The 71446-nt window shown below is 40.7% G+C and overlaps 2 protein-coding genes across 4 annotated transcripts in view; one reads left to right on the top strand and one right to left on the bottom strand.

Moving 5' to 3' along the window:
- Positions 1-5723, bottom strand: part of DLL1 (delta like canonical Notch ligand 1) — a 9111-nt gene extending 3388 nt beyond the window's left edge. The window contains exons 1-6 of the mRNA XM_075043332.1: positions 4667-5723; positions 4075-4386; positions 3761-3821; positions 3224-3481; positions 712-772; positions 107-237 (exon numbers count right to left, since the gene is read on the bottom strand). Of these exons, the coding sequence (XP_074899433.1) occupies positions 107-237; positions 712-772; positions 3224-3481; positions 3761-3821; positions 4075-4386; positions 4667-4726 (883 nt within the window). The 5' untranslated portion in view covers positions 4727-5723. The remainder of the gene's footprint in view (positions 1-106; positions 238-711; positions 773-3223; positions 3482-3760; positions 3822-4074; positions 4387-4666) is intronic.
- A 6591-nt stretch (positions 5724-12314) lies between these two features.
- On the top strand, positions 12315-68015 carry FAM120B (family with sequence similarity 120 member B). Of its 3 annotated transcripts, none has more exons than XM_075043331.1 (11): positions 12315-12355; positions 15726-16771; positions 20033-20213; positions 26375-26470; positions 32621-32793; positions 36201-36293; positions 54055-54261; positions 58186-58294; positions 59564-59677; positions 63808-63865; positions 66081-68015. In XM_075043331.1, the coding sequence occupies exons 2-11, from the start codon at positions 15752-15754 to the stop codon at positions 66082-66084; spliced, it is 2055 nt and encodes a 684-aa protein (XP_074899432.1). In that variant the 5' UTR covers positions 12315-12355; positions 15726-15751; the 3' UTR covers positions 66085-68015. The 3 variants fall into 3 exon arrangements, with proteins under 3 accessions (XP_074899432.1, XP_074899431.1, XP_074899430.1); XM_075043330.1 differs by lacking the exon at positions 12315-12355 and adding an exon at positions 12448-13213; XM_075043329.1 differs by lacking the exon at positions 12315-12355 and adding an exon at positions 12448-13893.
- The last annotated feature ends 3431 nt before the right edge of the window (positions 68016-71446 follow it).

Genomic DNA, 71446 nt, shown 5'->3' with positions numbered 1-71446 from the left:
AGTCAAGACGCTACTTTGCAAGGCTTGCATGGGGTGGGTGAGCTGAATATAGCTGCTTGCTTTCTGCATTTTAAAACAGACACTCAGGCAAGGGCTGAGAACTCACCCTGGTTGCAGAAAAGGCCACCCCAGCCTTCCTGACAGTTGCACTGCCACGGCTGCTGACAGGTACCATGAAGGCAGCCTGGGTATCGGATGCACTCATCACAATATCGCCCCTGCCAACCCACTCTGCATCTGAAAAAAAAAAAAAAAAAAAAAATTCTCATCAGATTTAGACTTCTCACAGTTGGAAGCCCTATCACAAACTCTGCAAACACACTGATGCCAGGGATCAAGTTTCCTAAAAGCCCTCAGTGATCCTTCATGTGAGAAAGTCGCCAAGTCCAACCACAGCATCAGCTTTCATGGGTCCCAGCTATTTCTTCCACTTCCTTAGAGTGAGCCATGGTTCCAGGTAGTTAATTTGTTTACTGTAATAACAAACAGCCTTACACACAGCACTGTAAACTCATTAGGTTAATATTAATGGCACTGATGTTTGACTTGTAGATTAATACTTTGATCTGGCATCACCTGGATTTCTCAAATTACCATCTAATATGGAGAAAGTTATTTAAAGCGACCCTTCAAATGACCAATGGCTTACTTAACACCAAAGCATCAACGTTAAACACAAAGAAGGCAGCAGGAGGGGAGTGGAAAACTTACTTGCATTCCCCAGGTTTGTCGCAAAAGCCATGTTGCTCATCGCATCCAGGCAAACAAATCGCTGTAAACAAACCAAGCAGGGAGAGACATCAGCACCAGGGTGGAACGCCTCCCTTTTACAAGTCCAGTCCCGAGAGCACCTTGCGGGTGGGGAGTGAGCCCCTTTTACTAGGTCAAGGCAGTTAAGCGCAGCTGAGTTAATCTCTGGAGTCTGCAGGAGTATTGATCTCGCCCCGTAACTGGGCACTTTACTTATCGCCGGGGATGAGCATTCTTCTTAATACAGTTGCACACAGACAAAAGAGGACTCACAATTGCTCCCTTCCCCACAGCCCCTCACCCCCCTTCCCTTCCCAGTGAGGGTCAGAAGTCCTTTTTTCCAATTCTATGCACACAGCTCCACCTCTTAATATCCCCCGAAAGTGTGTGTGCAGATAAGAGTGGACAGCTGGTGTGCAGGGTGCCAGTGCAAGACAGCTGCTCTATTGTCTATTCTCTCCCAGCAGCTGCCCCACTGCAACAATACCCCGGCCCCGGAGCCAATGGGGCCGGCGGCCGGCGGCCGGGCAGCCTATCCCTGCCCACAGCTAATCTATGGCACGCGCGTGATTTCGCTGCAAAAAAACTTTTTTTTTTTTCTTATTCAAATAAATAAGTCTAAAGTTCTTCCTCCCTCCTTCTCCCCCCCTCCGCCCCGCTCCGAAAAGGGGCAGGCGGGTGGGTGCAGCCCTGGTAAAAGAGGTAAGCGGGCCAGCGGGAGGGAGGATGAGGGAAGGGAAAAAAGGGACTTCTGCTCATTACTTTGCCTGGTTATGGAACTCATTAAGCAGGCACTGCAAAGTTTTAATTCAACAAAGCCAGCCAGAGACAATGGCATGCGAGGGGAAGGGGGGGAAGAAAAAGAAAGAAAGAATCGGCGCTGATAATCAGATCGCCTCCAAGTTGGAAAGAATGGAGCTGGGGGCAAGGCGACGGGAAGCAATCTGCGACTGGCAGCTCCGCTCGCTAACGGCAAAACATTCTTTTTGCATGCACACATAAACACATCTCCCCTGCCTAGTAGGTTTGCGTTGCTGTTATAAGCTGGGTTTTTTCGAGAGGGAAAGCAGAGGGAAAAGCATATGTAACGAGTCAAGACAGACGGACAGCCTTCTACTTTGCTATGGGAAGAGAAGCGATGTACAGGCATCCAAAAGTGCTGACAGCCCTGAAAGAGCTCATTATCAAAATGCTTCCTTTTTCCCCACCCCTTCACACAACTGGGCTAGGCACTTTTGATCATGGGAAAGGTTGTAGTTCCTGTTTAAAACACTATCAAAGGAAATGCGAGCCCCTCTGCCTGCTGTTTATTGTGCAACGTTGTGCCATGAGCTGCTAAAAGCATCCTAGCAGTCACTAACAGTGTGAGTAATCAATCTGGGCTTGTTTGATAGCAGCTCAGCTGAGACCACAGTGCAGGTGGGCTTTAAGAAAAACAAAAACACAGCTAGAAGAAAACCGAGAGGCTGCTTTACAGCCTGTAACTGTTTTCTCCCTGCCTGCCTGGCCCTTTGATGACTGGAGAGGAGCACTCACTCAGTACGTCATCTGCCAGTGTACTTCAGAGCCGTGTATACACACAAACAGAGAATGCCATCACATGCTGCAGCAGGAGCTCTGTGTGCATGTTTGGGTGTACACCGCTGCGTCTCTACAAAGGGCGGCGATCCTGTACAAAGCTGCAGGTATCTGACATCCCTGGCTATCCTCTTTGTGATCTGCTTACTGCCCCAGCTTTTCCTGCTGTATCAACACCCCGCATTCCTCAACAACTTCAAGCTCAGGCATACTTTAAAAGTCACGTCCCTCGCTACTTTACTAGTAGTAACAACCATGGCAATGGCACAGAAAAGAGATGCGGAAGAAGCTGAATGCGGCTTCAGGTGCAACAGTCTCTGTTAGTGGCAGTTTGTGAGTGCCTCAAATGAGAAATGTATGGTCTAGAGGCCACAGAAAGCATCTTGGACCTCCCAACACTTTTCTCAACACAAAGCATCAGACATCAGACCATGACAAGCCTGCCAACAGGCCGGCTGTGTGGATGTTGCCACAGCCTAGCTGCCTCTCCTGAAGCCATGTACCCTGCAAGATGATGATACCGATGTACCATGGTTGAAGCGGTGGCTAGGTATACAAAGTAGTCCTGACATATTTTAATAAATCCTCAAGCAACTGCTGAACATTTTGCTATCAGATTTGATGCCTACAGCAAATGAGGAAGAGTGTAATGTTGGCACTGACATTTTTATTAGCTTGAGAAGGGGCTGTCTGCATTAACATTCTGTGGCAATGCTGAGGACCTCCCGTCCCTCGCACCAGTAAAGCCCATACACAGCACCAGACCTCCACCCACCATTGCTTGGTTTCCCCTCTCCCGTGGGGCCTGATGTCAAAGAAACCACCCCCACCCCACAAGAGCTCAGGGGACACAGCTGCAACCAGCACCCAGGGAGACAAGAAGGTGGACACTCACGCTCAGTGCAGTACTGGCCTTTCCAGCCCGGGTTGCAGACTTTCTCGCCACGCTCTCCGCAAGTGAAGTGACCAAAGGCATCGTCCCGGGGGCGGCAGAAGACAGAGCAGCCTTCTCCGTAGTAGTGCTCATCGCACACAAAGCGATAGGAGTACTTGAGGTCGGTGCGGCCGCTGCTGTGCAGGTCCTGGGACCACTCTTCACCCACCGCCAAGTGCCTCTGGGTGGCCAGGCGGCTGATGAGGCGCTCAGGGTTTTCTGTGTGAAAGCGGAGAGGAGAGGCGTGATTAGGGAGCCCGAAGTGGGCAGGGGTGTAGGAAGATGCTCAGCTGGGGGCTGGGGGGGGCAGAGCTGGTCTCAGCAGAGGCAGGAAGGATAGCGCCGTGAGCCAACAGGTTGGCCTTTCTACCCGTGGTCTCCCGAAGAAGAGCAGGGATGGGACGGGGGGGGAATGTGCTGCACACTGCAGAGAGAGGGGCTGAGTGGGGCTGCCAGGCTGGGATTATTCTGGGGAAGAGTCTGTTTTGGGACAGTTACCTGTGGTGAGGTCGTCAGGAGAGTCCGTATGCAGAGCCTCAATGATGAGCGAGAAGGTGCCCTGGGGAAAGAAGAAGCAGAGACAACCCACCGGGAGAGCGTGAGAGCCGGCAGGACCAGGGGAGCAGCTCGTGGAGTTATCGCTCCCAGACAACCCCTGGGGGGGGGATCGGTGGCCCCTTGGAAAGGCGTTCACCCAGCTGGGGTGGCCGGGGTGGGTGGGATGGGATGGGATGGGATGGGATAGGGTGGGATGGGGTGGGATGGGGTAGGATGGGGTGGGATGGGGTGGGGGCCGCTCCCCCCTCACTTACGGGCCAGGTGAAGCCGAAGGGGAAGCGGATGGGGTTGCTGAAGGCGGGGTCGGCGCCGCCCGCCCCGTCGGGGACGCTGAAGGAGTTGGCACCGAGGACGGGGGTGATGGCGCTGCCGTAGGTGCAGGGGGGCTCGGGGGAGACGCTGGCCTGGTAGTGCTTGAGGCAGACGCGGAAGAAGGTCTTGCAGTCGCACTGCTGCAGCCCGCCGCCGCCGGGGCCCCCCCCGCGGCAGCAGTTGCGGTTGCTGAGCAGCCCCTTCTTATTGACAAACTCCTGCAGCTTCAGCTCGAAGACCCCGGAGCAGCCGACCTGCGAGGCGGGGACAGCGGCCGTCAGCCCGCCGAGCGGCCCCCCCACCACCGCTCCAAACCCCCCCCGCCCCCGGCCCGACCCCAGCCCCGCCGGCCATCCGCGGGGCTGACACCCCCCCAGCCTCCCTCCCCGCTTCTCCCGGGGCTGACACCCCCTCCCCGCTTCTCCCGGGGCTGACACCCCCTCCCCGGCACCCTCCCACACACCCCCCGGTGCAGGGACCGCCGCAGATATTTCTGCCCACCGTGTGTGGCCCCCCCCCCCCCCCAGCACTTACCTGGCAGCGGCTCAGCAGCACCGAGAGGAGGGCGAGCGTCAGCACGAACCGACCTCCCATTTTGGAGGGGCAGCTCTGGTGCCCTCGCTTTCCTCCCCCTTGTCTTCTCGTCGGAGGGGAAAGGGGAAAGTCTCTCGGGGGAAGGGAAAAACGCAGCGGCCAAAGCCGCTCGGCCCGGCAGAGCTGGAAGGGTTAGTGTCACGGTCTCCTTCTTTCAGGAGTGTCTCTGACTTTTTTTTTTTTTTGCCCCTCTGTCGATACCTCTAGGTGTAGCCTGTCGGCGACTGACAGCTCTTTCGGATGGCAAAAGAAAAAGAAAGGGAAAAAAAATTTAAAAAAAAAAAAAAAAGGTTAAGATTAATCTGCTAAACTCTTTTTCTTTCCCAATCCACGGTGCTCCTCCTTTCCTCCAGGAAGAAAAAAATAAAAAAATAAAAATAAAAAAAATAAAGGCAACTTAATTCCCAACAGAGGCAGAGAAAAGGCTTCCCAAGGAAGATTAAAAATCGGCGATCTGGAAATCCCTGCAGAGGCAGCGGCGGACGCGGCGATAATTCCCGGTGCGGTGAGATGCGGGAGCGGCTCTGCGCGGCTCTGCGCGGCTGCGCTCGCCCTGCGCACGTCGGGGCCGGTGGGTGTCAGACGGCAGCGGCGGCGGGCAGGTCACGTCGGAGCCTTGATCCCCTTTTTTTCCTTTTTTTTTTTTTTTTTTTTTTTTTTTTTGCAAAAGAAGCGAAGCTCTCTTTCCTTGTCGTGGGCTTACTTTTGTTTTGAGAGGAATCCCAGCCAAGAAAAATAAGCTCGTGTCCCAATAGCGGCGCACTGAGCGTGTCCGGGTGTGCTCCTACGGGGGAGGGAAGGGGGGGGGTGCCTGCTCTGCTCTGCTCTGCTCTGCTCTGCCCTGCTCTGCTCTGTGCCGCGGCTCGGCGGCTCTCTCCGAGGGTGAAGCGCTAAGGATCTGCCTCTCCTTGGGCGCCTGCCTCCCTTATATCCCGCCGGCCGCCTGCATGCCTAATGAGATGCAAATGAGCAGCCCCCCAATCTGGCTAGAGCTGTCACAAAGGAGCCACTTTTCCAAACCCTCCTCTCAATGGATCGCCAAATGGTCAGTGAGCTGTAAAATGTGCAACCCTCCTCCCCCTCCCCTCCGCGCTCACAAAAACGTGCTCATTTACATTCCTGCAAATTTGGTAACCGCAAGAATCCCCCCTTCTGCTCCGGGGAGAGGGTAACACCCCCGCTGCACCGGCGAGAGCCAGCGCAACACGCTCCGGCGAGAAACCAACCCCGGGGCCGGCGGGTTGTAATTACCTCTTGAAATTGCAAAGCAACCGCCGTGCCCCCCAAAAAGTCACTCGGTGCTCCCGACCGCTTCCAAAGGGGCATCCTCGGCTTTAAAGGGACGAGGGAGGTGGGAGCCAGCGAGCCGCAACAAGGGGAATCTGATCCCTTGACGTTCACACCGCATTTCCCCTGGCATAACCGGGGTAATTTGGGGGGGGGGAATGATGATGAATTTGCGCGAACCGAGGCGGGGTTCGCCCGTCCCTCGGCTCCGCTCATAACGCCGGCGGAGGGAAAGGTGGGGAGGTCCCCGGGGGGTCCCGGCGGCGGAGGGGACCCACGGGAGGGACCCACGGAAGGGACCCGTCTGCGGGGCTCCGCGGGTCCCGTCCCCGCCACCACCGCTGCCGGAGAGAGCCACCCGCTCCGCCCGGGTCCCGCACCCCTCTATGATTATTATCATCATCCCCAGCAACCTCTCCCTCTCTCCCTCGCTTTTTTTTTCCTCCTTCAGCTTAGTAAAAAGTGAGTTTGGTGTGTGTCGTTCGCGTGGCTGTCATTAAGGCCGTTTGTTATTGTGTGAGGGCTGAATCAGTTAGCTCTTTGTGCTCTCAGCTGTATGGTAATGTAGACAGCACCTGCTCCCTGCACAATGCGAGGGAGAGAAAGAGCTCCCCTCGGCGCACGCTACTGCCTCTACAACAATGTCCGCACATTTTTTAAAGAAATCCCTTCCAGCACTTCCCCCCATCCGTAAAAAAAAAAAAAAAAAAAAAAAAAAAAAAAAAAAAACCCACACCACCACAACCCAACTTTACACCGACCGTCACCTTATTATTTTTGTACATATCCATTAGTCACTGGAACTTTTGTTTTGATCTTAAAAACATGGGAAGGAGTTTACTGGTGCGGTGAAAGAGGGGATAGAGATGATTACCGTTTGAGCAGTTTCTTAATGATGGATGGAAGCGGGGGATAAAAGTTGGAGGGCGACGCTGGCATGTCACTCGAAGCAGGGTTTTCCACTTTGTTCGGGCCCTCCGTTTAAACACCTTCGGTAGGCGCAGGCGGATTCATTAGGATGCAAGGTGTAACTGTCTCTGTAAATGTCATTTTAATTGTAACAGATCATTTCAGCACAGATTAAGCTTGTGTGCGAAAGGAGAGGATTTGGCTACAATAACCTCACTGTAGGTATGCCGTGCTAAAAGCCTTATTATGGCGACTTTATTGGGTTGAAACGTGCATTTGCATGGCAAAATGTGACTTTCATTGAAGCAGATGTCTTGATCACAAATTATCTTACAATGCGCTAGAAAAAAAAATCTTAAAGACTTCTTAAAGTAAAAGCATTGGGTAGTACCAATTAAAAGAAAATCACTAATGAGTTCATTCAGCCCAGCTCTTCTTGACTATTCGAGGACTGTAGCTGCCCACGTTCATTTACTGGGGGTTTGCGGCACCTGCCCCAAACGCCGGCAGGTACCCTCGGGACTTAAACACCCATCCAGACTTTTGCAACGTTTCGCCTCTCAACGCGTCTGTCCTTTACATCTAATTTTGCTCGAACGAGCCACCAACATCCAGGTACTCTTCTTCCCCCCTCTGCCCGCCCCTCGACGCTTAAGCGAAAGCTTAAATGTACAGGAATGTTTGGTGTTTGGGGTTGGGTGGGGGTTTTTTTTGATTCTTTGGTTGGGGTTTTTTTTTTCCCACCGCGGGGTTATATCTAGGCAGAGATCCCGAAGGCACCGTGCGAGGGTGCAGGGAACGCGGCCCGGGGGGGAGCGGAATGGGCCGCCCGCCCCCGCCGTGCCCAGCTTCTGCGGCGGGGAGCGGGGCGGGGGGGGGGGACGAGCCCCGCAGCAACGCCGGCTTTAACTGTACATTACTTTTGCCACCTAGCGTCAACATCTTTTCAAGTGGCTTGCCGCTGCTTCGTAAACTTTGCTGTGGCGTTATCCCCGGGGAAAGGCGGGGGGGGGGGAATATCACTTCGTATCGGGTTTACTAAGCGAGTGGGGCGGAGAGGGGGCGGGGGGGGAATATCTGTCTTGAAATTTGGGGGGGGAGCTCGTTCGGTGGAGGCGAGAAGTGATATATCAGCGCGGATCTTTTAATCCGCGAGAGATAGAAAGTTGGTCCATTAGCATCCCCTTGCTTAAAATACTGGAAATAAAAAGTTACACGCGCGAGGGCTTTAACCTAGCGATAGGGGAAAAAAAAAAAAAGACCCGAAAAAACTTGCCCCCAAATCCTTAACAACCCCCCTTCGGTACCGGGTATTTGTTAAATTGACGTGGCACAGATTTCTCGATTACCGCTGCTGAGCGTGACTGAAAGGCGCCGTGAGAGCCGGCAGGATCCTGCCCACGGCGCTCATTCTTCTCCGGCTTAATTTATGCCACGCGATTCTGTATTGGGGAAATCAAGCAGAAAGCTCCTTTTTCTGCTTTTTTCCCCCCTCTCCCTCTCTCTTTCAGATGCTGGGCTAACGGGGAGACTGTTTAACTTAAGTGTTTCTATAGGAGGCTGTTGTAGTTTAACTCCTGCCCACCAGTAGCTGAGGCGAACAAAGGAGGGACTCGAGGTCTAACTATTCATCCATTCTCTGCACTTTAATTTTCATTGATTTCGAAGACAAGGGGAGCCCTTAGGGATTCTCGCTGAAGGGGGATGACACGCCTTTAGACGCGATCAGCCCCCCAGCCAGCCATCTGCTCCCAACCAAATGGCGCTTTTTCGCTCCCAACCGCGTGTCTCCGCACCGCGCTCGCCCGCCGCCCCCCTCACCGCGCACCGCCACCGACCCCCGCCGCCGGGCACGGACGGACGGACGGACAGACGGACGGACGGACGGGACGGTCCCACCCGACGCTCTGCCCGGCCGTGCCCGGGACCACCCCCCCGCCCCCCGGGGCACGGTGACCCCGCACGGCCGGGACGCGGCCGGCGCGGCCCCGCTTGCCAGCGGCTTGCTGGTGTCGGGGGGGGGGATATCGTACTCTCCCTCCCTGCCCCTAATCAATCCCCATCCCGCAATGTCGTCCCCCCCCGCCCCGCTCCTGCCCCGGTGGGGATTTACGGTCCCACCGCGCAGCAGCGCGGCTGAGAGCTCCCCAGCAGCCGCGGCTTTTATTTCTAGACGAGCCAGATTATGGGAAAAAATGACTTAAAAAAAAGGGGGGGGGGGTCGTGGGGGCTCTGTTAATTAGGGCGACGCGTTGCCATCGCTGGCGCGCAACCCTGATTTTTCCCGGGACGGCGGGCTCCGGGCATATGGCGAACGGTGCGTCGGCGGAGGGCCGCGTACGTGTGGAGCTATGTGTAGCCGAGTGTGCATAATATTTTAATTAGGTCTATAGTCCCTACGGAGGTATGTGTGCGCGGCTGCCCCTCCGCCGCAGCCCTCCCCGCACGCCCCCTTCACCTGTCCCGTGTCCCCGCGTGTCCCCGTAGCCCCCCATCCCCGGGAGGGGAGGGCAAGCGGGACACGGCCGGCCCGGAGCTCCGGCTCCCCTGCCGTCCCCGGGCTCGGCGGTGTGAGCGGGGGTGCTGGCCATGCCCGGGACCCCGCCGCCGCCACCGCAGGGTGTCGTCCCCCCCGCGAGCCGAGGAGGGTGGGCGGTGGGGGGGGGGGGGCGCGGAGGTGCCGCCGGTGCCGGAGAGGGGCTCCGCCGCCCTTTGCCGTGTGCGGGGAGGGGGATTAAGAAGTTTAGCGTGTAGGTTAGCCCAAAGTTGCAAAGGCATGTGCTGATTAGAATAAGAAAGGGCAGTCGCGTGGCTCAGCTGGCACACAGCGAGGCCAGATGATAGATAAGCAGCTCTGGGCCTTCCCCCCCCCCCCCCCCCCAGCCCCCTTTTTCAAATCGCAAATCATCTGCTCCGGCCCTATCCTAGCCCCTCATTTTCATGACAATGGTTGTGTGTTTACCTGTGATCCTGGGACGGGGCATTCCTTTGTCTCCCGAGGAGATTACCGCAGCCAGCTGCTCTCCAACCCTTCCCTGGGCAAATCCCGAAGTGCCCCTATATGTGTTTTACTGATTGCACACGAGCAGAAAGCGAGCACCCCCCCCACACACACACACCCCCGTCCCGCTCCCCTGCCCTACTTGTTTGTTTGGGTTTGCTCCCTGGCTTGCTTCCGACGGGATTTTGCTTGTGGGAAACTACGAGGGATAAAATTGGTCACTCGTGTGCGTGAGCTGTCCCCGAAGTGGGAAAGGTGAAGGGCTGCGTACCCCTGCGAGGGCGACAACCGCCCCGGGGGGAGGAGGGGGGGGCAGAGCCGTGGGGAGCAGGCTGCCCTCGGGGCTCTCGGGGACGAGAGGACATCAGGGGCCCCGGGGGAAGGAGGCTTCCCCCCCCACCTTGCTCTCCCCCAGGCCCTTGGGCTCCCCACTGGTCCGAGACAGCACCTATCCCCCGAAACTTCCCGTGGGTGCTGCCTCCCCCACCCTACCAGTCTCTGCTCTGGGACACTGAGGTTCAAATGCTCTCACCACCCGTGTCCCTCTGGGGAGCAGCTCTGCCTCACTTTTGGGGAACTGGTGTCTTTGCCGCTCTTTAACTCCCAGGACACTCGGGACCTTCGCCACGCTAGAAACCATGGATTGTGTTTGTGCTAGCTGACCTTCTGAGGACCCTTCCAATCTGAAATATCCCGCAATCCTGAGATTTACCGCGCCCCAGCACCCCATCTGTCCCAACAGGCAAGCCCAGCGTAACCCCATGCAACGCTGAGGCCTGGCTTGTCTCCTGGCTTGTCTCGGCGGGGTGTCACAGAGCAATTGGGCTCAGATCAAGTACGTGGAGTAAAAAAAACGCATCGGCACTTCTCAGAAAAATGTTTGGCATTCCTGCTGCGAGATTTCGCTGGATGGCTGGAAAAATTCCCTTCTGCTACCAGCTTCAGTAGCAATATCCTCTGTGTTCACCAGTTTTCATAGGGAAAACCCTCTTCTCTTTTCCCCGGTTTTATTAATCATCACCTTAAGCCAAAACTCTAAATAGTAGCTGCAAACTACCACTCCGGACAGTAGCAGCATAGACCACTCTCCCCCCAGCATGGCGTGCTGCTGTACTGTACCGCGTTTCATGCCTGAAGGGTTTTTCTGTTCCCCCCCACAGCCTGCAGTCCCCTTTGCTCGGTGTGCACATCTTGTGCGCTGGCTGCAGCGCAAAACCTGCTGCTAATAAACTTGGCGGGGGGGGAGCAGTTTGATTGTACGTTTCCAGGGCTTTCCGAGCCACTTCCAATTTGCGTTGTTTTTCTTTCTTGCCACATCTACGTGCAGGGAAGGTGGGGAGGAGGAGGGAAGAAGAAGGGGGCAGAAACTCCTCTGCAGAAGGTGATTATGAGAAAGAGGATGAGTATGGACGGGGCGGGCCCGAGCTTTTGGAAACGCTCTCCCCTTTTCTGAGAGCATCTGCCCGGAGACGAACAGATGTGGGCACCTGCGGTGACAGGCCACATATGCTCCATCCTATTCACAGGCATTCAGACACGGCTACAATGGTGAGGCTTTGTGCACGCGGAGTCACCAAATATATTAATCTGTGCTCCCCAGAGCACCGCTCTGTTTAATTTTTCACCAGCGATAACATCTGATCTAATCCTCCCATCGGCTCCCCTGTGTCCCTCTCCCCCCCCCCAAAAAAAAAGATGTGAAGTTATTCAGGTCCCCACCTGTTGCCGGTGGAGCGGCAGCCAGGCTGTTAGCCCTACAGGCTGCCTGGCGGTGGGGTGCGCTCCAGGGAAACAGGGGTTCCCCCCTACCAAGGAAAGCAAAGCAAACTCGTTGTCGTCCCCCCCACTCCCCAAGCGGGCCATGTCCCGCCAGAGCCGCCCGCCAGCCTGCCGTGGGCCGCTTTGTTTCCCCAAGGCCATCGCCGCTCAGCAGGCCCCGCAGCCACAGGGCGACATAAATCTCCCACGTACGCCTGGGCTGGAGGGGGTGTGGGGGGGTGTTGAAGCAATTTCGGTGTGCGACGCTTTCATCTCCCCACGTCCCGTGTGTGTGTGTCGTCCCCCCCCGCCCCGCCTCGGCCCGGCTGGGTTTGTTCGGGGGCACAATGGCCCCTCCGGCCCCATTGTGGCCGTACAAAGCCGAGGGACACCAGGCCGCGGGAGGGGACAGCCGCGGCTCAAACCAGCCCGGCCCCCCCGCCGCCGCCGCTGATGCTGTCATGCGAAGGGGCCCGCTGCGGCCGGCTGGCTGTCCCCGGCAGGGACGGCGCTACCAGCGCCGGGGGAGAGGGAGAAGGGACGGCGACGGGCCTGAGGGGACGGCGACGGCCCCGGCCCCTCAGCTCCGACACCGGCCCCTCAGGCCCGGCCCCGCCCTGCCGCCCGGCGCATGCGCGGCCCCGCCCCGGCGGGAAGCGGAAGCGCAGGCTCGGGTCAGTGGCGGGGTGCCGTTAGGAGGGGGCGGGCGGCCGTTTAACGGCCTCGGAGGGGGGGGTAGGGGGGGTTCGTCGGCGGTGAGGGCGACTGGAGCCCCGGTTTTCGCTCGCAGCATGGGCCGGGTGCCTCACGGCCTCCCGAGGGAGGGTCTCGGTAGGACGCGGCGGCCCTCGGAGCTCGCCCGGTGCAGGCCTCGGCCCTCGCCTCAGCGGCGGGCAGGTACCGCCGGCCCTTCGGCTGCCCGCCCGCCGCTTCCCGCTCTGGGACGGGCTCCGGCCCTTCAAGGCAGCGGGGGGCTGCGGGCCTGTCTGTGCGCTGCTGCGTGGCAGAGGCGGAGGACTTTGCTCCCGGTCCGTTGTGCTGCGGGCCTCGGCTGGAGGGCTCGTGTGAGGGCTGGAGCCGTGGTTGTGAACGTTTCTGCTAGCAACTCTCTGCAATGCTGCGCGTTACTATGGGCATAATAAAATTTGCATCGTGGTAGTTGCTCGCTGACAGGAGGAAGTTTAGTGGGATCGTCGGCTATTGTAGGGGTCATCTGAGTTTCTGTGTAAAACTGAGGGGGAAGGGGAATGTTTTTTATTATTTCAGTTTGTGGAGAAAACTCCTCCCCCCCCCCCCCCCCCCCCCAGCAGATTCATGCACTTGATAGTAGTGCGGTTGAGATCCTCTGGTAACCTGAGATCTCTGTTTTGCACAAGTAACATCAGAAATAAGCGTCCAGCCTTAAACTGTTAATCTGTTGCACAGAATGTGCATGTTTTGCGGTCTTGGGAAGCTTAGTGTTACAACATAAAACATTTTAGTCCTGATTCCGCCAACTTTACTGAGGTGCCTCTGATGAAAGTACTTCACAAGTCAGTAGATTTTACTTGTTCTCTTTTCTGCTACTGTGGTGGCTTAGAGAGTGATTTCCTTAACACAATCGTTCCTGTTTAGTAGTGAAACAGGATGGTTGGCAGCGTATAAACTCTCTATGCTTTCAGTGAATGTGTTTGATAGTAATACTAAAATGCTGGTAGGGGCTAAGGTGCTCACGTGTTTGAGTGAGAACTTGCTATTGATTAAGCTAAACTAGTACTGGTAATGGAAATTTTTCTGATAATCTCTGTATCATAGACTTGCTTAAATTGTTAGGCAAGAGGACTGCTTCAAATACAGGTGTGAGGAGATGGGAGAATGTTTCTTTCCATTTATTACAGTACAGTATAGCTAGTAAGTTGTTTACCACACTTCTTGCTCTAGGATTGTAGACACTATGGACAGAATCTGTACTGAATCATAACTAAAACTTGCTTGGATGCAATGGATTTTTGCAGAAGTAAGACTTGCCACGACATACTGCATCTGTGTAATCATCTCAGATCATTTAGTCTGACCGCGTGTGTTAGTGATTGAAAGATGAAGACCTTCACACCCATTGCTAGGTCTCCATGGAAAGTAATAAAAACCATAACCTACCAGTGCTCAAACCGTTTGGAATTGGAGGTGCAGTTTTCCTGGAAAAGTAAATGACTGGAATCTTAAGGGTACCCAGGTAATGCTGGAAGTAGCATCGTAGAGAGAGCAGTGCCCTACCTTGTATCCACGTGCAGCAATGAAGCAGATTCATACACATTTATTTCTGATTTTATAACAGTGAGGTCTACTGTATGCTCTCAGCTTTATTTCTTGTGTATTTCATATTGCATTATATAAGGAAGTAATTGTTTATGATGAGGGTGGTGAAACTCTGGCACAGGTTGTGCAGAGAGGTGGTCGATGCCCCATCCCTGGAAACATTCAGGGTCAGGCTGGATGGGGCTTTAAGCAACCTGATCTAGTTGAAGATGTCCCTGCTTATGCCAGGGGGGGTTGGACTAGATGACCTTCAAAGGTCCCTTCCAACCCAAACTATTCTACGATTAATGAGGATGCTATTCAAAAAGTGTGCCTGGAGGGTATTAGATATTTAAACTCCAAGGACTCAGGAATACCTTTAAAAGCTGTCAATTCACAATACTTTTGTGAATTCAACTTCCTTTCTTTCTTTTTATATACTGTAAGCATGTATATGGTAATGTAACACTCCAGAGACAGTCTAATTGAAATGTCAGAAATGAGCAGTGTGAAAAACAGGAAAAATTGTACCTGTTTAATTAAAACATAGTGAACTTATTCACTGTTTAACTGGGAAGGGATTTGACTTTCAGGTAAAATCAAACTGAAAATAAAACAGGTTTTCTGAGAATAAAGAAGAAAACAAAGCTTGATGGAGCTTGTTACCTCCATTTTTCATTGCAAGGTCCTTTAAAATGGTGCTGTGGTAGAGGAAATTGATGCTGTAGTAGAGGAAAGAGCACATCTATCGTAGACACTGTGCCAAACTTCTTTGCACTGAGACTTCTAGAGATAAAAACAGAGGTCATCAATGGCTTTAATTTTATCCCACAACTCTCTCAGAACGTGTAAATTTGTTCATTTGGCATGCTGTTAAGTTCTGCCACAGAATTTGGAGACTCTCTTCTTCAATCTTTTGGTATTTCCTAAACTGAAAATAGGCTTATTCAATTTTTAATTATTTAATTTCTAGCTAATGTTTGCATGTGTGTCTTTTAAAATAGATTGGTTCAAAATTGCTGTGCATGTTAGAAATCCCATTTAATATAATAACTGTCAAGGATAGTCAGAAATGTAGTTTCACAAAATATAGGGAAAACTAATTCTTTAAACATGTCTTGAAAATTATGTCTTCAAATGACACAGTGGTAAAATGGGTTGAATTTCTGATTCAAAGCAGAACTGATACTATCAAAACTTGCAGAAGTAGAGATATTGCAACTGGTGCCGTATCAATGGACTGCTGTCTGTAAACTCAGATGGTAACTGAGCTATTTGCATAATCAAGGTACAAGACTGATTTCCAAAGTTACTCAGTACTTTTTCCGCTGACTTCAATTAAAGATGTTCATACACTTTTAGTGTGAAAATCAAGCCATTAATTCCAGTGTTGTACGCAGTCAGCTAAGATGTTACAAAGCTTTTAATTGCGTCTATACTTGTTTCTCTAGCAATGCATGCTTTTCTGTATTTGATGCTATTAATCTGAATTTTTTAAAGTCTTATTTATGAAAACCTTTTGATATTTATGGTTTTCACTGATATGAAAAAGCAGAAGTGGAAGGCAAAGTGAATGGGCGCTTATGTCCAGTTTGTTGATGGGAAGAAAACTGGTTCAAACTGTTTAAAGGCCAGGTTGGCACAACAAGCTGTCGGCAAAAGCAGAAAACTGACTCTTTGGTTTCCAAGCTGCTTTTCTTTGATCATAGAATTTCATTACGTTTCTCAATATTGCACTTTAGAATGTTGTTTTTATTTTTCTTCTTTCAGACTGCTGTGAGTTTCAGAGATCAGCCATGGGCATTAAAGGTTTGCAGGGGTTTGTGGCAAGAGTTTGCCCTGATGCATGCAGAACAGTAGATCTGAGAGAGATGGCAGAAAAACATCGCATCGATCATCCTGATTTCCCGCCTGTTGTCGTAGTAGATGCCATGAGTTGTGTTAGATACTGGTACACACCAGAATCCTGGGTATGCGGTGGCCAGTGGCGGGAATACCTTGCCAGTTTAGAGAATTTTATTAAAGCTTTTATGGCAGCTGGTATCGAGTTGGTGTTTTACTTTGATGGAGTGGTAGAAGAGAAAAAGAGAGACGAGTGGATCAAGCGGAGGCTGCAGAATAACAAGGAAATAGCCAGAATATTTCAGTTTATCAAGACTCACAGGAAACAACCAGGGAGAGAAATGTTTGTTGTTCCTTCAGCTTTGCCTACTTTTACGCGTTTTGCCCTGAAGTCGCTTGGTCAAAAAACAGTATGCACATTGCAAGAGGCAGACTTTGAGGTGGCTGCATATGGTTTGCAACATAACTGCATAGGAATTCTCGGGCAAGATAGTGACTACCTCATCTATAATACATGCCCCTACTTTTCCATTGAGAAGCTCCGTCTGGACAGACTGGTCACTGTTATGTACTCTCGAGAAGATCTTTGCCGTGTGTTGGGTCTTAGTTTGACACACCTCCCTCTCTTTGCTTGCTTGCTTGGCAATGATGTTGTTCCAGAAAGCTTGTTGGGAGGCTTTTGGCAGAAATGTTTAGTCACCAGTCCCCACAAGAATAACAGCTACAACAGAAGAACAAACGTACTTCTAGCTGTAGCAAATTACATCTCAAAAGTTCCATGCTCATACAGCAGCCTGAAACACTTGGAAGAGATGCTACCTTTGGGATCAGACAAGACATTACTTTGCAGAGGAGTGGAGTCCTATCTTTTGCCCGGGCAGCAGTCTCCATGGATTCCTCCCAATGCAAGAAATTGCCAAATGTTCTCCCTTCAACTACAAACAGCCATGTGTCAGGATAAAGAAATCTTTCAGGTACCTTGTTTTTTAAAGCTTAATGGTCACTTTATTGCCATGACTACTTAGTGGAAGTTGGTAATGAGTACACCGAACCTATTGATTTAAATTTGCTTGAGCAAAATCTTTTGTCTGTTAAGTACAGCCATGGTTAGGACTATTACATGCATCACAATGAGGGCAGATGCAGCACATTTAATTAAAAGTGGTTCCTCTCTTTGAAGCATCAAGCAGGTCAAATAATGGGGAGCAGCTCCTGTATAGGCCAGTCACTGGGCATAGAGATATACTTCCCATGTATTGCACGATGTAGGGACTTGCTTTTTGCTTTGAGAACCCACAGGTCAGCTACAGCTGGTTAGTGCTCTGCTTGGCTGTGCCTGGCACGTGCAGTCAACGTACCAAAGGGAGCTGTGCTAAGAATGCAGAAGTTGAAATTGCTCTTGTGGAGGAGATGAGGAAACTTCCTATAAATCTGTATTTTTTGATTTTTGGATCACGTTAATTATCTTTCAGAATCATTGTCCCTGAATGAACCAAAAGCACTTCGAGTGGCTTGTTAAAAGGCAGGGCTGCACTAGCAAGTTTCACTTACGGCTTCCCACATGGGCAGAGATGTGCTGGCATTGGGGTGAGAAGTGGTACGTCAGATTGGGTCGCTCTGAGAGATTGAATATATTAGCTAGGGTAGCCTACCTGGCTAATAGAAACTGAGCTACCTTGCATCAGAGTTTATGCAATAGTAGTAAGTCTAGAGTACAATTCTGTAAATTCATGGCAATTAAGGTAACATATTGAGATTTAATAAAAAGAAAAACCTATACAAGGTAGTGTATTTTAGACCCTATATTAGCCATCTGTTACTCCCTATTTTGCTAGGTTCCTATAGACTTCAAATAGAGTGCCATTTTTTTCTCTCTTACTTGTCTTGAGCATTTTCTTGAAAACTATTTTTTTCTGTTTCCTCATATTACTCTAAAGTAATTGTGTAATTTACATTTTCCTTTTCTAAAAAGACTAAAACATTTTAAAACTATGTTGTAACCTATGCAATGTTCATTTCAACTAAACAGGAGATATATTTGGGGTTTTTTATTAACCATACATAGAATATGTTTTACTTTTGACTGTAGTAGTTAAACAGAAGACATTATTTAAAAAAAAACAACAACCCTTCATCCTAATAAAGTGTTGAAAAATACTGTTTATGCTTGAAGTGCAAGGAAAAATTAGCCAGAATGTAATTATCTAGGTTGGATTATGGCCAGGACAATAGTGGTAATATCCTTACTCCTTAAGAGAATGTATCATGCGGTCTTTATGACAAGTGGTCATTATTTCTTGGCTTGATCTTTCATTTGAAGGGTTGCAGTTCTCTAGCGTCATGCTGAGCTACTGCTGTAATAAAATAATAATGTTTAGAAACTCCATTGAAGAGTGCCTCACTGTTTGTTGCTGCATAAATCCTATGTTAAGCCAGTCCCTGGGCCAAGGACGTTACAGTCAAAGTTGTAGACATGTTAACTTGTCTTTTGATTTTGTTACAGGTATTTAAATATTTGTATATGTAATATGTGTGCTTTGCTTCGTATTTTGAAACCCATATGTAGTTCTGCTTACCTTGCACATAATCTGAACTGCATGTAAATGACATGCACAGTTCAGTTCCAGCCTTGAGGACATAGCCTCATGTTACTGCTTCTCTCAGAAAAGCAAAGCATAACTTTCTAGCTGACTGTAGGTGTAAATCAGAAATATTTTTTGAGATACAGCATTCAATACAGCAATACTTTTGAAATCAGCTTCTATTTTTTTCGGTTCATAAGTATGTGTAGATTATTGGCAAATTGCAAGAAACTAGTATTTTCAAATGATCTTGTATCTGTGACAGTGGTTTGTATGAAATAGTTCAATGCTTCATTCAAATCATGCTTAGAAATACTTAACTCTGTTTTTATTTTATACAAAAGTAGATTTGGGGGGGATAATATTTCCATATATTAGGAATACTAAAGTATTTCTTTCAGGGCAACCATTAATTTATTGCTATAAGAAAATGCTCTGTTGTTTGGCGTTGTATACAGAAGCCTACCATTAATTTTATGCTCAGGTGAGAATTTCTTCTGAAAGTATGACATTTCAGTAGAATTAGTTTTGATCAGTAATGACCCAGTGATTGACTGCAGCTTTGACCTGCTGAGTTCCCAGGTTTGCAAATACTGGAATTCTGCAGAAATGGTGAATTTGGCTCTGGCCAGTGGTCTGGTAATTCCCAGTGAAAGACGCTGAGATAGCTGCGTGGATGTCACAACCCAAATAATACAGATAGTGTGACACATGCAGGGAGTGCAGAGCAGGGAAACTTAAGTGCCTGCTCACCATACGGCATGGGTCCAGGAGGGTTTATTAGTGGCACCCCGTGGAAATGGCTTGACTCAGCTGTTTGAATGCCTCCATAGTTTTGGTCTGAGGTTGTGAGGCAGAAAGTCTGGCTCTGCACTTGGCCAGTCTGGGTTACAAGTGTTACTGGTTGAAATTCTGCGCTGCCCGAGAGCAGCTTCATTGCTTCTGCATCTAAGCTGCTCCAGACCAGCGGTCCCTGTTGGAACTAAGGCTGCTTGTAGCCAGCTGCATCTGCACCCTGTGTATGGTTAATGTGCAGCCTGGGTGATGCTGTGATTCTGCCTTTCAGCAACAGCCTGCAGACCTGGTTTTCCTCACTAGAGTAGATTGTATTTCTTTTCTTGGGGAAGAGTTATTGCAAAGTGAAAGTGTGGTGAAGTTCAGTATTCTAATTTCACCACAATGTAAACTATGCAGAATCAGCTCAGGAAAGAAATGGAGCTGTCTTATGTAGTTCATCTTGAAATAAAATTAAAAGTTTGGGTTTTGTCATGCCTTCACTCACTATTTAAAGAGGATAGGTTTTTAGGTGACTAAAGGAGGGCAGCTCATTTTTCTATATCTGAATTCAGAATTCAGTTTAAGAATAATTACTCTCTTAAAAGCTGTCATTAAAAACCCCAAGGTTTAAGAATTCAAGGAGAGGCTAAGAAAGGCAATGATGGGTTTCCTGGGGATTCCTGTCCACAAAAAGTTAGACATCTGAAAATATACTGTACTGGTGTTATTTGAAAAAGCACTCGTTCCTTCCCTGGCCATTCCCTCCATTTCCACTAGTAGAGGAAGTACTATTTCCTCAACAGTGAATACATTTTGTTATTTTTTGATCCTTCTTAATTTTGGAGATAATGCCTTCTTCCTTCTTTGAACAAACAGTTAGCTAAAGAACAGCATATCCAATCTGAAAATTATACAATCTTCAATATCCTGAGTAATGGAGAGATTGAGTGCAGCAACTCTTTGGAAGATGAATGTGATACAGAGATTCCTGGACAGGCACTTATTTACCGCCCTGCTCGTCAGCATATTTATTCTGTCTTGTTGGAATCTGAAAAAGGTAAGGATTAAACTACTTACACCATTATTCAAGTATACTTTCAATTTTGAAATATGAAACCTTGAATTCATTGTTTCAGTGGCTACATCAGCATGGCATTTAGGGTAAAAACTGTGGGCAGCTGAAGTGTACTTCTTAAGGAATCGAGAAAATGTGACAGTGAAATTGCAGTTTTTCTACATGCTGTTCAATATCAGTGCTTTTAAAGAGATTTTTAAAAATTGAGGTTTTTTCCTTGTTAAATGGTAAGTTGTGAAAGTTCTTAATGATCAAAAAGATTGAGCAAAACAATGACATTTAGAAGATTTTAATAGTTTGAGAGGATATGAAACCTCATCTTGCTTTGGTAAGTGTAGCTCCTGATGAATTAGTTGTAATATACTTTTGCAAAACAGTAATGTACTGTTAGAGTTTTACCTTCTGTTCTTTTTAAGTCTGCAATTTTAAGAACAGTGGATAGTCAAATATAGTTACTGTAGTAATACAAATGCAAGTAGTCATGCCAGTGATTATTAGTACTTTCATCAAAGTGCAAGAAAATACCATTTCTTTATCCAGTGGTATAAACAGATTGTGTACCAGGTGTGTGTGTGTGTATATATATATCTGTGCTTCCATTCTTCTGCTTTAGCACAGAGGATTCTGTATTCACATCCTTGGACAAATTTTATGTTCTTAAGACTTCCATTAGTTAAATGTTACCTTTACAGTGTCTTTTAGGCAGTGAGTTGAAAATTAAAAATGTACTGAACTTTTATTCTTTTTAATATGTTCATTTCTCCTTGGTAATCACTTTACATTTTATTGATGAAAGTGCACCGCCATCAAACCTATTATACAGACTATGTGCTTAGAAAGGCACAGAAAGGTAATTAAGTACCTGACTTCCTTCAACAACTAGAGGTTGAAGTTGTACCATAATAGGGGAAAAAAAAAATAGGAAAAACTGAATCAGAGTTTACATAGTCATTTGGAGAGAGTAACAAAAATCTCAGCAGTAATCATGCACATCTGTCATTTTTCATTTTTCGGCCTGCTGCCTCTAAATTTTGTAGACAATTATAACTTGGTTGGGTTTTGTTTATTCCTCTAGCAGCAGGATATTCACTGATGTTTTCAGAAACACCCAGACCAAAACTTCTAATTAACAATTGTCGCTGTGAGATGGCAGGGTAGTAGGCAGATTTGCATTTGTGTTACAGTGTTTGTAGTACTCAGATGAAGAAGATTAGAATTGAAACACAGAAACATTAATTTAGAATCTTACTGAAAATGAAATTTGAATGTGAATGAGGTCTTTTAAGAAAGTGATTTTTAGAATAAAACCACAGATAACATGTATTATTTGTTCTCAGTTCATGCTTCAAATTCCAGAGAAAATTTTCTAAAGTAAACCATAGTGCACTCTCAATCCTTAACCCTTCTAGAAAGGTAGGTAGAGGGTGTCTGCATGGGCACCCCTATTAAATCTGCATTTTTAGTGCATGTATCTACCTCTAACTGCTTTAACCATGCCACTTCCTAGTAGTTCATGGGTTGTTTTTTTTTTATTCCAGTGTATAGTTGCTTCTAAGTCAACAGTGTAGATCATTAATCAGAGCCTGTATGGGAATTCATAAGTAAATGTAAGCATTATTTATTATGAATTTGCTGCTAGACCTACAAGGAAGTTTTGTGCTTTACAAAGTAAGTAGAATCCTTTGCCAGTTTCCCTCCGATGAGGTCAAATTGTCTGGTTTTTGTAATTTGATGAGGGGTAGGATGGGAAGAAGTAACCTACACTGTATGTGGGTTGTATTATAAAGTAGAATTACTTTGGATAGGTATTAAAAAGGAGCTTATTGTAAGGAGTCAACTAACTAAATTAGTCCATGTGGAGTCTGCTGCCATTGGGATACAGTTGCTGATGTAGCTCATTGGAAGCTAACTTGGCTAACTCTACACCATGTTCCAGTTTGCAGTGGAGATGTATGTGTTAGTGATCCTCTTTTTTGTTCTGTAAGAGCCCTCAATTAAAAGATTCCTATGTTGGAAACTGACCTCTTTGCAGTTTGCAAATCTGCTTATTTACTGTTAAATAGGGATAGCAAAGCAGCCAACATTTAGTAAAAGCAGCGGTTACAGTTTTAGTAAGAACAGGTTAAAAATAATGTAAACTGTTTCCTCTACCCTGAAACAAGAAACTGTTAGTTTTGAATGTCTGGGCTGAGATTTCCAAGGGTGCCTGAGAGACCCAAGAATCCATAGGAGCTGGATGTTGTCTTATACTTTGAAATCACATGCCTAGACCATGTCACTTTGCCTGAAGCCGTAGTGTGATAAGCATTTCTTTTGCTGTCAGTGCCAGTTTAAGTAATTCTCTTGCACAGCCACTCATTTCAGTCCCTGTGCAACCTTTCAGTTGTGCTGGTGCAGCTGTTTGTGCAGCTGCATGGTGGCCTAGTTTGAGAAACTGAAAATGGCCCCTCTCTCTCTTCCCTCCCTTTCTTGCAGTCAGGTCACTAACCTGGTTCTGTTTCCCCATCTGACTCTTTGTGTAGCCACAAACAACTGTGGTGAAACAGCCTGAGGGAGTGGCAGGGAGTGGGAATGAGCAAATCAGTGGTCCCCTGTAAAAGTTAGCAGTGCTGTTGAAAGAATTGCTCATGAAGCTATGCCTTTGGTACAGTTTGGTATATGGTAAGCATGTGTGTACCTTTACTCCTGGAAATGTTGCTAGAATCACAGCCTTGTTTTTGACCCTACAAAAATAAACAGGGGGTTGATGGTGATCCTGATGACATGGCATTTGTTGCCTGTGTATTTTAAAAGTATCTTTATAATTAATAGAGCTATTTCTGATCATTACGTGGAATATTGCATATAGTGATATATAAATTGTCAACTTTTAGCATCTTTCCTAGGAAAACAGTGCTATTGGGAAAATTCAAGAAGGAGGGGAAAATAACAGTAAATAATGCACCTTGATAGGCCAGCCAAGCTCTTTCTTCTGTGCACAAAGAGTTCAGAACAAAGCTGGCAGGTTTTGGCACTAGCGCAGTCCATGGAAGTACCTGCACCTGCATGACTGTTGCCAATTAGGAGGTTATGTAATGTAGCCTAAGCCCGTGGCCAGCTCCTGGAAGTCCTGGCATCACTCCCAGTTCTAACATTAGCAGGCCAGACTGACCCTCGCTTTGGCACTGTCAGAAACAGTCCGTTAGCAGGATTCTTGCCAGTTATCACCAGTGACCACTCAGGAGGGCTGGCACTGTTGCAGGTGTAGAGGAGCACACATAACAGTGTTTTGCACATAGTTGAAATTTTCCTTAGGCTGCCTAAGCAGTGCTTCCACAGGTCATTCAGAATCTATTTAAACAAAGGAACTGCTATTTTTTGAATTTCACTGGTGGTGTTCTGTATGTGCATTGAGAAGAAAAAAGTTTGAAAAATTGTTGGTTTTTTCCAAAGATATTTCCATGCAGGGAGGGTTGGCATTTAGTAATCATGTCTCCATTTTGTTCTTGGTATGTTAATGTGCTGTCAGTTTGCCGGACCTTGCTTTCAGCTGTATTTATTTGGCTACTTATGTGAACAGTAATACACTGTTGTTAGTAATGGGCTATAATAGTGAAAAGCATGCAGCTGATGTGGTGCTATGCCCTGTACCAACATTAACATACATTAAAAGAACAAAACTGGAGGTTTCCTACTGACTTCTCTTTTTACTGTGCTTGAGCTCGGTGGGTGATGTAAAAATAGTATTTCTCTGGCATTTGGAATCGAGAGACATTTTGATAAGTTTTTCTGCAAGTTGTGGAACTCATAAAGAGTGACTGTCCCCACCAGCTTCCCCTCAGCAAAGCTTTTATATTTCCATGCTTCTTCCTAGCGTGCTCTTAGCTTCTTCCCGTGACCTTGACAACTCCCTCCTGCAATATATGGTGTTCTCGACTATGTTCCGTATTGCCTCCTGCTCTCTCCAAATGCCATCTAGCTTTTTATTCAGCTGTAGCTTTTCCATAGCTACTTGTGTATTGATTTGCTGTCCAGATTTGCCATTTCAGATACAACAGGTAACTTGACTTTCCTGCCTTTCTTTCAGTTGATCCCTCTGTCAGCTGAGTCACCAGCTGCACAAAATGTTTAGGAATTTAATGTGTTTGAAATCTCTCCTCCTCTGTCAGATTTAGTTGAAACAGAGCAGTGCATCCATGAATTAATTATAAGACAGATGTCATAATTGTACTAGGCTTGCTTCCTTAAGAAGCCAGGCTAAAATTTGGGAGGCTGAATGAGCTGAATAGATTGAATAAAGCAGAGTAATTTACATAATAAATCTCAAAACAGAATGCTAAAACATCAGAATGTTTCTGAAAGTGACTTTGGGATATTAAATTGGAGGGCTTTGTTCCTGAAATAGCGTTATCATAGGCAATTATTTATAATCAAGATGTGAGACTGTTCAGCTACTGGAATGTGCAGTTTAAGGCTTTCCCCCCACCTGCAGTGTAGGCATTTTTCATTTTATTCTTAATGTCATCAGTTTTTGAACAGTGAAGCATAGCAAGCCAGGTGTAATGCTGTCCCTCAAAGTCCAGCTGCTGGTCCTTCAGTCCGTCACCTTTATTGGGAGTTTGTGCTGCAGGCCCATGGGTAAGGAAGGAAGGAAGAACCAGGGCTGTAAAAGAGGTTTTGTCGTGTTCTTTTCCCCCCTCCCTTATCCCTGACACTAGAACTCCATCTGAGGAATTTCTGTCCTTGCACCATAGCACACTACTCATTCGTTAATGCCAACAGTTCATTTGCAGCATTGAGCTACAAATGAGATCAGGAAATTAATGTGACCAAACTTTTTGGGGTGGTGGAGGGAAGGAAAGGAAAGTGTTGGAGAGATTGGTTTGGTTTGTTTTAAGCTAGGTGAAGTTTTTGATTAGGGTTCATAATGTGGCAGCAGAAATCTTGTGCACTAAAGCACAGGGTGATTGGAATTTATGATAAAAGGCAGGAATTTTTAAGAACCGTGGCTTCAGCACTGGGTAAGACCTGGAAGGAGTTAGAGATGCAATTCTGTGAATCTGGAAAGGGACAAGGGAAGGAAAAAAAAAAGCTTTGAGATTTGACTGGGAAAGATTTGAAAACGCTATTCCAAGTGCCCACGACTAGCTAAATCTGTTTACTTCATACTGTTTATTAGACTACAGAGGGTGGAAATTTAGGGCACTATGACATAGTTACCATAAGCAAAATCTGGACAGAATGCAGAAGCACCATTTATAACAACAATAATGATTCTAGGTTTTTTTTATGAAGACTTGCATTGGAATGATTATGAGCTAACTTTTGGAAATTGGAAAATTGGATAGACTGCATTTCAAAAATTCCTAAATGCTTGAGTCTTTTCTGAGGGTATTTTCTTTTTTTTTTGATTCTTTTTTTTTTTGTTTAAAGCATCAAGTAGTTAGATGCACAACTCAAGTAGTGGAATTTTTAATTTAAGAGGCACCCTACTCTTTACTGGGGGGCGGGGCAGAGTTGGGGTTAGGGGGTAGGAAGCCACTTGAGCTATTATGCATAAACAATCCCTTTATACTAGATAAAAGGTCTGGAACAATGGGCTGTAAAAGCTCTGCATCTGATGGTGGGATGACTCCATTGCTGTCAGCTTTCAAATAGCCATCAAGGCCTCCTTATAAAGATTTTGTCTCAAATCCTGACACAGGAAATGTCAGGGCAAGTTGGGAGGACAATCATATTAAGGATTGCCTGCATATGTGGCAGTGTGACAGCCCTGAGAGACTGAGATAGCTCACGTAGGTCCCTAAGCTCTGCCGTATGCCTCCACAGCTTCCTGAACTGCCTTGGAATGGGAAGGCCTAAAATTGGCTGAAAGCCGTTTTAGAATGCTTTCCACAGACTCTTATACTTACATTTTTGGCTGCAGTTCCCAACTCCAAATTCATGTTTATAGTACATAATTCAAACTCTCTTCGTTTGTTCTGATGAACTGTCATAAAGATACTAAAACTAATTTTTCTTGGGTTGTTTCTGGAGAAGCTGAGCAAACAAGTCATTATGAAGTACCTTCTATTACTTTAGAATCCTGATCACCACTGCTTCCAACTTCTGCACTAGTGGCAATACTTGCATTTGACTTACTGATCCAATTCTGTCTTTTTTAGGCGGAGCCTGTCCTGTGGTAAAAGAGTGGTTTGTCTATTTTGGAAATCCTCTCCAGCAGCCGGAGCTGATACAACCTGTACAACCTTCTATTCCAGGTAGAATAAAAATGTGTTTGAAATAATGACATCACTAAAATCAGGTTAGACAATCCATCATCACATGTTTGATATGGAATCCAAAATGACTGTGGAGAACAAGGAGCTAAAGCAGAAATGCTGCATGCCTGTAATTGCTTTTAAATCACCCTCTCTAATTATAATAGGATTCAGCTTTGAGCTACATATTATTACTATGTCTTGTTAAACCCAGTGCTAATTCAAACATCAGTTCTAAAAGGCAAACAATTTCTTAGAGGTTCTAAATACTGCTCTGAGGCCAGGATAAGTGGTGTGTAGGGCCATATCAAAATTCTTCTGTTAAGCTGTTTGAGAGAATGTGTTAATGAGACTGGTGGAGAATATAAAAAAGGGTCATTTTTAGATCACCTGTGTGACAACCCCAAAAGAGAATCCAGCTTTCAATAAAAAGAATAATTAGGCTCTCTGTTTCTCTGAAGCTGTTTCTGCTGTCTTAAGGATCAAGTGTTTTGTGTGGTTTTACCTTCTATCCTTTGGTAAAAGACACATTCGTGAATGCTTTTAGTGAAATTAGTGTTATGAGGAATGTGTTACATTTACGAGGAAGTATCATACACTTTAGTGAAAAGATTGGGCACTGTATATGTCACTCATCTCTTTATCACTAAATTGTATGATGCAATACAAGTTTAGGATAGGAAGTAAACAGTATTGTATCAGTTTTGTAATTCCAGAGGGAAAATTGTTCTAATTGTTCATTTGTCCATACTATTGTAGTCATAAACACTCTATCTTTACTCACTCACTCTCTGTCTCTCTCTCTCTCTCTCTCGTCTTCTGCTGTCATGTGGATCAGGAGCTCAGAGGTTTTTTTAGTCTTTCATATGAAATGAAATAGTTCCATTGATATACAATACTATTGATATCTTGTTAAGAAAAATTATCTATTCAACTTTTTGAGAGTAATTACCAGCGCTTCTTCCCTCAGTACCCAGAGCTTTCTGTAGCAGTCCTTGTTCGGATATGGTCTAAATCCAAATTCAGAAGAAGATGAAATGCATGCACTTTTTTTTTTTTTTTTTTTGGTTAGGGGTTGCTTTAGAACCTACTTGGTTTTAATTTTCTAGGGTTATAGTAAATTTTATTTTAAGGTATCCTAAGATTGTACGTTTATCTTCATATTTGCAACTCGTATATTTAATGAGTCTTCAAATTCAAGGACAAAGGAAAAACAGTTGCTCTTTAGATACTAGCCTTTTCAAAATCCTTTTGAAAGGAACTGTTTGGAAAGAAATTAGTTATATAGACAAAGTACAAACAAGGTTTCATTTGATACATGGTTATTTTGCTGTCCAGTACCCCTGATATGATATTAGGAGGGTAATTATCTCATTGACTTGATGATAGCATGCAATTGCTGTGAAATTTTCCAAATGGATATGAATATGCAGGGTAAAAATTGATGGGTCTGTCCTGTACAACTCTTATTTCAGCATACAATGGGCTGGGAACATGCATTCCTAAAACAAGCAAACAAAACTCAATGAAACCATACCTATGTAGTTACATGTTAGTTTGCATGGCAAATATACTGTATTTATTGTTGTGAAATTTACCTTCCCAGATAGTGTAGTACCTTCCTCCCTTCCTGGAGAGGAATTCACTTAGTGTCATGTACTCTGGTGCTACTGCTCTGCAAACATGCTACACATAGAACCCACCTTCATGTTGACAATAAATAGGATTTAAAATCACTGTGTGTGTTTGTTTATAGCAACCACATAACAGGAGTTTATAAAACCAGCATCTTCTCAGCCATAATCTTTACTAACTCAGTAATGAAAGGCTGTTCAAGCAGACTATTAAAAAAGGGGAGGAGGACTTCTAGTGTTTATTTTTAGTGCTCTGTTGTCATTCCTTCAGCGAACAAATATTTTTCTAAAATTTTTGCAGTCCATATTTGTATGCCTTACATTCACTCATGCCTCTTTTATTTTCCACAGCATGACTTTCTAATTCACCAAATAAGGTTCTCAACAGCGCATCACGTTTTCCAGACAGGGATCATATTTAGAGCTAAATTTAAAGAAGTTGTTATAGGAAGTTAGAGTTCAAAGCTGTCAATCAAGATAAGGTTACTCAAAAAGAGAAGAAAACTAACCAGAAACTATTTCAAAAATCACAGGTGCAATTAATCTGGGAAGGTTCTTTGTTTTATCTTTTGGGGAAAAAAATTATAACCTCATTATCACAACTACTTTAGAAGTGTACTAAGAATATATGGGAAATCCTGACACTGTTGAATATGATCTAGATTTTAAAAAGTCTGAAGAAAGTCTTTTTGATATGAACTTTGAACTGTAATGTGCATAACCATAAACATTTTGAACTTCACATTGATCTTAAAAAAAAAAAAATTCCCACTGGTTTTTTTTTTTTGTGTATATAAAACAGCAGAACTGTCTTGTATCTGAAAAGCTTGCAGGTGATTGATTGAATGTTAGCTTTTTTAAAAAAAATGAAATATTGAATCCTAAAGGCTGTAAGATGATAGCTTAAAATATATTTAAAATACAGTGTGTATTATGTATATATATTTTTCTTGAGAGACAGTCTTCTGAATTAGCATCTGCGCTTGCTCTCATTCTCTGTCTCTCTTTCTCCCTTCTGGAATGTTTCCTTTCAGTTGAATGAATGTGATCATGATGTTTCCCACACATTGGCAGAGCAGCACTTAAATTGATAAAAATCGTCTCTGAGAAATTAATTTTGTTAGAAGATCTGTGACCCAAGGAAATACTGTTTAACGTCCATGTCTTGTGAACATAGCTGATGTACTTGATATGTGTGCAGTTTACATGGAAGAGAGGAAGTTTTGTCTTTACTAGAAATGTATGGATTCTGCTTTCCATTTTATTTCTGAAGATGTGTAGGATATTGTAGCTTCATACCACAGGACTTTGGATGTACTTTCAGTACGCTAATGATTACATCTTACAGGAATATGTCATAAATACGCTTATGTTCAAAATGCTGTCTCTGGAATGCTTCTTTAATGGTCAAATTTAATTGGCATTTGGGTTTATGGCATCTTTAAAATTGGCCATGGTTGTTGACAAGTTAATATTGAGTGTTTCTAGCAAGTACGTTTTTACAAACTGATTTTTATTGCTCTGTGTTTACATGAGCATGTAAAACGATGAAGTGTTAAAGTTCTATTATTGGTGTTATAAAATAAAATTTCAATAGTTGTTACTTCAAATATACATGAGCAGTTAACATTATACATTTATATCTATATACATAATGATGACATGTTTTAAGTTGATATGAATGTGAGGATCACCTTTCTGTAAGCCTTGAGTTCAACAATACCATAGTATTAATGCATTCCACAACTTCTGCATGCATTGCATATTCATAAACCAGCTATTAAAGTTCAAACAAATGAAATATTTATGTATTCCCTTGAAGTGCTCTTGTTTATTGTGATGCTTTCTATATGACAATGTCTTTAAATGTGTGAGTGAAAAGGAAAAAGGAAAAAAAAAATTAATCAATGCTTTTTCTCATAATTTGTTGGTTGTCCATTTTTGTGTTTAGGCAAGTAGTATCTCTTGACCTCCATGGAGGTCTTTGCGATGCTCTTCTTGGAGTTCCAAGTCCCAAGGACTACAGTTTACATAGTACTGAATATGATTTTCACAGTTTTGTGCATGTTGAGAATAACCATAAGCATATGCACTGTTTGAGTATCTCTCTATGAGTATTCATAGGAACTTGTGGTTCCTGCGACCCCAGTAAGACAGACAATTTTCTCATGACTAATCTTTGCAGTAAAGATGTATCAATTACATATATCTAAGTATATTTTGTTCTGTTTCACTTTTGTTACTCAGTTTTGGGGGTTTTTAAGGTTAATTTAGTAAATATTTATATGTGTTTAGAAATTAAAACATTTCTCCTCCCTATCCAAGTAAATTTCTCTTGCTGTAAAGTATGTAGTGAGGAAGTAACTAGAGCAGAGAACAGTTTTGCGGGTCTACTGTATATGAATCTTAGGTCTGTTGCTGACTGTATGCATGATAGGAGAGTCAATAAACTTCAGTGTGTTTGTTTTACTTATCTTTCATTTAAGGGTTAATATAATGGGTATTACATGGAATTTAATTACTTGTAGAAGAGATCCTTTCAGAAAAATAAGGCTTTTGGTTGGTATGTTCCAAAAGGAGATAGCGTCAATTTTTCTTTCCCAGAGTAAATAACTCATAATTCATGAGTACCTCTTTTTCCCAGGCGCAAGTAGATGTTGTTTCTGAAAGTGTAAGAAACTGTTTATGGAAAAGATGTCTTGAATTTTTTGTTGAGCACTCTCAATATAGATATGTAATCTTGATTATTGATGTAGTTCATGGGTTTACTCTGAAGAAAGAAAAATTTCTATTATTAGGTATACCCCTGGATGCAATTCATTTAAAAAAATAACTGTAGAGATGGAAAGAGTACTTTCCTTTAACTGATTATTGGTGTATTTCTTCATATGCAGCTGATTGGGAACCTTCTGGAAAGCAGAAACCATCAAAACTCTGAGTTTACTCATGTAAAAATTGTTTTGCACATTAAAATTGCTTAGCCTTGGTAGGAAAAGTTGGCTTTGTTTTGTTCTTATGCATGTTATATTTGCTTTTCTTCCTGGAAGTCAGTTTCTGCTGTTCTTTTTTTTTTTCCTTAAGGCAGCAATTACCAGTATCAAAACCAGTAATCTGAGTCTTACTGTGCTGTCTGTACTGGCCCACTCAGTGCCAGTATTTGTGTTATCACTAACCTGCATTTCTAACTCCAATCAAGCAACTGGTATTTTTTCTTAATATATATATTTCCCTACAAAATAAGGTTAGAAATTTACAGATTGTATGATGGTAGTTCTTTACATGGTTAAAACTTTTGACGGGAGAGTTAGTCTTAAAAATAGTAAAAGAAACATCTATCAGGGAGATGAAGAAAGAAAATACTGACTTACCTTCTAGTTTCCCCGATCTCCAGAGAATTAGTACCATTTGGTTAATGGGCTTTCTTGGCTAAATAAACATCGTCTATGTAGATTTCAGCACCTTGTCACTTTAACCATTTATTATCACCAAGTGTTCCTAACTGGACTACAGCTGCTGCATGTCACACAAAAAAGGAAAAAGTGTTACCAAATGTAGCTTAATTAGTCCACATTTAAAATTCACACCTCATTTTATTTAACTACAGAAGCAGCAGTACTTTATGGGAGGATTCTGTCTTTAATTGGGATTCTTAGGCATAACCAGTTAGCTGTTCTTTTATTTCACATGCATTAGTGTTTATTTTGATAATGGATTAAATGTAATTTAAGTGAGGAGCAAATTTTACATTAGTTCACAAGTGTCACAAGTTGGGAGATGGCAACACAGGGTAAATATTAAGGGTTTAGAGACCAGGGTGAATGATACTATAGAAAGTCTGGAAAGATAGTTTATACATAACTGATGACAGTTCTTTTGTGTGTGTTTGCAACAGCGTTTCATAAAGTAGCCTAGGGAGTGCAAAATACCAGATAGCCATGTTTTTTGCTCCCAAATGGAACCTGCTGCAGAGGAGTCATACCAGCAGTGTTTTGTGGAGCATGCGTGTTAGCCAGCAAATGGCATAGGTGACCAGTTTGTTCATTAAAACAGGTGATTATGAGGGATCTGATACGCTAGCTCTAGGGGAGAGAGAGAGAGAGAGAGAGAGAGAAGAAACAGACATGGTTGTTTTCTGCTGAATCACTATTTTATGATGAAGTTAACCACATTTAATGCTGTGGATCCCCAAGGGAGAGGACACACTTGTAGGCAAACTTTGTTCTTGCAAAGGGTAAAAGCCTGCTGTCTCAGAGTTGTCTATATTGTTGTAACAACTGAATTCAGTCCACTCTGCTTAAACATGCCTGTATTCAATACAATTTGTTTAAATTACAGGCCATAATTTTTTTGTTAATTTTTTTTTTTAAATGCCAAGTTTTGTCAAATATATTTTATTTTCAACTCTGTGGTCCTTGCAAGTGCCAAGAACAGATCAGTTGTTTCCTTTCAGACTGTAATGAGGTAGGCATGTTTTATCTTGCTGCTGCCAAGATAAAAGAATGGGTTTCTTTTGTAGGTGGAACACCTAATTTGAAAACACTGTGGTTTGCCAAAGGACCTGATGTGGAAAAGCAACGGTATAGTACATTTCTGGCATGCTTTCACCTTCAGGACGGGATGGAAGAGCTCCAAGCTCTAGAAGCACCTGTTGCAGCATTCTGCTGCTTGCTGGCCTATCTTATGATGCAGGTAACGGGGACAGTTGCTTTTTCTTCAGCTGTCAGCCCTGATAGATGTGATTGACTAATAAACTGTTTCTTGCTACACTGTGCTGGATTTTTCTCCTAATCTTTACTGTAGGCATAGTTGATCAAATATAATAGTACTGCATTACAGTATTTTTAATTACTCCATTTAACATGCATCATCCTGTTCAAGAAACACTTGGGTTTTTTCAGTTGTTAATCATAACTCTCACATGCCCGTGACAAAGCCCCTTGGGCAGTTTAACAGAGAGAGTATAAACTGAGGGATTTCCCCCACTTTTTGGGACCTGTTTGCAAATTAAAGCTGCTCCTTTTGTGTTTCCTTTGTGTCGTCAAAAGAAGATATTCCCTCAGGTGACTATGCAGGCTGTGCAAACAGACAATATAAATATTTAGTCAGCTCTCACTACTTTTTCACACCATCTTGTCAATCTACTCGGTTTCAAGCCAAAATTGAGGATATGGCTCTTCTCATTAAGTTCTGAGTAATAGGGCATCATTAGGTAGCAGTTCTGTTATAATTCCAAACATTTGGCAGCCTGCAGACTACCTTAACTGTAATAAAAAGGAACACAAGATTAAATACAATATTGCTTCATTATTTACATTTATCTTAGGTATTTAATATATTGTCTGTACTTGCTACCTTTCAAATGCTGATCTCACAAGCAGATTTTCCTGTCTTGAGGATGAGAAAATTATAATATCTAATCTGATAAGCTCTGTTGCAATTTTACTTAGACTGAGCTGTGTTTTTTCTTTTATTTTGCTTTGTCAGACTTCACTTTCCTTAATAACAGATTTATAATGGGGTGTGATACATGAAAACAAGTTCTCCCTGACTTTTCCTTTCTTTTTCCTTCATATGTGTTTGCTCAGACTTAGATGATACATTGAGGAGGTACATGTGGGAATAATACAAATGATCCATATAGCTCTTTTTTTTTCTTTAATTTTTCTATAGCAGAATATAAATGGAAAGATTTTTGAAGATGAAATCATTAAACATAATTTCATGCCTTGCGGTTTCAATTCAGCAAGATACGTATCATGTACTTAGTTTTTAACATGCTTTAAGTTTTTTTCATATTTGGATACGAAATGACAGTTCCATTTATTTATCTATTTTCACTGTTTCGTTTATTTTTTGTGCTATCCTGTACACCCTTTTGTAGCATGATTACTAAATTATTTGAGGAGGGTTTCTTTAGAGGGATTAAGAAGAGGAGTAACAGGACAGAACACCTACAGAAATGTGGATTTACTGAGCCTTCATCACAGCATATTAATAAAATGGAAAAAAATTGCTTGTTAGGAATATGGTTTTCAGAACTTATTATCTAATGTCTAACATTAAAAACAGAGATGAAAATAGTTTTGCAGCTCATGTTTTCAACAAGAATAATAGCGGAGAGATCATGCAAAGGCTTAGTTTGATGGAAGGTTTTTCATGGCAGTGCCAGTTTCTCAACACCTGTCCCATTTTCTGATTCTCTTCTGCCCTCTGAGTTGCACTGACACAACCTACCCTGTGAACCAGACTAGGGAACTGATTTGGATTGAAATGTTTTTCATTGGTGAGTTGTTTTAAACTTTCGTTAGTTCTCTGATATTGTCCATTTGTTTTCTTGGGGTGTTTGAGAGGAAAGCATGAGAGCAAGAGTGTCAGCAGCCATGCTTTGAGCTGGCCATACTGCTTCCATTTGTTTAATGGCTGAGAAAACAATGTCGGTCTAACTGTGGCCTAATTCTTGTCTTTACACTTCAGTCCTACATTTGTATTAGAGAGGGAAAGTGGATTGTTACCCCAAAGGTTTTTTAACTTGAGCAATTGTAGGTTGCCTTGAAGCAGGCTAACATCATTTCCTTCAGCTCATGTGAGGGAGAAATAAGCTTCTTAAAAATTTCATTACTTATCATTTAATCTAACCTAATGCTTAGGTTTTTGCAGGAACCAACATACTGACCAACCCACCTGGCTTCCTCAAATTTTATGTGCAAGTATTTAATGAAAATTTCAGACACATTGTTTTTTTTAAAGTGAGAAAAAAATTCCAATAAGCAAATCTTAACTATGTAAAGAAAGTGTTGATTTGACAAGAAATCTTTTCAGTGAGGGTACTTTTCAAATATCCTCCAAATTAAGAACAAAATAGTGAAAAAATTACAAAATAATAGGCCTGTCTTTAAAGTAGGGGAAAGGAGTGAATGAGTTCAAATATCAAACTGTGGAGCCTCCAGAAAAAGGGGAAATTTCTCTTTCAAGCTGTTATAATTTTGGAAGAAATCTGACAATGGAAGTGTGATAACTTACCAAGTTCGGTTACTGAATAAAATATTTCTGTAAAGAAGTGTTTTGATACTAGTAAACATTTTGGCTCATCTGCTCTGTTAGGGGCATTTCCTTGCTGTTGTACTTGCAAGCAACCTTTGACTTACTTTTCTTAGGACAAAATTGTGCAAGTATTAAGAGTTGTTTCCTAGATGGATGTCACTTTTTCTGTTACTGCAGTGTGTAAAATGTGCAGGTTTAGTAAACCTCTCTTGTTGCCATCTACACAAAGGTGACACCTGACTTGAAATACAGGGTAAAGTAGGGCCATTATCAGATCTTAGCACTGTCCTGCTGTCTCTCTCCTGAGGTGACGATGTGCCTCTGTAGAATCTCAGAATACTTTTTCACAACAGTAAATGCCTCCATTCTCCCTTTTCTGGTAGAAGTACTGGAGTGTACTGTTACATGAATTTAGAGGTTTTCTTTATGTTTTCCCACTTGAACGTTTCAGTTTTAGTTTTCTTATAGTTTTGAGTTCTCCCCACTTCAGTATGTAGCCTAAAAACCTAAAAGAATCCAAATATGTTTTGTTAAATCCTGAAATTTAGCTTAAAATAGGTAATTGAAATATTTTAGATGGTTTTTAAAGTTTTTAGCAGATAACCATGTAAGCATTTGAAAGAAATCCTAATGCTCATCACATCTGTGGCTCATCGAGGTGGTTTTTATTCTGGATCTTGATTATAAAGCAATTTATATATTTTTTTAAATCTCATTTGTTTTTACTATGCTTAGTGTTATGGAGATGAAAGTTCCTGTTATTAAAAATCTCCAGGGGAAGAGGAGAAAGGAATACATGAAGGGTGGGCATTTTGTTTGGTATGTGGAAATCCATGTATATACACTGTACACGGGTATTGGGGTATGCACTTCATTCAAGTTGTGAAAGTATTTTGTTCCCTTGAAGTGTCTTTTTCTAGATGATGCATTCATGGTGGTCATAACTTCAGGAGGTCATTGATTTAAGTTTGATGTGCTTGAGCAAGAAGAGTAAATTTTCAGAAAGTTCCTCTTCAGAGCCTTCAAATAATATGTTATTTTTTCATCTGCTTTAGGTCAGTAGCCTCTCTCTGGAGGACTTAAATGCGTTTGTGGCACTCATTCTCTGCCTCAAGGGGAAGTCAGCTGCTCAACTGGCAGGTTTGCAGGTATGGACTGGAATAACTTAGTAACATAAAATGTTCATGATAGCTTTGGGATAAATATTTTGGGGTAAAATTCTTCTACATTAATTTTTTTCAAATATGGAAACTGAAGATCTTGGTAACTATATAGGCTTTTAATGTGCTACAGTTCATGTGAATACTTACATTTGTTAATCACTTAAAAAAAAAAAAAAAAAAAGGACATTTTCTAGTGGTTGCAGTCCTAGGGTGAGCAAATTAGTCTCAGATTTCTTCCTGACTTGGCTTCCAGACTTCCAGCTGATGGAAAATTTGTAATGGTGAATCCTGTCTTGCAACACTGTTTTATTCTCTTTTCCTGAGGAGGATGGTGTATTGGGACATAAACTGAATGAAAATCACTACATTAAATAAAGTTTAGTATTACTACTTGTGGGAGAACATAAACATAACATAAACCTAACCAGAAAAAATGTCTTGTTACATAATGTGGCCCACTGTAGTGTAGACTTTTTGGATCACACTATTCGGTAATTATTCAGGAGTTCTTTTTAAAATTTTTATATACTCTGTGCAACTTTTTTTTTCCTTTCCTGTCTTCTTGAATCTACATGTGGAAAAGCAGGATCCTACATTGTTATTGCAGTAGAACGATCTAAATAGTTCTTCTTGCATATCTAATTATACAAGAGTACTTTCAGTCTCATAGCTTGAGATTGTATTCAAAGTATTAACAGTGTACAGCACAGACTGCAAATGTCGATGGCTATTTGAGTTGTGGGTTTACTTAAAAGTAAGGGGGAAAAGGTTAGAAATGTTTGGAACCTTAACGTATCTTCCCTCTGAAAATCTTGCTTATATTTTCAATAAACTCTCTGTTACTTTAAACAGTCCATGTTAGAGTTTTAAAAGTACTTTTTGCTGACAGCAAGGTAGACCGACTGCTCCTGTTACTATCCATCCATTTCTAGTGCACGGGGACCAAAATAACAAAACCAGTGTGATTCCAGTTTCATTTTGATTCATTTTAACAGATAGAGCCCAGCCTCCTGTCAGTTTTTTTCTGAATTCAGCACAAATTTGTTCTGCAGCTGATCAAGTGTTAGATCTGTGTCACAAAAAGGAGGCAATGAGATGAAGGCAATATGGAAAACAGCAAAAATGTAGGATTTATTTCTGTCGAAGGTGCGATTGCACATAGTGTTGCACTTAACATTGAGAGTATCACTATTTTATCAAGTCTGTTGTGGCAGTCATTCAGTAAAAGCATAAAGGAAGCCAAGCATAAGTGGGAAGTGTTGAAACAATTTGTTTATAGGTGCACTTACAGGTATTATTATGTAAGTTTCTGAAGTGCTTGGAATTTTATTCTGTTTGAATTGGATGTTTTTGTGTGATTTGTGTTGTGGTTCTGTGAAATTTTAAGTCTGAGTGTTGCATCCAAACATGTAATATTAATCAATATACACTACTTAGCAGTCATTCCACTAATTCAAAGTTGTTCACAAAATTTTGTAAGTTTCCCACAAAGCTTATGGCAGATCAGATACTGTCTGCTTTTCTGTTGTTGACATAAAAGTACATGAAACTTGAAGCTGGTCTCACTGTATGGTAGATCGCTATGAAGTGGACAGTATGTTGTTGGAATTGACTTATGCATGCTATTGGCAAGTACTTTCCAAAGTTACATCACTCTTGCACTGTTACAGCACTTCATGCACTGATGCAGAATGCCTTCTGCTGTGCTAAAAAACAACAAAAGATTGATATAACACAGTTGAAATTTTTGTATCAGGCTATTTTGTAGAGCACTTCCTTGTCTTATTCTACTGAAATTCACGGTAGTGCCTTTGGTAGTAGTTGGAGCTAGAATAAATCCCTCTGACGAGAGTAGTGAGGAAAGATTTTGGCCCCTTTCCCTTCTAAGTTTGTGAATAGGTGAATAACAGTTTCAGAGCTTTCCCCCGTTGCTGTCAAATTAACGTCCCTTCCTGTGTTTTGATGACCTGATCCCCCAGTGGAAAATAGTTGCTGTTTCTCAGTTTGTTGTGTATCTCTGACTTGTCAAGCTGTATCAAGAGAAGATGTTATGTTGTATTAATTGCCATAAAAATAATTGTTTTCTTCATATATAAGACACCTGTAATTTTGTGGTAGCACCAGGAGCAATGTGAAGATTCATATGGGGTTAATCTCACTTCACAAGAAGAGTAAAAAATGGTCTGTTTCTTGTTTGTGTGCTTCTGAAATAGGGTGTGTAGATGAACTTAATAATGTCCTGTGAATTTTCTCTTGGAAGGGCAGGAGACTAAACTAGTAGAATATCTTATATAAATATCCTAAAAATAATTATCAATAAAGCAAGCTTTCTGAGCATTGTAATTCAAACATCTCATTTTCAAGAGTCTATCTCAGAATAGCTTAAACTGTTTTTACTCATTACTATGTTGATTTACTAGTTTTACAAAATTAAGCTATATTGTTATCTTAATTAGTAAATTAGGTATCAATAGGTATTTAACAGCTTAATTTTCTAGGTATTTGTGTTTAAAATCAAAGGATCCAAGTGCAGTGAATTACACTAGTACATAGCTAATTAATTTATGAGTTTTATAGTAGGAAAACAGAGGAATAGAGTTTAATCTGTTTACCATACTTTTTCTTCTCCACTGAGAAGTTAAACATGATCGCTAGAAACAACTTAATAACAGAGCTTTCAAGGAAGTTGTGTTAAACGTAGTCAGTGTCTGCAAAATTTTATGAAAATGTTTGGTCACTTGCAATTTTGGACTTAACACTGTATTATTATTTTAAATGTGGAAAAAATGTTTACTGCTTGTAAACAGTTCTGTGAAGAACACTGATTTGATCAAAAAAAATTGCTCTGTTTCTGCAAAGGAGTCCCTTAGCAAATATGTTTTAGCAGAAGAAAACTTAACTTCCACTGTGAAGTATGAAAGAAAATGTAAATAGAGCCTGTTCTTCTGATAGGATGAAACGAACGTTTCAGACTTCACTTTCAAATCTGCTTTCTGATATGCTATCCATATTTCATAGTTAATGAGATCCATAAACCCGCAAATTTATGAAACAGAAATGTCCATGGTTTGAATAAAGTGGGTTAAAGCCATAAAAAATACAGTTTATCTCATGCTGAAAGAAAGTGGGCTGTAGACATGTAACTAAAATGCACACTAAGTATTACTTTCTGGGAATAACACAATGTTTATACAAGAAGATTTGATTATTTTTCAAGATCGATGGTTTCAAAATGCCAAAATGTGCACACGATAGAGAAGAGATTTTATACATTCTTTTTCTTGTAAGTTTTTTTTTTTCTAGTTTCCTTGTGCCCCCCCTTATACGGCAGATTAACATTCTGCTTTGCCCAAGCCTCCCATAGAGCTTATACATAAGGTCAGAATTAAATTTTGGACCCCAGGTTGCCTATTCCCCTTCTTTCTATTTTAATCTGGTGTGCGGTTTTGGCAAAAAGCCCAGAGAGCCATCAGTCTAACTTTGAGGCCATTGTAGAGAAAAAGAGGCACCAGCAGTCATGCTTGCAGTCTTGTTTCTTATATTGTGCTTGCCCTCGTTGTTTACAAGTGCAATTATAGATCATTGTTCACCTGTAATGCATGTAAAATACTGCCCAAACGGGAGAGGCCATAAGGACTTAGAAATACAAATACATTTTTTCTAAGATTTCTCTAAATATGTGAATATGTAAAAAATTTGTATTGGAGGTGTAAAGTTGTGAATCATATTTTTTCTGAAGGATGTGGCCAAAGATGAGATGGGAAAATTTGGTTAAAAAGAAAATACACCTGGAAATCGGTAGATGAAATCTGGGTCCTGTTAAATGCTTTTAAAAGTGAAATGTATGTCAGAAAATACAAACTCCAAGTTAGTAGCAGATGCACAGGTGGACATACACATCACTACTGGAATTTATGGCATTTACAACCTCTTTATAGCTGTCCTGGTTTTGGCTGGGATAGAGTTAATTTTCTTCCTAGTAGCTGGCCTAGTGCTGTGTTTTGGATTTAGGATGAGAATAATGTTGATAACACACTGATGTTTTAGTTGTTGCTGAGCAGTGCTTTTCAGCTTCTCACACCGCCCAGCCAGCGAGGAGCCTGGGGGTGCACAAGAAGCTGGGAAGGGGGCATAGCTGGGACAGCTGACCCCAACTGACCAAAGGGATATTCCAGACCGTATGATATCACGCTGAATAATAAATCTGGGAGGAGTTGGCTGAGGGGTGGCGACCCACTGCTTGGGGACTGGCTGGGCATCATTGGTCAGCAGGTGGTGAGCAATTGCATTGTGCATCACTTGTTTTGTATATTCTTTTACCATTATTATTATTATTTTCCCCTTCCTTTTCTGTCCTGTTACACCGTCTTTATTTCAACCCATGAGTTTTACCTTTTTTCTGATTCTCTCCCCCATCCTGCTGGGGTGGGAATGAGCAAATGGCTGTGTGGTGTTTAGCTACCTGCCAGGTTAAACAACAATAGCTTTGCCATAAAATAGCCAGTTATGCCAGAATATGTGCTTTGGAGTAATTACATCTTTTGTGCCACTTGTAAAAGGAACAGTTTGGCTGTGTATGTGGTATAAGAAAGTCAAGCACTGAAGTGTATTCCTTCAATTTTTCAAGTGCTTTCAGTTATTTAAAAAGTACTACTGATATGAAATGAGTGTAGTCTTTTTAGATTTTAAATTATAAGCTCCAGAGAGTCTTTGCAATTTGATTGCAAATGAACTTTCACAAAATACATATTAAGTATTACTTAAGTATTACTTAATTAGCTTTTGGAATAGTAAAATACTCAGCAAGCTAGTTAACTAGTTTGACAGGCAGAAATAGCTTTAGCAAGAATTGTAGTTGCATGGAACCTTCAAATAATTTCCGTTGTACAGTGTCATGGAAGCAAAATCAGTTTGGTAATAGTATTATACCAATACTACACAAGATACTTTTCTCTGAATGTTTTCCTGAGGCATACTTAGCCACATTCATGCAAAAAAGCAGTATGTTTTAGAGTAGTGTGTAGGTATCTTGGTTAGGGTCCCTCAAATTTCAGAAGGATGTTGCTAAATCCATTCTGTATTTTTAAACTCTGTATTCTTTCTCCCTTGCCATGCAGACAGAAAAGCATAAATAATACCCAGATTCTGAACATTCCAGAATTTCAATCTTCTGACCTATTTGGCAAGCCAAGCTACATTTGTCAACACCATTAGATGTGATACTTTTCAGACAGACTCCAAACAGCCTTTGTGAGCTATCTATACTTTTCAAAATAGTTTTTAAAAAAATCTTTTCTCCCCCAGGGAGCGCGTTTATTGTGCCTGTGTGACTGTTTCCTAATAAATACTTGCTTGAGGTCTAATTGGATTGAGTGAAACATAAAATACAAGTAAGAATATTGTAAAGATCTCACAGATAAACCTCTCTTACATACTTAGGACCTGCTTCTGTGATTTACGCTAGTATTAACTAAAGTGGAATTTGAGTGCGTTCCCAAATGCTTTACTAAATCGAGGTTTATATTCCCACAAAATTTGCATCTGTCAAAAGTGTTTTTAAAATGGTAGATGAGATTGTAACTGGCAGGGGGTGGGGAATGGTGGGGATTGAGGTGGTTTACTGATCTTGGCATTGATTCTCAGCCCATTCTCTCATCTGCAGTCTTTAGGTTTTCTCAGTGTTCTGGGCTAATCTGGAACAAAAGTGCAGCAGTGTGGGATGTGATTTCAAGCTGAGATTGGTTCAGTCCCTGTTCAACCTCAGAAATACAACTTTCTTCTCATGTCCTCAAGATAGTCTTAAATGAACTAGTCCAAATAGAAACAGTTCAAGTCTGCAAGTAGTGAAATTAGTTATTTTAAATATTTTAAAAAAAAGAATTAAATGATTAATCAAGAGAAAGTTGCGTTAAATGAGCCTGCTTATATTAAATCAGGCGTCTAGACTCTGTTTTTCTCTTAATAAGTGTGTTTTGGCCTCTTGGGCCTGCATGCCTAGTTCACTGTGCTGCTTTTGTACTGCAGAACCTATTTATTTTCTGTAATGACTTTGAAGTGGTGGGTATGGCTCCCCTGAGAGTGAAGTATTGCACTTGCACAGATCAAGCATTAGTGCAAATACAGTTATATCTCAGGAGCTGAAGTTACTCACTGCTTTCAGCATTTTTTGAAAGTCCCATCTCGAAATCTGTTACTGTTTTCATAAGCATCTTTTGAAGATCTGAAGAAATGCAAGTTTTCTTGGTCCTGTTGCATAGTCAACCGACTCTACCTTTCTTTGCTGCTGTTGGTTCATAAACACATAAAAAAATTTCTTAGGCTAACATACCAACTTCCAGACAAGATTGCTGTTCTGCCCTGCTCTCCCCCATTTTCTTCTTTACCAAACATGGTATATTTATTAGTATTATTAGAGTCTATTTCCCTGAACATTTTTTACATTTGACATAAGCTGTAGTATCAGAATTCACATAACTGTGTGAATTCTGTTATGTGTCACTGGCACAAATACAAACCCCAGTGTGACTAGATCAGCTCTTCCACCTTCCGAGAAAAACGCATTCATTTAGTTGGATTCAGTTTGCTTGTGGAGAAAATCTTGAGTAAGATTTCAAGCAAGGGCCTTAAAAGAGAGGATTTGTATTCCTTTGTGGAAGACGATCATGCATTTTTCTCCATAATTGTATAAGTTTGCTCTGCTTTTCTGTGTTTTCCCCTTTACTGCCCTGTAGCTCATTATTAGGAAGGTTTCAACAGCAAAGAAATAGCAGCAATGTTTCAGTTATAAATTGCTTTTAGACTTTATATAGCATGAAGAATTATTCAGGATGTTCTCAAGGTAAAAGACACTCTGCAATTTCAGATAACAAAATTACTGTTAATTTTTAATCCATGCCTAATAATATTGCAGAAAGTGAAATGTAGTTATTGATAGTGAAGGTAATAAAGCTCTCCCAAAATATTAAGCAAACTGATAGCTTTGAAAAAGTCGGAGGTAACTTATTACAGAGAGGGAAAATAATAATTTCTGGTATCAGCTGACATTTTCCTGCTGAGTTAGTGTTGGTCAAAGTGTACGTTTACTCATCAGATAACTAGTTTTCACTTCCTTGCATATTGTAGGTTAGAAGGAACCAGCAGTACGTGCGGGTTGGAGGGGGTTGTTTGCGTGGTGTAGGTGGGGTTGCTCTCCCTTGCCTTTAAGGGCTGACCTGTGTCCCCACAGGGCAGGTGATGTGCAGGGGCTGGAGCCAGGGAGGGGAGGGAGTGTGCCATCAGGAAGCCGTGGCACCTGCCCGGCATCTGCGCGGGGCTGCCTGCACCTACCTGCGTGCCCCTGTCACGCCTGAGCAGGAATGCAAGCTGCGCATCTGTCCAGGCTGTCCCTGGAGAAGCAGATGGCTATGTGTAACTTCGGAGAAGCAAAAGTGTTTCCTGAAATGACCTAATGAGACATTTATAGGTGAATGGAGAAAAAAAAGGTAAAACAAGCCTTTAGGCATATGGTTGCAGTGCTTTGTAGGATGTACTGGAATTTTTCAAATTACTGTAGTAGAAATGTTCATCTTGAAGATATCAGAAAAAGCCAGGCTAACCAAGAACTGATTTGTTCGCTTTCTTTTCAAGTGTATTCTTGATTGACATTATCATTGTCCAGGGGTTAAAAGTCAAGATGGTGTCCGGTTCCTATCTATTGCTTCCTCTATGACTTTGGTCAAATTGTTCAGTTCTTTCTTGTATTTTAGTTTTTACTTGTAACACTCATGCACCAGTAGTCTCAATAATAGAAGTTCTTTAGCCAAAAGTGCTGTATAAGTGTGAATTTTTAATATATTCTTAACATTAATATTGATGTCACACATATATTCTCTGCCCCTTCACCTTTATTTGGGGATTACTTCCTTTGACGTTCACTGTTATAAGTGTTACAAGTGCAGAAACAACACACAGGGACAGTAAATACCAGATGTGTAAAGGTGGTTGTGTGTTACCTCCAAACAAAATTTATGGGGAGATTTAGTTAATTGGTTTAGGAATCTAATCAGTGTGTCTAGTGTCACACCAGCACTAGTAGGAAGCACATGCACGTTAACTAAAAAGGTGTGTTACATTCAGCTAGGCTGCTATATATTCCCCTGATAGATTTAAAAGAAGAGGCATTCAGTTCCTTGCCAAATACGAAATTATGTATTGGTTTTAGCAAGGGCAGTTAACGCATACCTAAGTATCATTTCCTACTTAGCAATAGTTTTCTATTTACTTTCTGTGTATAGGATACAGAAATACATCTTGGCAGAAAATATTTCTATGCTAGGACTGAAGTACCATAAGTTCCTACTAAAGTCAATGAGAGCTTTACTACTGAATTTAACAAAAACAGAGCTATGCCAATACGCTTTTGAAAAACCATCCCTCAATCTTATCAGTGTTATTTACTTTTTAACAAAATTATACAATTGTATGTTGTATTTGTACACTGAGGCTTCAACACAACAGAGGCATACGTTGGTCTAGCAACAATGGCAAGTAATATTTTTCAATTATAGGAGGCTGAAAGCTTAGTGGTTCTGCAGGAAGTTTATTTTGGCACAGCACCTTGTGCCAAACAAAATAGGTACCTTTTGTTTTAAAATGGCTGTGGATCAGTTCCTGAGGCTGGAATGTCAGTGAATGCTTATTTCATCAGGAAAGTGCCTGCAGAGTCCAATGCTGGCTGAAGCGCTGAGATCCCGTTTTGGCTTATTACAGAGCATGCATTTTCTTTTAAACAGCATTCTTCAAGTTAAGTACACCTTTAAAAATGGCCAAGTTACTCTCACAGAAACTGTTTGCCTGTTTATATTCAATTTGCTCTGACATAGTGCTGATACAAGAAAATGTAGATTACACGTACATAATGTTATTTTCTTTAAAACCTTTATTTGTAGTCAGTTCTTGAATAGCTCAGAAGACCATCTTTATTCAAGTTGTGTGCACCAAACAAGGATTGTCTAATTTCACTGTATGTGTTCTTCTAAACTACAGCGTGGGGTTGATGTTCTTACGCCGAAGGTAGCAACTTTCAAGCCGTGTATGGCAGTTTTTCATTCTGAAAGAAATAGGTGTTCTGGAAGTGGATACTCTATTGCAGGTTAATTACAAATCACTTCCTAGTATCCTGAACATACCTGATCACAGGTTGCAGGTTGGCAGTTCCTTTCGTAGGTCATCTGAGATACTGCTACATTGATTCATGGTTTGGGATTGTAGTGAAATAGAGGCAGACCAGTTCTTCGTTTCTTCCTCAACCTGTGGACTTAACACCTGGAAAATTCCTTAGCCAGAACTGTTTACCTTGGACCATATCACTTCAAAAGGTGAACGGTAGTGTCAACAATCTTATTGTGCAGCTGCTTTGCAATACAAAGAAACCCTAGGAGAAAAAAAACCCCAACAACAAAACCTATATTGCACTGGCAAATAGTATTAATTTTCCTGGAATTCTCTATACTAACCAACTTGGTTCAGTGACAGTTTTATTTGAAGAGCTTATATACTAGACATGACATTAGTAACAGTTGTCAATGGTGTTTCTGGGAGCTGCAGAGCTTCAGTCATACTAAATTTTGCCTCATCTAATTCTGCTGAAGTTCACTGGTCTTTCTGTTGGTTTCAGTGGGAAATAGATCAGGCCCTTAAAAAGTCTGTACTCAAAACAGCTTAAGAGAGTGAATGGCCATACATTAGGACAATTAAATAGATCTTGATCATCTACTCTGACTCTGGGGAGAAAACAAAACTGATTTTTTAAGTTTGGCTAATTAAGCCCTGGGCAGTTGTAGCAGTGAAGTCCCACCTATCAAAATTTCTTTGTAGTCACAATGATGTCTTAATCCACAGCAACGGTTTCACAGCAGACTGTGAAAAATGTCCACAAGATAGGCCACCAGACAGCAGCACACTGAGCAGTTGCGTGCATAACCAGCCATCATTTGCCAATACAGTCTGCGGCTGTGAAAGGACAACACTGCATTAGCAAAGGTAGCCAAGCACACTCAGCTGTGTAGTTGTGTTGGTGGCAAGATTTTACTCCCAAAACTTTGTTCCATGGACCAGTCCTATGACTAAACAAAGGGAAAGGGCTTGGGGTAAGGTGTGGATTAGGACTTTAGATCAGGAGTATGGTCACGTTGCAGGTGGTGGCAAATGAAGCCCCTCATTTTAAAGATTTTGGTAAAGGAGCTAGTCAATGTAGAGTAAAATACAGAAATATATAGTGAGTGTCAGTAAGTAAGGGAGTGGAAGAAGTTTGATCTTTGAAGGCTTACAATGGAAAGTTACTGGAACTAAGAGAGGGAAGTGACCTTTTGTACATTTTTTAAGTTTTTCTCCATGTCCCCTAATAACTTTTGAATATGTTGGCTAATTTCAGCCATGTTTGACAGATGTAGGAGTCTGAGAGAAATAAGTTACTGCTGATTGTTTTAAGTAGACAGCTGGGGAGAAGGAGAAGGCACTCTAAATTGCCCAAAAGAAGGAAGCTTTAATGTGACATCACATTATTAGGGCATCCATGTGAGAGGGAGATGTTGCTACAGGCATGGGAAAAAATTTCAAATAATTACTGAACCATTTCAGATGGCAGTGACATAGCACATACAGGACCCCATCAGCTCCTAGTGCAGATGTACCAGGAGTCTGTCAGCAGTTTGTCCCCCATCAGGGACAAATTTTATTAGTTGCAAGGCAGATGGAGCTACCAATACTTCCCCTTCTCGTAATTTCACAACATTTAACTAATGTATGGAAAAAAAAAAAAAGGAAGGAAGACGTGATCATAAGAGTTTTCAGAGTCCCAAACAAATAAAATATATTTTGCTACCAACTAAATCCAATATTATCTATATGAGGGAAGGTGAGAAGGTTTAAAGATAAGTATGTCACCAAAACCACAAGTACATATTTAAGACAGTAAAAATTAAAATCCGAATGAATTCATTCACTTTTATAGAAAGAATGTGGCTGCTGGCCGGGCTACAGTCAGATAGTTAGACTGATGAGTATAACTCAAAATTTATGCAAATGTTCTGTAATATCACATGTATTATGGACTGTTATTAGCCCAGTAATCATTTAGATCAGAGTCGAGCAGTTGTGGCTAAAATAAGAAAAGTAATGTTATTTTAATCTTTTTTGCAGGCGCTAGTGTGCTGTCCATTACATAACTGTGTACAAATAAGCTGACGAGGCTAAACTTTTTAACTGGTGATATTCATCATCACAGAAATGTCATTCATGCTGGGTTTTGTTGTAGATGTGATTAAGAGCTCTGATAAAGGCTGATATTTTTGAAAATTAAACAAGAAATGAGAGCAATCTTTTTGGACCTGAAGGAGATTTTTATCTGATTGCAGATTGGTTAGCAGTAGTACTTCTGAGTCATTATTTTGTAGGCTGCTTAAAGGTAAAAGCTATTTTGAAGCTTTTTTTTTAGGTTGACTTCATTGCAGTTTTTGGCTTACTGTAAATAAAAGTGTTGTTCCACAGAGAGGTATCATTTTACATCAAACTCCTGATAAAACCTGGTAAATAAACTTTCCTCAACATATAAACACTAAACAATTGGGTTGTTTACTGCTAAATATTTACTGCGAGGCCTTAGAAGTGTTTAAAAACTGGTTTTTCTAGTTTCTGTTGCAGCACATGCCCTCACAGGATCTTTCAATCCCCATTTTCCTTTGCACACACCTTGTTTAAGCAGGAAGAGCTTAATTTAAGCCGTAATCTTTTATCAGAATAAACCTTAGTCCTGTTTTCAAAATAACTGGTGCTCCTCTCCCCCCTCAATTTGACAGGTCGAGGAAGCAGGTGATGTATGACACTCCCAGCAGCCTATTGCTTAAAGCTGACTGATGCCAAGTAAATGTACTGTTTCACCAGCCCATCTCTGTAGGATAACACTCCTTAAATTTACCACCGTTGCACCAGTTTAGGTTATCTTTGCTCAAGAACAGAGCGTATAGTTCCAGTGCACAGAGGTTTTAGCATCTTTTGACAACTTACACTGGGAATTTATACTAATGGCCGAAGACAGGAACATCTGGAATTCAAGAAAGGACTTCCCATTGCAGAGAATTTAACTTTAGTGAAGTTGTCATCAATTGACAGTTCATCTCTATATCTGCAACACAATGTGCCTTACTTCTCCCAGGCAAAGCTAAGCCTTACTGTTTTAATGACAAGTTCCTGAGATAGGATCTACCTGCTGCCTTTATTGCTCAAGCATAAATTGCCTATTGTTAAATATTTGATCATTTAAGATACAAGTGGGTTTGAGGGAGGTAATGTAAGAAGTAGTATATTGATAATATACTGACTGAGTTCAAATGGATCTAAGAAGAAGCGGTTAAACTAGGAAAGTACTCAGATTTTGATCACTATGACTTGAATTTCAGCAGTTTATTGCTTGGGTCAAATTTCATTGATTTTTAGTTATTGTTCTTCAGTTGATTAATTTGAAATTAGCAAATACTAACCTGTCCTTGAGTGTTGCATTTTCCTTTTCATAACAGAAACAGGTACATTCTTTTGAGGGTGGGTGGGGAAGGGGCAGGGTGGAAAAGCCTTATGTAATTTTTAAGTTATTTCTTTTTAAATTTGTATTTCAAAATGTTAGCCATAGTCATATCTTCTGTATTCAGCTCAACCACAGGAAGAAGGCAATAGATTAGGAAAAAAATTAAATGCATAAGAACAACTTTAACCTAAATAACAATTATTAATACAAATTTTTTTCATTGGAAAAAGTGTGTCCCCAGAATATTGTTGAAAATTCTACCAGAGGAACCAGTTCCTAAATGAAATGTAGTATATTTAGTGCATTGAGATACAGATGATGTGTAAAGTAGCACAAGAACTGTAAAATTATTATCATATTTTTACCTTTCTCCTTGGTTTCTAGAAATGAAGATAGTGAGGCAGCTTTGCAGGTGGGTACGGTTCTGGCCTTCATTTGTGTCTGCTGACATCTGGCATATTCAGATACTTGCCCTTACATTTCAAGTGCAGTAGAACATCTTCATCCTTCTAACAGAATTTGAACCCTCTAAACTCCATAGAGTGGTGAAGGAGTTGTGGGGTTTTTTTAGTATGTTCCTGAAAATAGGTTGTGCAGCTTTCAAAGTGCATAGGATAAAGTTTACACCTGTATCAATATATCACTTGTGACTCCACAAAGACTCAGAGGACTAATAGTATTTCCTTAAAACATAAAGGTTTGTTTACATCCTGATTATTTTTTTATTATTGTTTAATTAGATGTAATATGAACTGGAAATTTGCATTTCATGTACAAGATCCATCTATTTTTCTTCCTGTAAGTAAAAACTCTTCAGCAGGATATAGTCTCTGGGTCTAGATTTGCAAACTGCTCCTGTGAGCAAACACTTTCCTTCTTGCAAAGCCTCTTTCTGTGGTCAATGAGGATGCACACGAGCACAGAGATCGGCCTGAACTTGTGGTCCACAGGCTAAAGCCCTGTGTTTCTAGAGCAGAAAAAGGCACGAGATAAGTCTATGATGATGGCTCTTCCAGCAGACATTTCTCAAGTTGTCAGGAAAAACCATGATACATCACTGCTGTGGGTGCTGTAGCACTTCTCTTGCTCTTTTCAAGTGGGCTTACCCAGTTCAGCTCAGTCCTTCTAAGCACGGTATCAGTAACCTCTGCTACAATGATACTAGAGGACTGTGAACTTTTGAGTTCTCATCTCGGTCTTCAGCTGATGTTGGCAAATAGGAGAAGTAATCTTTTTCCCCAAAGGCTGAGAGGGTGGGGAGCTGCTGTTGGTAGGAGCAGCAGCAGGGGCACGGCGCAGGCAGCTGGTGCAGGGCAGCAGTTCTCACGCACTCCCTGTCTCTCTCACACAAATGTCATCAGCTGGTGGCAGGAGTAGCAGCAGCGGGATCACAGGGGTGTATCTCACATGATTCACTGGGGTCCTGAGTTTATAAAAATAGTAAAAAGAACAGACACAATTTCCAATAAGAAATAATCTCTAGGGTGTAATGCCCTGGAAGGCAAGCCTTCTTTTCTTTTGGAATTTTCCACTTCTCATCGTGACGTCTTTGCATTGCAGACACCAAGCAGTTGTGAGCATTCCCATGGCAAAGCAAGTCTGTGGTTTGCCATGTGCACAGGCTCATTGTTACAGACTCACTGTGCTTTCATTTTCTTTGTTTTTCGTTGCCAGAGATGGAAAATAGAAACTACCCTTTAGTGAATGTATTTCCTGTCTTATTAAAATAAAGAAATCACTGTTGATTGTTCTCACCTTGGTATTGCCAGTATTGATTTCCATTAAAAAAACAAGCCTTACCTGATATCCACCCCCACTGATACTTTAGTGCTTTAGGAAAGTTCTGGATTGATATCCCTAGACAATGAAGTCTTCTACCTGTAAAACCTGTCACTGGCAACATTATTTTTTTTCTTTTTAACCAGTGTGTCTCGAGTGTAGTTGGAAAGAGCACAACCAGGGTTGTATTGGTAGCTCAGACTTCATACTCACTTAGGCAGAAGTAACAACTAGCATCGATGACAGTTACTACAGTGATCTCCAGCTTGAGGCAGCACTCAAAAGTCTTTTTCTATATTTTACTATTGTATGCATCACCATCAAAAGCAAAATTTTTCAAATTCTCATTTAGACACTTGTTGTGCAAATGCATATGCATTTGCATATGCAAATACATATTGCACTAACTTGAATAACGTCACTGAAGAAAGTTGGGTTAATCACATGTTTGTGTTGGGTATATGCTTAGAGTTTTCAGAATAAAATAAAGATATAAAAGCTTTAAGATTTATAGCCCAGATGGCATCCGGCATCCACATATAGAATTAGTAATCTGTTCTAACAGCTGTTTTACATCCTTGGTACCAGTGGGATTAAAAAGGACAGTAAAAGCGTCTTTGTTAATAAGCGACAAAAAGGTATGAATTAATAGTCATGTACACAGCCATTAAATTAGAAGATGGGAAATTGCTTGCTGCAGATGACAGCATTTACTTTTTTCAGCAGATTAAATACTTGTTTTCATTATTCTTCATGAAAGATTGTTTTCAGCAATTAAATCTTTTGGCGCTATCAGTACTTACTGATAATTCAGTGACAGAAGATATTGATTTGTACGACAGGGAATTTCAGTCTGGTTTTGTACAGATCTATAATAAAGAGGCTATTGGTGGTATAAATCATATTGATATAAGTTTGGCCAAGTTTGATTCAGTTGGTTGGTGTGCTACTGTCACTCTTGGCCTCTATTGCTAATTGTAGCTTGACAAGTCCATTTTCCTTATAGCTTAAGAGAAAAACTTTACCGTTTGTCAAAGTGCTCTAAGGTATTTTACTGAAGATATTTAAAGTTGAATTTATTGTTGCATTGAGAACAAGACCAGGGTGCATAAATTCTGAAAGAATTCCTTAGCTGGATTAGCTTACAAAAAAAAGGGAGTTCTGAGGATTCCCGGCAGTTCTTACTCTCTGTACTTCCTGCTCATAAAGTCTGACTTTGTGATCGCAAACCGAGCAGATTCCATTTTAAAGCTTGCAATGATGTGGACTCATTTCCGTAGCAGGTCTTAAGATTTGATCAGGTGATCAGAAACAATCTGGTTAGTGCAATATAAGAATCTCTCAGCTGCAACATGATCACTGGCTGTGTGCACTCTTACAGTCTGCTTTAGTACAAATAACAGTGGCTCACTTAAACCACATTCCTCTTTCAAGTACCTTTCAGCGTTGTTAAATAGTTTGCAAAAACCTGCTTTACTTGCAGTTATGAGTGTGCATGTAGTTACTAGTCTCAGCTGGCAAAATGATAGCTTACATCTGGAGGTAATAACTTCCTGAAACTCAGTAGCCCGATCCCACACTGAAAATACTTTATTCTAAAGGAAAGGGAGAAGGTCTCCCTTACTCAAGTATGAAGTGTCACGGTCAGAAAAGGATGAGCCTTTCATTTTCTAAATGACTGCTCAAATTAGTTTGTGTTGTCTGCATTTTTCTAGATGTCAGTGGTTGTCTTCAGTTGTCTGTATTGGGTGAATTTCAAGTACTGAGTGTCATGTTGGGTCAGTGCCCGGGTGGCCAGCTTGATGCCTTTCCAGGAATCACTAGAGGCAGAAAAAGTTCTTCCCAGAGGGCTCTGTACCACCCTGCCTGGTATCTTTTGCGTGCATCATCATCTCTAGGTCCTCTTTTGCTTTTGCGCTGTAGAAAAAACAGCTAGTGGAGGTACACCTCATATCTTCAAGTCAGCTTAACAGAACCCTACTGCCCTTGTCTGTGGTTAGGGGGAACCCTATCACAGAAGCCAGTTTCACGTAGTCAAATTATGCAACAGACTTCAGCTCATTGCATAATAATACAGAAAACCTAAGTCCTTGACCAGGTTCTAGTTGTATTCTCCAAATGATTTATTGTGTTTGTCCTTTTGGAAGAAGCTTTGTAGCTCTGTGTTGCTAGCAAAGGTTTCCTGGTTTTGTTATGAGGACCTTAGGGAGGAAAAAGTTCTGATCCATTAGTACAACAGTTCATGTTGTCTGCTATTACTTGTCATTTTTTTAAATAAGGCACTGATGCTGTATGTGCATACCTTTAAGGCTTTTGGGGATCTTTCAAGGTGTGAGATGTTGTTGTTAGTAACAATGGGCCAACCCTTTCCATTGCATTTCAAACAAACAGTTCACAGCTCTTCAGGAGCTAGGGCTAAGACAAATTTGAGCCACATTTTTGTCCTTTCTGTTCTGGACTATTTTGGATGCTATTCCATTCCTGGTATAACTTATACTGTAAGAAAAACTGTACTGTAACAGCTGCCATGGATTACGGTATTGATGGCCACACTGTTATGAATCCCTCCTAGTCCTGACAGACTGCTTCGGTACAAACTGTGGAAAAGGCATTCCCTACTGAGGAGCTTTGTACTGTTTACACAATACTTAAAATCACAGTTTTCCCCATATTGGATTCAAGGCTTTTATAGTTTGCTATGCTCTGCCACAGCAGGATGTTAAATTCACCCATGAAGTTTACTTTGGCAGTAAGTTTTAATTGTCTTGTTGAGTTTCTCATTTTGCATTTTCTGGATGTTGTCATACCATTCCAGTATTTCTTCTGGAGACATCCATCTTGAAGTGAAATAATTTGACTTTCAGACTACAGTCAGAGGAAATTTTAGAGTGTTTAAAATAAAAGCCTGGGCACAATAAACTTTGTTCTGTCAAATCTTGTAATTCAAATGATCTTTAAGTGCTGTAACATTTCCCAGTTGATCAAACTGTGGAAGGTCAATGGATCACTGTACATATCATTTTATACTCCCAGTTCATGTTTTGCATTCCGCTAACAGAATTCTTTCTGGGGAACTGCAAATGCTTGAGAAATACTATGGACAATAGCCATTTATTTTGTCTATTCATTTTCATTTTGAATGTATCCATCTTAAAAACTTGAGTGAGATGCTGTATTTGTTAAAACAAACTTCATTTCTTTCACTTCATTGAATGAAACTAGATACAGAATCCTTTGATGAATTCTACTATGCAATAGAGGACCATCATTGTCACAGCTTTGGGACTGTTTATCATTTGCTCTGCTGTTTGTGTGGTTATATGTGATGGTAAGATTGTTTATATTTCCTGATTTGTGAGGTGTACCTTTTTTCTTTTTTTTTTGTGTGTGTGTGTCTGTGTATGTTAACAGCTTGCACAAGTGGACTCGAGAGCTGTACATCTTGGCGCTGTCTTTGTTCGTGGCCTTACAACTTTGCTCATGGCCAATAGTACCTGTGGCTTTCCATTCAGAATGGATGATTTGATGCCTTGGGAACAGTTTGATGGAAAACTTTTTCAAGAGAAATACCAGCAGTCGCACCGAGGTTGCTCTTTGGAAGAGCTTTTGGAAGGCAATGTGAGTAATTGCATCCTCTTAGACAGTTCTATATTCTTTGAAAAATGTACCTGTCCATGTTTGTTTGTTGTTTTAATATTCATGTTTACACTAGTCCCCTTTCTTTGTATTTTTCCTCTCTTCCTTATTCCTTTTTGATCCTCTCAACCAAGAAAACTAAGAAGGTAGAAATACTGAGACTGTGAAGGAAGCTGTAATTTTACTTCTATTTTTTGTTTCCATTACTCAGAAAATAATATAAGGCAGCGTCAAAATGGTTGTCAATTTCAAGACATGAAAATGCCTGGAATGGTTTTCTAGTACTAAGATATTAATGACATCTTTTTCCAGTAAGAGTTTAGGCAACATATTAAGATTGTTTTTAAATAAGCATACTGGGTGTAATTTTTCAAGTGTTTAAGAGTGATATTTTTAAAGATATTAAGGAACCTAAAGTTTGAGATGAAGGTTTGGTGAATTCAAAGAGGAATTGGAAATCAGAGGAAGGTATATATCTAGGTATTTTTTCAGAATCTCACCAAGCACCTTCCTGTACCTCTAAGTACTTATTAAGTTCTCAGTCCCACTTTTCAGAAGCTGAGGATTTGTGCAATTTGAATGCTATGTTACCAAAAGTGTGACTTAAAACATGTCTGCCCAGGCAAGGGCAGGGAGATATCAGCAGAGTCTTGCTGGGGGTGGGCCATATCTGGTTCATGAGGGTGGCATCACATCCAGGCTCAGATGTAGGGTCTGCTAGACTGGGTGCAAGGCTGTCTTAATGCACTAGTGAAGCCTCGGACCACACCTGGCTTGTGCCCCACCAGCACAGAATATATGGAGAGATGCTTAGGTAGATCTGTGCTCTTCTATGTAGATAGCTCTTAAGACCTTCAATTAATGTGTCTCTTTTCAGTGTGGAACTGAAAATCCTGTATTGTTTAATGGCTTTTGAAAATTTTACTTTTGAAATGTTTTTACCTGCTGTTAATATATCGCTTGAGGTTAAAATAAATAAAAGTGATTACAGAGAAAAAAGGTTTTAGGTTTGAATGATTTTAATGTCAATTCAATATCAGTTGTTGTATAATTAGTTTTCTTTTCTAATTTTGTGTCCAATTACATACCATCCTAATCTGGAGTGATGAGTGGAACGTGTGTGGGTTGGTGGAATGTATGTGTTTTCAGCATGGAGGAGGAGGATAATCCTTTCCATATGGAATCAATCATATGATTGGGACTATAGCCTCTATCCAAATCCTGTGGTTCCCATTAATTGGTCCATTGATTTCAGTAGATTTTGGATTGGGCCACTGGTTCATCCAGTTTTTTGTGTAGGACTTTTGCAGAACAGTAGAGGGTCTACAGAATAAATGGGAAAATGTAAAACTATACAGATCTATGTGAAATTGATACTTCTTTTCTATATAGGTAGAATTCAGGTTAGTGAATAACTTTTACAATATGTATCTAGATCTGTACAAAATTTACATTGGCTGAGAGGTATTTTTAAATGTGTTAGGTAGTATGTTTTAGCTAACACTTGAAAATTTTGATGTGGTCAGGTTAAAGTTATATTGTAACCTGTCTTAGAAGGAAGATGAAGGCAGATGCTTAGATCCCTAGAGTAGAGTTGGATATTTGCTTGATCAACTAAAATATCTAGGTTAGGGTTTTTAAAAACCTGATACTTTACCCAGATAAACTGTTCTGTTGTGGGGAAAAAATTGTCTAGCCCTGTGAATTTTTGGAGTACTTTAAATACCTTTTTATTTTTTCAGTGCAATTTTATGGTACATATATGGCAGAGATAGCTTCCAGACTAATAAAATAGCTTTCCAGCTTATCAGTTTGAGGCAAGAATCTGTTTTTGGGAGAATTGCCAAGAGATGCCAGTTTAGCTGGGGACACTGGCAAGGCAACAAGCATATGTGATTGGTTTTTCCTATTATTATAAGTTCAACTTTAATAAATAAAACTGGTACTTAGTTCCTGGCAGACCTTAATGTATTGCTGGAAGCCAAGATCTTTCAGCACTTGTTTGTTAACAATCTACCCTTGAGCACCATAAATCTAATCTGATGTTAGCGACAGCATTGTATTCAGAAAAAGTTATTCTACATGGGATGTTTTGTTACAGAAAAGATAAGTAAAAGGAAAAAGTTACTCCTTTTGGTGTTTGATGCTTGTCTCCTAACGTCCCTTCTCTATGACCTGGACAGCTACATTACTTCAGGGAGTTCAGGACATCTCAGAATCGGTGTTGTTTTGATTATGATGGGCTTAAATACAGTTAATAGCTTTATGAAAATTACAATAGAAATACAGTCTTGGTTAAATATTTATGCATAATCCAGAAATTTTGAACATTTTAGGGTTTGCTTCCCACAGATTCTTGTACCAAAATAAGAAAATGTATGAATTAAATGCAGTTGATGTATTTGTGGGCAAGTTTTTGTGTAGCTCAGCTCTTTGTAGCCTAGCAGCTGTTAAAGATAAAAAATGCAAAGCTTCTGATAAGAATCAAAAATAGAGCCATCTTGGTTTTTTTAAAAAATATGCTAAGCTCATATTATGCTAGTTCTCTGTTTTTAATAACAGTAATCATATTAGTTTGTTTATCCACACAGAAAATTGGATATAATAGTCTCATAAAGCAGTGAGGCAATGATATTATCACTTTATTAGCCTTTTTATTGTGCTTTTCACTAATGAGTATGTTCATGATCAATTTTTTTAAATTAAAACCAAATTACCTAGTGGGGTCAGCATAAGTGCTATGTTTTGTCCTTTTCTGATCATGCCTTTCATCCAACCTTCATAACACATTCTGAATTTATTCTCCCAAGAATACAATGAAAGGTTTTTCCCGTTAGTGGGTGTTCTTCACAGACTGTACTCAGTTCGTGTGGAGAAAAAAAAAATCTGTGGGTTTTGCTTAAGGCTCTATAAAGAGGTTTGTTAACTGAAAAAATGTGCTGGGAAAGTTCGCGGGAGGCTTCAGGGATTCAGACTCTCTCTAATTTAGAGAAATTAGTTGCTGCAGTCTTGCCACCTATTGAATTTTTACCTTATGCTGTAATCCTCTCCCCTCCTTGCTGCTCCCCCTCTGCCTTGGTGGTTACAAAAAGGAGTTGTCTTCCTGTAAAAATCAGTTCAGCTTTATGAAAATCACAAATTATGCTATTGCTCTAAAATCTGTCTTTTCATAATTCTTTTCAATTCAATGTGTACTACTGCCCACATGCCCAGTACAAATCAATAAAAGAGAGAAAGATTCTAAGATCTGACACTTCTTCAAAGCTCACTGAAATCAGTGAAAGTTAAGGGTATATCACATCTCTCAGTGTTGTGTCTTTAAATAGCTTCAGTTTGTCCTTTTAACAGTAGAACTTTTCATCACACCACAAGGTAAACATTATTATTTAATTCCCCCATTTCTCCTGAGACTTGCTTATGTTTTATCAGTCAGGAGTTGGCGCTGATGTATTACTATTGTTTTAAGTTTTGTTTCTAATGTATGAGATTAAGATACTTTGATTTTCACCGGTGTGTTTCCCTTGAGTTTATCAGTCCTTATCTGGAGGCTTTAACCATCTCTACCTGAGGTATTGCTGATAGAAGTCTAGTTAAGTATATCTACAGGTACAAGTTAATAGAATGAGAAGGCAAGTGATTTACAGATGTGAGCAAAGAAGAAAAACAAACTTCACTGAGAAAGGGGAAAACATTCTTTCTGCACTCCTAATCATCCCTCCAAGGATTCATTTTCAATATAAAATGTTTGAACCTTGTTTCCTGAAAAAATGTGAACCAGATCTACCACCTTCATTATACGTATGAGTGTGGCTAAGTCTTTTAGTTGTTGTATATGTGATTGATCTGTGCTACACCTGAAGAGAGAAAAGCAGAACAGTCATTAATTTTTAATCCCATTGTCTGCAGGAGTCTTTGTATACACCCTTCCAGAATCTGAAGTCTTTCATTTGCAAGGTTTGCATGGCGAAGAAAAGAACAATACAGAGCAGACCAAGAGGGAATGCATTTATCACAGGTTGGCATTGTGTTAATTTTCTCACTAAACTCAATATATTGATGAGCGCAATTATCCTTCAACAGCAGCAGCATTTACATACACATCCCATCAAGCTAAGTAAATTGTAAGGTCTTTCTCCAAGAAACCAAAGGAGAGATCTAAGAAAATACTTCCTGTTTTTAGGAATTCATTTGAATTTGATTACCCAAGTTTGGATAGAATGATATTTCCATCTTGCTACATAGTTAGTGAGATCTATGCAGTGAATACATTTCACTACAGAAACATCACTGCTATTTACTCAGTGACTAAAGTTATTTTTATAGGAGGAACTAGATGAGTCAGAGGTTTTTTTTTCTTCCTTACTGTCAGGGGAGCTATTTTAACATTGATGGTTGAAGGTCTGAGTGAGGCATTGGAGAGAGAATACTTCTTATTGGACTGACTGATATAGTTCAAAATACAAGAAAGTTTTTGGGCAACCTGGAGAACAGCTTTTTTTTGCCTAAGACCTTGCTTTTTTCCCCCCAAACTTTATGGCTTCATTTACTAAAGACATTTGTTTTCCCCAACTGATCTGCCTGACTTCTAGGGAAAAAAACATCTAAAAGGTTTTCAGCATCGTTGACAGATCAGCCTGAATGTTGAGGCTTTTGAGGCTTTGAAATAATTCACACTGAATCTCAGTGTTTATGCTTGTATTATGTTTATTACCTGCTTAATGCTTGATCAATTATAATGTCTGTCAGGATAAAAATTACCCCTCCAGAATTCCTTGAGCAAATTACAACAAACAGAATGATTTTCTGCTAGTTCAGTACTTTGCATTATGTGACAGCAATACTTGTGATGTGGTACTACACCGTACTGGTGCTGGACATTCAAAACTAAGGGTATCTGTTGGTGATTTATGATACCAGACCTTGTTAGCATCTGCTATTGCTTGAGAGCTGTGCTTAACATTTTAATTATGATTTGTGATTCCAATTTGGACAGAGATTTCTGTTTTGTTTTAATGACTGCAGTCTCCAAATCTGTGTCATAAAATTTTGATCTGGTTTCTAAATACACTTGTTAACAGCTTGTAATGATGATGTGCATAGATGGAAATGAGGACAAGAACCATGCTTATTTGGCTGACTTTAGTTTGGAAAAATCATGATTGTGCATAAGTATTTTGGCATAAAACTAGGAGATGTTGTTTCCCGAAAAAGAATATGCAGTCTCTTTTTTTCTTCATTTAATCTTATATACAGTCAGAGTTGCTTAGTAAATACTGTTTTTCAGGAACACAACGAAGAGAATTTAATCCCAGGTTCCAACAAACACATAGAAGTTCTTTTGTTCCTCCATATCATAACCAGATGAGGGGATTCCTATGGAGAAATCCTCAACCACAAGGTAAAAAATGTGTGCACATGTGTATATTTGGAATTGTCTCTATCAACAATATAACAGCTCTGTGTCTATATGCAGTACCCTGTGGCCACAGCAGTCAGTAACAAAAGTTGTATCAGTTCTAGTTCTATATTACCATTAGCAAAAACTAACTCTGCAAGTTGAGGTAGAGTGTAGCATTATAATCCAGAGTCATCTTTTACTCACAGTGTTCTGGGAAAAAAACTTTCATGTGGTATTTAAACTTTCCATGCTTGGTCTCAGCTGAACTGTGTCTAAAATCGTAATAGTTCTAAAACAAATTGACACAGCTGCACAGAAATGTCTTTCTGAAGTCTTTAGCTGCAGAGCTTACCTAATACTTCAACAAAACACAAGCATATGAATAAAGCTAAACGCTTTCTTAAGTGGTTTTCTAGATCAGGGTCTCAGCTTCCAGATCATTGCCTGAGTAATAGAAATGCAAGTTCTGTCTTGTCATTAAACTTAAGTCATTCACCAATCTCACTTCTTGAACAGAACAGACATTTCAATGAAGCATCACTGTGGATAACACTGTTGAGCTGACATAATTACTTCCTCATTATTATGAGTTAAAGCATATACACACAGATTAAAGAAAATAAGCAAAAGGAAGAGAAGTGCCTAAGAAAGACCAATTATTCTATTAAGTCTGCAGAGCCTAAATTTCTTCTCTGTTTCTAGGTGAGGTTTTCAGAGAATATTGGTGATGTGATTAGGGAGGATAAATAATAAATAAATACAGTAAAATCTTTAATGTGTTTCAGCTGCCACTGTTGTAAGCTTGAGAGTGAGATACTATCATTTCATTCACAGATAAGATTGTTTGATTGTGTATGTAAAATGTAATGCTAAAATACAGAGTGTGTATGCTGACCGTGAACAGAACCAAAACTGGTCATTGTTACTGTGACCATCTCAAGAAGCCTGCTACTCAGGGGTCAAATCATCTTTGACCAGCTCTAGAGATCTTATAACTAGATGTATTTCACAAAGTGTGTTCCACAGTAACTGTGCTGAGCTGTGTTATAAATGTGTTTCAGTAGCATTATTAAAACATCTTGGCTTCTTCTACACTAGTCCTATTTACTACCCTCAGGACGCTCTTAAAACATGATCCCATAATTGCAGTTAAATTGCCTCTGTTATAAGTAAAATAGATTTATTGGAAAAATATATCTGTCCTTACAAAAGAGCCCTACAATGTTTTAGAGCTCCTTTTAAACTGATCTGCCAAGACGGCTTGTTTTGACAAAGTTTCTTATGCCTAAGTTTGCTAATATTAAGACAGGTATTTGGGTTGCTTCATTATGTAGCTGTTGTCTCTGCTATATGTGTGTGTCTCACCACAGAGAGAGAAAAAAGAAGAACAAAAAAGTAGCGATTTTGTGTTCCATGATAGCTGATGTGATAAAATTTCCTAGTAGTATTATTGCTATCTGTCTATCCCATCCTTTATATACCTTCCCGTGGTATACTGTTATGGTTCCTGCTGTTGCATATTATATATAAATCATTGCATTAAATGCATTAAAAAGTAATGGAGCAGTAACCACGGGACCCATATCTTCTGTGGCAGGAGTGTACCTAATGATTAGGCAGCCTTTGCTCTCTCTTATCAGTTAATGTTTAAGAATTTCATGACAATGTCTCAACTTCAACAGTGGAGGAAAGAGTGCCTCCACCCAGAAAGCATAAACCTAAGAAGCACTGGTATTTCTTTGAGGCATGGTTTGAATCCCCTCAGGCAGAGCAAGAATTGAACTTAAGCATCCCTCATTTTATGGTGAATACTAACCACTCATCTGTTGTAATTAACATCTCATCCTCTAGCTGTATTTTGAGAGGAGGGAATTCAGCTGTGGGGTTTCTGGGTTTTCAGGGGGTTGGGTTTTTTTTATTGTTTGGTTTGATTTGATTTATTTGTTTTAAGTTCTCTTCAGAAATTTCTTGGCTGTGCATCACAAATGGAGAGTGCATCCATGTAACTCAGAGCAGGACATCTAAGCCTCACAGAGAGGTAGATTTTCCCTTAGTGTTTCTTGTTTGTTAATTTAGAAGACTTCCTATTTAGCACACTGACTTTTGTGTATTCCATTCTGAGTGTCTGTCTATTCTGATGCTTATTAAACAGACCATAGGAGTCTAATTTAAAGCTAAGGTTAAGGCTTCTGTTATTGAGATATAAAACTTTGCATTCAGCACTTTGTAATCTGTGTGCTTTGAGTTTAAAAGTCTTGCCTGAGGTAGCATAGTTGTCTGTAATAAAGCATGACTTCATGCATTCTAGGTTCGTGGCTGAAACACCACACCACATGCCGTATAGCCTATTGGTAGACAAAACTTCATTAATCAGCAGTTAAGACCACTAATACGTTGTTTTGAGTCACATTGTTACCTCATTCTACAAATAGCTAAAAATAAACTGAGCACTAAGAACTATGGAAATCACTATTGAGTATCATGTGTCTGTCACTCTCTTCAGCAGTCCAACTGATAAACACTTGAGATTGTCTGTCAAAACATAAAAGTTACCACCTAGATCTAAATCAACATACAAAAGATAGCAAAAAAAGAAAATAAAGAAGTAAGTCTAACCTCATCTATGCATTGTCATATATACTTTTATAGCTATATTTTAAAATTTCAGTGATTTGGACAATGGTTCTCATACTAGTATTTGAAAACCTGTCTGAAAAGTGAGCTGAAGATAATGGAAGGAGACAGGAGAGAGAGTGTCTGTGGGATGGTTGTAACAGCTACATCAATGGTTGAACTCAAGGATACCCAAATACATTAGAAATAGTGAAAGGTATTGACAAGGGTATAGAATTTCTGCCAGTGATAAGGTAAACATCAGCACTCTCTGTATGATGGACCTAGAGGAGGGATGAGAACATAATAATGAGTAAGAGCTGTCAGAGAGCTAGAAGGAATGGATGATAATTTCAGCTACCAGTCGTGTACTGCCAGAATCATAAACAGTGAGATGGGGAAATGGTGAAGCATTTTGACAATTTCATGCTTGCATTTAGAAGTTGTTGGATTTGGGGGTCAACTATATTCTGCCTAAGAAACTTATGTTCTCTCCAAAAAAATAGTTTTGATTTCTTTGTTTCTATCCACCTTTGCCTTGTTTTTCTTCCATCTCTCTATTGGAAAAGAAGAGAAAAAGGGAAATGAGCTGTTTTAAAGAATTCGGTTTAGAAAATATCACTTTTTCAAAAGTGATTTTTATTTTAAAACAAAGTCTTGAGAAAAGCTTTTATGGAAAATTGAAAGCAGTTTTTTCAGGGGAAAGGAAAGATGAGTGTCAAGGAAAGATAGGTTAAAAATAGAATTGTTGGAGGTATGTCTCACTCAAGAGAACATCTTTTGTCCAAGACAAAAGGGAATTATCCAGAGTCCCATTGCTTCATGGAATGTAATTGCATCAAAAGAGTACATTCACTTCAGTCTTAGCACACTGCTAGCCATGTAGCTGAACATAGTACAACTGTACTGAAGGATCTGAGTTTGTAGCAAGTTTTCATTTGCTAGGTATTTAATCAAGGCTTCCACGCTCATGTTGCGTACTCTGTTCAAGCGTGTTTCTGGTTAATAGGATTTTGATAGAACTGTAACATAGGTGGGACTTGTTAGAACTTCAGTGCTTAAAAAAATATTTCATTTACAGTTTGAGTACTACTTTGCTTACAGGAATCTGTAACTAAAGCAGTATTGTACACAGGCACACTTAAACCAGTATGAAAATGTTTGTTAATGTAGTGTAGCTCTGGTTCTAAATAGTGTATTTTCCTTTCCTGAATTCACACAGTCTGATCTACCAGCCACAGTGTATGACCTGTACGATTCACTATCCCAACCCATTAATTGGACTAGATTTAAAAGTTACAGTGGCCCAAGAGCTTTAAGAAGAGCAATGCCACCATGGACTTCATCCTCCAACATCTCAAAATACTAGCCGTAATTATACACCAACTTGAGAGGGACATGTTCTTTTTTCAAAATATGTATAAATGTAATTTTTCTTGCAGACTAGCCAAATAAGCTTTTGTTTTCCTGCTTTAATGTTAATTAAAAATGTTTAATTTGTTTTCTGCCTTCTCCAGGTAGAGAATATGGATCAGGACATCCAGACCGCAGGAGAAGATTCCGCCTTCCTCCTCGGTAAAGAATACGTGTGTACACGTAGCAAAATGAGATGATGGGAGAGTTACCATTGAGATCATTTTTGTCCGTGAGAGCATCTTTTTATGAATTTTACAGAGTAACTGAACCATGTGACTTCAGAGGAAATCACTCAAAGCTGAGGCTATTCAGCTTGTTAATCACTTTTCATGTTAGGTCTAAGCTTTCTATGAGACTGGAATCACTAAAACTGAAGTTAAAGAAACCAGCTGAAGCACAGTAGCATCCCAGTATAGCTACACTGTTTTGTCCATTTGACACTGGGAAGTCTGAAGCGTTTTTACAACATCGTGAGATATTCCTGACTATAAGTTTTAAGACTTAAACTATAAGTTTTGCATATTTTTGCTATAGTTGTGTATTTTACAAGAGTTTGCTCACCATGAATAATGTGGCATACCCATGCTGAATTGTGGTTTGTGTCTTCATTGTGGATTATATCTTTATCTTAAGCATTATACCATTGTTACTGAAACCTGTTGAAAAGTTTGAAACGTGACATTACTGATGTAAACATCATCTTCCAGTGAAACAAAATTACTTCCTGCAAAATGTGGCGCTTCCTTACAGGAGCCAAAAATTGCTATTACTTTTGGTACTTCTAGTTAAGCAACTTTGTCTATCATCTCAGCTGACTGTGTGGAGTGAACCACATCATTGCTGAGGAGAGCAAGAATCTGTCATGCTTTACTTCTGTAATAAAAAATACTTATGAGAACTAAGTATTTTTTCCTGTTCCAGAATTCTAATTTAAACTCTTTTCTTCAGAATTATTTTTTTAAAACTGATATATTTCACTTTGTGATTCATTTTCAGTGATGTATGGATTTCTTTAATTATAAAACTAATTCATTTTAAATAGAGTTAATATAAATAATACTAAAGAAATGTAAAATAACAGAGCACATGCAATTTTTAACAGCACCATAGGATCATACATTGGTAAATTGGTACCACAAAAGCCCCTCTTGAAGTCATTGTGTTTTTTAAGAAACTGTTTTAGAGATCACAACAGCTTTCTTATGTCTTCCATTTGCATACTCATTCAGTTAAAAATAATCAGAGGTACTTTACTTAATTAGTGTCTTCAGGAAAAAAAAAATTAGGCAGTTGTGTAGAAATCCCATTTTAAATCATGAAGTGTAAAAATTGTACCAGAGGAAAAAAGTGTCAACAACACTTATGTCACATAGAAAGTGGGTGACACACTTAGAACCGTGTTTCTCTCTTTACTGATCTGCATCTCAACCTAATTGAAAATTGACTCCATCTATGTAATCTTCAAAAATTTCATGCTTTTCTTAGGTTTCTAGCAATTTTTAAATGGGGTTGGCTCAAGTGGATATTTATGGAACTGATGGGTTTTTGTCTGTTTATGTGCTTTGGAATGACAGTATGTTTAGTTTTGTACTTAAGCATTTTCAGTACATGAAGTCATATAATATACTCTCCTTCTCATACAGAAGGTATATGATGAAACAAAAGTGAAAGCCTGATGTCCTGTTCCTGCTCTCAAAAAAGACTGAGCAGCAGAAAAAGAGGATATCCTAAGATAGAGGCAAAATGTTAAGAGCAAGTTTTGAAATCTGATAGCGTTTGCAGATTTCCATAAGAGCATGTTTAGTTACTGAGGATGATGACTATTCCAAACAGTGAAGTCAGTGGTGTTGCACAGGGACAAAACTTTATATTTACACAGAGAACTGTGGCCTTAATGTTTATAATGTTGGCAAAGACACTCTTTTGGATTATTTTTCTTTTTTGTTTTGAATAATATTGATCAGTATCTTGTTAGTGTAGTTCTCATAATCACTATTCTAGATATGGAAACTATCTCAGTCTTAGGCTTCTGTGTTACTGCCAGGATTATTTGTTTTTATAAGCATTTGAAAATTAAATTTATATCTGAAAACTATCTCATCACCCATACTAATAGAGAGTAGCAGACGCTATAAAACTTAATGCCTGCATTAAGACTGCAGAACTTGAGGTTCAAAATATAAGTGCTGATCTGGATAATTAGTACATAGATCACTAAACCCAGAACACATCATTATGGTAGTTTAATCACCTGCATAATACAGATCACAAAATCTTACCCTGCAACAGGCTGTAACTTCTAAAAATGTTTCAGTGTTGATATTCATGTGTCTTATTTGACTCCTTACAATTGTTTGTCTTTTAAATTACCCAGGTGACCGTACTCATTACTGGAAGTGGATGAAAATGGATAGGAGAAAAGACACATTTTTATGAAATGCTGTATGTTGAAGATCATAAAAACTTCATCAGTGTTTTAAAAAATGGTAGTAGAAAGGCTCTAATCAGAAATTTATCATGCCTCATCTTCAGTTCCATTTTATTTTGTATACTTTTTTTTCTAGCCTATAGCTTATGGAATGTTGTGAAACAATTATTATATAATTTAAGTTCCAGATAGTATTGTTTGGAGCACTTTAAAAAAACCTTGTTGACACAGATATGAAAAATGGTCATCAAAAAATTATGTCTAAAAAGTAGAGACCAGTCCTAGGTGTTGAAGGCGGCTGCAAAAATTTAATTAATTCATCTGGTTCTGTTGTGAAAACTATTGTGTCTCTTCTGTTAAACGTTTATGGTAGATGACGCTGAAAGTGCTCAGTCTCGGACAAAAAAGGGTACTTCTAAAGTGTTTACAATCATATGACGGTTAAAAAAATGTTACTTTTCCATCATGCGGCTTACTTTCATAGTTTCTCAGTCTCAGAGAATGAGAAAGGGGTAGCTAAAACATTCCAGAAAGTTATAAAATTGGTTTCTATGTACAAAACTGCTACTGCTTTAATATCCTATTATTCTGGGGCCTTTCAGAGGTGAGTCAAATGCATAGTCCTCTTCTGGAATATCTAGAATTCTCCTCCATATGTAGTGAGTCATTTGTGAAACATTTAAGGTTTATGCCAGACCTTACATCTGTCTTTAGCCTCAAAGTAAAGGTGTCAGTGTGAGCTTCTGGCCAGTATAATTTTGGAGGCAATTCTAAATCAACGGGAAACTAACAAACATTTTGAATGCATTGTTTTTTCTTTTTTTTTTTTTTTTTTCTCTGAAGTGGCAGTTGTTTGAAGCACACAGGGTAAATTTTTTTCACTGTTGACATCACTGGTGCATCTTTTGCAGATATTAGTGGCACTGTGATTTCACTCCATCCTGATAAGGTAGTCCCAAGACATCTAAGTAAATGGACAGAATACAGGTAGGGCAGTCAAGTATCTCCTGTGTTAATTTTCACTGGTCTATTATTCATCACACAGACTTTATTACTACTTTGGAGATATGTGTGTTTTTAGAGTAGTACATAAGTACACTTGAAATCAAATATCTTTAGAAGTGTTTAGCATGAGGGAAAGGTATTATTTTTATATTCTAAAGAGAAAATGTAGCTCTAATTTTGAAAACTATTTTCAGAAGAAGTATTATAGCTATTGTAGAACTTGCACTTATCTTCATGGTACAACGATCACCGATTTAAACTCTGTTGGTTTTAGTCCATTATTGTTCAGTTCATGTTGTTTCTTAGGCCCCATGCAGATAACTCCTTTGAGTCAACTGTCGGTGGAACTTAGTTCCTATTTAGTATACATGTTATGTCAAAGTGAACAGTATTGTCAGACATATGTAACTCAATACTATAATAGCCTCGCATGTATTTTTCTATTTGTAACCCAATAAATACATTCTTTCATACTCTGCATGTAGCAACAGTCCAGCTAAACAAATAAATTGGCAGCAATACAGTATTTCTAGTTCTATTAAAAGTTTGAACAGACATAACTTTTACACGACACTGTCTGATTTGCATTCCAGGGATCCTGTCACGATAGGGGCATTCCTGCTTCCTTTTTCTATTGATTTGTCACTGACTGTAATTGTACTACCACTTTTTTTTTCTTTTTTCTTTTCCCCCAAACCTTTTGGAATAATGTGGTCTGAGTTTTATGGAAAGTTCTCTAGTTTCAGGAATCTCATGATGTATAATAGTGTATTTGAAAAGAATGTAAATGTGTGCCAGGATTTGTTGGTAATTCCCCCTTCAGGCTTTGATATGAGAAAAGATTTCTGTTGGCCTCAATAAACAAAGTTAAATACAGTTAGAGTGGGAGTTTTGCTGTGCTAGTTCTGGTATGTTATGAATTGTTGGTAATAATTACCCTGACTACTGAAGAATTGTTAGCTTCTCTGTGAGGTTTTTTTTTCTTCCTAATGTTAGACCATAAACAGAAGCTGCTTATTATTATTTCCAAGCCAAAAGATACTTTTTTTTCCCACCAGGAATCATAGAGCAAAAGCAGAAGCATGAAGTCACAACATAGAGGTGCTACTTTCCTGTCTCACTGAACGTTAAATTGGTCAGAGTACTATAAAGCTTTTGGACTGTACGAGGAAATCATATACAAGAACATGACCTTAAAGATTCCAGTCTAACAGGGTTTACTTAATATGTGGACTACAGGGTTACTTTGAATGGGTACAGGACAGAGGAAAAACAGACATGCGGATTTGAAGTGAAGGAACCTGTGTTTGTGAAGAAAAGCATTCTTATTTCTGGTTTGGCTATATTGCTCACTGTCTTCTCTAGCCTGTGCACTGGGTAGCTGCGTTTCATCAAATGTTCACTGAAATTGCAGATTTATTTATTAGCTTTATTTATTGCCCTTCTGGAAGGGGATTCAGAGAACATTCATTAATAGCAATAACTTAGTCAACTGTGACTGAACAGAAATCATGATGTGGTCACTGTGAGAGAAAGAATGACCAACAGGAAGACATTTGTCAACTTTCCTCTTATTATGTGTCCTTCATCTTACATTACTTCCCAGTGTGACGGTGTCACAAATGAGGAAATCTGACTTTGGACTGCAGAAAACACTGAAACACTGAGTGAATCTTATGATGCTGTGGCACTTTAAGTATCAAAATATATAGATTATGCCTGTTCCGTAAAACAGGAAACTACAGTTTTAATTGCTTTAATACCTTAGCAAGGGCTGCGCCGAGGCGGAGGGGAACAGCAGTGCTAAAGCTCTACAAACCTTTTTGTGCCATGCTGTCTGGGCAAAGTTATAAGGATAATCAAACACATGGTATTATTTTGCAAAGGTGGTCTTTCATGAAATGTTGGGGAAGAAGATCAAAGGTTTAAGTGTTCATGTTTAACCGTTGACCTCTTCTTGTCAGCTAAGCTGGGAGGCAGGCTAGTATATGCTCCTTCCCTAGGAAGGTTGACGGGAGATTCCTCTGGGATGCAGAGCCTCCTTCTTAGAGAGTATCTTTTGGTGATGATATAGAAGCATGGTCAGCCCAGTAAATAAGCAGAAACCTTGGCTTGTTTGTGCCACGTAGGCATATCGTGCTTGAGAGTGTAGGGACACCATGACGTTTTGTGCTTGGATCCAGCCGGTGTGTGAGAAAGCCCTGTGCGAGAGAGCTGTGAAATGTCCCATGGGAGGCCTCTGCCCCTTGGCTCGTGAGCTGCATTTAAGCCCAGGTCCTTGCCCTTGGTCCTTGCCTAATTGACTTTGCAGGTATGCCTGTGCCCAGCCTGGCACCGTCCCGATTCTGCCCTTGCCTTGCTGACTAGACTTCCCGGTTTGACCTGGGATATCTCTCATCGCCATAGACTTGTCCAGCGATCACAGGACTGTTGGGTGAACCTGGTTACCATCATCAGACCTGCTCTGCTCTTCTTCAGGTACTGTGGGACTGCACCTTCACCAGTCAGGTCACTGCCCTACCTGCGTTGTCGCTCAGCTGCTGGCTTGCCTTCCCTTGCAGAGCAGCCCACCCTTGCTGCTCCATGACAGTGGCCTTTAAGGCTCTGACAGGGCAGGTCGTCAGAAAGTTTGGCCTTACACGTCACAAATGTGAAGCTGGTTCAGAACATGGAAGCTCATTGGTTAAAGAATGTGTTCCTGCAACTAATACTCTTAGAGCTCTGCTGGTTTGTACTGCTTTTGGCGTCCTAGGTAGGACATTAGGGTCTAAGTTTAACCTACAGTGCCTTGGCTAGTATTTTTTACCTGGAAGTATGTGGTCCTCTTAGGGCTCTGTGGTTGAGACAACACATGATGAGTTGAAGAGTTGACTGTAAAAGACAAAGAGGCAGCTGGCAGGGTATTCTGTCTGAGTACTCACCAGCCTCAATGTGTTATTTAATCTTACTACAAAATTAAGGTCTAATGTTTGGTTTCCCTTGTACCAATAGGGAAAATATATCTTTATTGTATTAAAAAAAACAACCTTACAGTCTTCAGTATTTGTTTGTTCAGGGAAGGAATCAAAACCAAGTACTGGCCCTGATCTTGTATTGAGTGCTGCTCATTGCATGAGTAGGAGTTATGATAATGCACAACTGGAAACTCTCTAACACGCTTGAAATCAGAGTGCAGGCAGGACTTCAGCTGTAGTAGTTTCAAGTTCTGTCTCCCATATCTCTATATACTACAGTAAGGGCTGGGGCTAAAGAACCGCTCTGACTGCAGACTTTAAGTCACACAGTGTTGCATTCTGCACTGGGTGTTCATATTTGATACCAAAATTGTGTTTCATCAATAAGCATCACCAAAAGACTCTCCTCTCCTCTTTGATTATATTTGCAACTACTGCTCACCAGTCCTTCAGAGATGAAGGACTTGATTTGCTAATCTAATACAATCACAAACCTGATAATTACACAGTCTAGGGAAGCAAGGAAGAGACATAGAATATGAGGGATGCATACAACATTTAATGTTTTTAGGCTTTTATCTTTGTGTTGGTTCTGTTTATTCTCCCACAGTTAGTCATTAGATCACTTATTGAATGACCTATTGTTAGTAGTGGTCACATAAATAAAAAGGGATATATTCAATGTTAATATACTTAATCTAGGCATGAATTTTTATATGAAATATGTTGACATTTCAAATGTATTAATCTTCTCTTTTTCATGCCAGAAGACACGAGAAATACAAGGCACAGAAACTGATGCTGGATATAAGCCCTCTGAAAATGCTTGATAACTGAAGGCTTTTTAATAGAGAATGGTGCCCTCTGTCTCAAAAATTAGGTAGCCAAGTATGCAGCTGGCCTTTGGACTCTTATTAAAGAGCAAAACTGTGCTATTAGAGCTGTTCTGATCTCAGATGTGATGTCTAAATATGCTGTAGGTAGATCAAAAAGTGATTGTTCAGTGGAAGGGATCCTATTTTTTAGAAAAGTGATGAGAAACTTGCATGTTGTTTATGGCATTTGGAAAATTGAAGTCAAGGTAACCGTTCAGGTGTTAGCTTTATCAGATCCAGCTTTATTTTAGTCAAGGGTTTGTTTGTTTGTTAATAGCAGAGGCCCAGCAGGCTCTTGTATTTACTGTCTGAGAATAGTTTTCATTTGTGATGATGATGCAGCTCAACTAAAAGGATGTAAGTGTATAATGTGCTGCCTTTTGATAATCATCTTTGCCCTCTGGTTTAATTACCCATCAGATCTTTTAGTCCTTCTGATCTATATTCTGCTGGAGGGCTTTCAATTTGAGTAAAGTTT

Source organism: Buteo buteo, chromosome 12 (assembly GCF_964188355.1).
Source record: "Buteo buteo chromosome 12, bButBut1.hap1.1, whole genome shotgun sequence".
Classification (NCBI taxonomy): domain Eukaryota; kingdom Metazoa; phylum Chordata; class Aves; order Accipitriformes; family Accipitridae; genus Buteo; species Buteo buteo.
This window is presented reverse-complemented; position numbering and strand designations above follow the sequence as displayed.

Coding starts and splice junctions, on each gene's coding strand:
- FAM120B (XM_075043331.1), top strand. CDS start 15,752: ATGGGCATTAAAGGTTTGCAGGGGTTTGTGGCAAGAGTTTGCCCTGAT. Junction 16,772..20,032: donor AGGATAAAGAAATCTTTCAG/GTACCTTGTTTT, acceptor TTGAACAAACAG/TTAGCTAAAGAACAGCATAT. Junction 54,262..58,185: donor AAGAGCTTTTGGAAGGCAAT/GTGAGTAATTGC, acceptor CATTGTCTGCAG/GAGTCTTTGTATACACCCTT.